Below are 68456 nucleotides of genomic sequence, written 5' to 3' on the forward strand. Positions count from 1 at the left end.
TTCTCAGTGAAAGGGAGAAGTCCCTGACTTCATCCAGTCCTCTGAGCAAAGCAGGCAGAGGGAGAGAAACTTTCTTTCCTTCCTCTTTCCTGCCACGAATTCCTCATTTGCTCTTGCAAACGCAGGGCTTCTTCGGAAAAACTAGGCCGCGGTGCAGGGATCCTTCCAGAGGAGCAACGACATAGTTTGAGCTGGAAGGGCTTGGCAGAGCAGCCGGGGAGAAAAGGCCTCTTGCTATTCTCTTTTCTTTCTGCCTGAATGCGGTCAATTCGCACTTGCCAAAGCAAGGTTTCCCAGCACAAACTACAAAGCAGCAGCTCTCTCCTGGCAGAGGAAGTGCCATGCAGTGTTGCCCTGGCGAGATAGTGTTGCTACAGTGAGGCCCAGGGAAAACACACTGCCTAGAGAAATCCTAGCAGAACCCTGTGTTTCCCCACAGGAATGTATGTCAGTTTCAGTTCCTTGCCGGCAACGGAGCTCAGAGGCAACGTCAGATTGTGTGTATCTCAGGGAGAGAAAGAACACTGTGACTTCCCCCGTTCCTCTGACGAAAGCGGTTAGAGGGAGAAAAGCGTCCTTTGCTTTCGCTTTCCCGCAAGGAGCTCGGCAGATCTGCCCTTCGCGAAGGGCCGTTTTCCCCCGGAGAACTGCCTCGCCGTAGCCCGGTTCTGGAAGTGGAACGAGTATGCAGTGTTAGGGTTCAGCTATTGTGAAGGCTCGCTTTGGCCCAGGGCAAACGAAGCGCCGGGGGAAATCTTAGCCGAGCCCGGCGCGTTTCCACGGTTCAAAGCGTGGAACTGCAGACTCTTTTGCAAAGAAGAGAGCGCCCAGGCAACAGCAGCCCGCACGTTTCTCAGTGAAAGGGAGAAGTCCCTGACTTCATCCAGTCCTCTGAGCAAAGCAGGCAGAGGGAGAGAAACTTTCTTTCCTTCCTCTTTCCTGCCACGAATTCCTCATTTGCTCTTGCAAACGCAGGGCTTCTTCGGAAAAACTACGCCGCTGTGCAGGGATCCTTCCAGAGGAGCAACGACATAGTTTGAGCTGGAAGGGCTTGGCAGAGCAGCCGGGGAGAAAAGGCCTCTTGCTATTCTCTTTTCTTTCTGCCTGAATGCGGTCAATTCGCACTTGCCAAAGCAAGGTTTCCAAGCACAATCTACAAAGCAGCAGCTCTCTCCTGGCAGAGGAAGTGCCATGCAGTGTTGCCCTGGCGAGATAGTGTTGCTACAGTGAGGCCCAGGGAAAACACACTGCCTACAGAAATCCTAGCAGAGCCCTGTGTTTCCCCACAGGAATGTATGTCAGTTTCAGTTCCTTGCCAGCAACGGAGCACAGAGGCAACGTCAGATTGTGTGTATCTCAGGGAGAGAAAGAACACTGTGACTTCCCCCGTTCCTCTGACGAAAGCGGTTAGAGGGAGAAAAGCGTCCTTTGCTTTCGCTTTCCCGCAAGGAGCTCGGCAGATCTGCCCTTCGCGAAGGGCCGTTTTCCCCCGGAGAACTGCCTCGCCGTAGCCCGGTTCTGGAAGTGGAACGAGTATGCAGTGTTAGCGTTCAGCTATTGTGAAGGCTCGCTTTGGCCCGGGGCAAACGAAGCGCCGCGGGAAATCTTAGCAGAGTCCGGCGCCTTTCCACGGTTCAAAGCGTGGAACTGCAGACTCTTTTGCAAAGAAGAGAGCGCCCAGGCAACAGCAGCCCGCACGTTTCTCAGTGAAAGGGAGAAGTCCCTGACTTCATCCAGTCCTCTGAGCAAAGCAGGCAGAGGGAGAGAAACTTTCTTTCCTTCCTCTTTCCTGCCACGAATTCCTCATTTGCTCTTGCAAACGCAGGGCTTCTTCGGAAAAACTAGGCCGCGGTGCAGGGATCCTTCCAGAGGAGCAACGACATAGTTTGAGCTGGAAGGGCTTGGCAGAGCAGCCGGGGAGAAAAGGCCTCTTGCTATTCTCTTTTCTTTCTGCCTGAATGCGGTCAATTCGCACTTGCCAAAGCAAGGTTTCCAAGCACAATCTACAAAGCAGCAGCTCTCTCCTGGCAGAGGAAGTGCCATGCAGTGTTGCCCTGGCGAGATAGTGTTGCTACAGTGAGGCCCAGGGAAAACACACTGCCTACAGAAATCCTAGCAGAGCCCTGTGTTTCCCCACAGGAATGTATGTCAGTTTCAGTTCCTTGCCAGCAACGGAGCTCAGAGGCAACGTCAGATTGTGTGTATCTCAGGGAGAGAAAGAACACTGTGACTTCCCCCGTTCCTCTGACGAAAGCGGTTAGAGGGAGAAAAGCGTCCTTTGCTTTCGCTTTCCCGCAAGGAGCTCGGCAGATCTGCCCTTCGCGAAGGGCCGTTTTCCCCCGGAGAACTGCCTCGCCGTAGCCCGGTTCTGGAAGTGGAACGAGTATGCAGTGTTAGCGTTCAGCTATTGTGAAGGCTCGCTTTGGCCCAGGGCAAACGAAGCGCCGCGGGAAATCTTAGCAGAGCCCGGCGCCTTTCCACGGTTCAAAGCGTGGAACTGCAGACTCTTTGCAAAGAAGAGAGCGCCCAGGCAACAGCAGCCCGCACGTTTCTCAGTGAAAGGGAGAAGTCCCTGACTTCATCCAGTCCTCTGAGCAAAGCAGGCAGAGGGAGAGAAACTTTCTTTCCTTCCTCTTTCCTGCCACGAATTCCTCATTTGCTCTTGCAAACGCAGGGCTTCTTCGGAAAAACTAGGCCGCGGTGCAGGGATCCTTCCAGAGGAGCAACGACATAGTTTGAGCTGGAAGGGCTTGGCAGAGCAGCCGGGGAGAAAAGGCCTCTTGCTATTCTCTTTTCTTTCTGCCTGAATGCGGTCAATTCGCACTTGCCAAAGCAAGGTTTCGCAGCACAAACTACAAAGCAGCAGCTCTCTCCTGGCAGAGGAAGTGCCATGCAGTGTTGCCCTGGCGAGATAGTGTTGCTACAGTGAGGCCCAGGGAAAACACACTGCCTAGAGAAATCCTAGCAGAGCCCTGAGTTTCCCCACAGGAATGTATGTCAGTTTCAGTTCCTTGCCGGCAACGGAGCTCAGAGGCAACGTCAGATTGTGTGTATCTCAGGGAGAGAAAGAACACTGTGACTTCCCCCGTTCCTCTGACGAAAGCGGTTAGAGGGAGAAAAGCGTCCTTTGCTTTCGCTTTCCCGCAAGGAGCTCGGCAGATCTGCCCTTCGCGAAGGGCCGTTTTCCCCCGGAGAACTGCCTCGCCGTAGCCCGGTTCTGGAAGTGGAACGAGTATGCAGTGTTAGCGTTCAGCTATTGTAAAGGTTCGCTTTGGCCCGGGGCAAACGAAGCGCCGGGGGGAATCTTAGCAGAGCCTGGCGCCTTTCCACGGTTCAAAGCGTGGAACTGCAGACTCTTTTGCAAAGAAGAGAGCGCCCAGGCAACAGCAGCCCGCACGTTTCTCAGTGAAAGGGAGAAGTCCCTGACTTCATCCAGTCCTCTGAGCAAAGCAGGCAGAGGGAGAGAAACTTTCTTTCCTTCCTCTTTCCTGCCACGAATTCCTCATTTGCTCTTGCAAACGCAGGGCTTCTTCGGAAAAACTAGGCCGCGGTGCAGGGATCCTTCCAGAGGAGCAACGACATAGTTTGAGCTGGAAGGGCTTGGCAGAGCAGCCGGGGAGAAAAGGCCTCTTGCTATTCTCTTTTCTTTCTGCCTGAATGCGGTCAATTGGCACTTGCCAAAGCAAGGTTTCGCAGCACAAACTACAAAGCAGCAGCTCTCTCCTGGCAGAGGAAGTGCCATGCAGTGTTGCCCTGGCGACATAGTGTTGCTACAGTGAGGCCCAGGGAAAACACACTGCCTACAGAAATCCTAGCAGAGCCCTGTGTTTCCCCACAGCAATGTATGTCACTTTCAGTTCCTTGCCAGCAACGGAGCTCAGAGGCAACGTCAGATTGTGTGTATCTCAGGGAGAGAAAGAACACTGTGACTTCCCCCGTTCCTCTGACGAAAGCGGTTAGAGGGAGAAAAGCGTCCTTTGCTTTCGCTTTCCCGCAAGGAGCTCGGCAGATCTGCCCTTCGCGAAGGGCCGTTTTCCCCCGGAGAACTGCCTCGCCGTAGCCCGGTTCTGGAAGTGGAACGAGTATGCAGTGTTAGCGTTCAGCTATTGTGAAGGCTCGCTTTGGCCCAGGGCAAATGAAGCGCCGGGGGAAATCTTAGCAGAGCCCGGCGCCTTTCCACGGTTCAAAGCGTGGAACTGCAGACTCTTTTGCAAAGAAGAGAGCGCCCAGGCAACAGCAGCCCGCACGTTTCTCAGTGAAAGGGAGAAGTCCCTGACTTCATCCAGTCCTCTGAGCAAAGCAGGCAGAGGGAGAGAAACTTTCCTTCCTTCCTCTTTCCTGCCACGAATTCCTCATTTGCTCTTGCAAACGCAGGGCTTCTTCGGAAAAACTAGGCCGCGGTGCAGGGATCCTTCCAGAGGAGCAACGACATAGTTTGAGCTGGAAGGGCTTGGCAGAGCAGCCGGGGAGAAAAGGCCTCTTGCTATTCTCTTTTCTTTCTGCCTGAATGCGGTCAATTCGCACTTGCCAAAGCAAGGTTTCCCAGCACAAACTACAAAGCAGCAGCTCTCTCCTGGCAGAGGAAGTGCCATGCAGTGTTGCCCTGGCGAGATAGTGTTGCTACAGTGAGGCCCAGGGAAAACACACTGCCTAGAGAAATCCTAGCAGAGCCCTGAGTTTCCCCACAGGAATGTATGTCAGTTTCAGTTCCTTGCCGGCAACGGAGCTCAGAGGCAACGTCAGATTGTGTGTATCTCAGGGAGAGAAAGAACACTGTGACTTCCCCCGTTCCTCTGACGAAAGCGGTTAGAGGGAGAAAAGCGTCCTTTGCTTTCGCTTTCCCGCAAGGAGCTCGGCAGATCTGCCCTTCGCGAAGGGCCGTTTTCCCCCGGAGAACTGCCTCGCCGTAGCCCGGTTCTGGAAGTGGAACGAGTATGCAGTGTTAGCGTTCAGCTATTGTAAAGGTTCGCTTTGGCCCGGGGCAAACGAAGCGCCGGGGGGAATCTTAGCAGAGCCCGGCGCCTTTCCACGGTTCAAAGCGTGGAACTGCAGACTCTTTTGCAAAGAAGAGAGCGCCCAGGCAACAGCAGCCCGCACGTTTCTCAGTGAAAGGGAGAAGTCCCTGACTTCATCCAGTCCTCTGAGCAAAGCAGGCAGAGGGAGAGAAACTTTCTTTCCTTCCTCTTTCCTGCCACGAATTCCTCATTTGCTCTTGCAAACGCAGGGCTTCTTCGGAAAAACTAGGCCGCGGTGCAGGGATCCTTCCAGAGGAGCAACGACATAGTTTGAGCTGGAAGGGCTTGGCAGAGCAGCCGGGGAGAAAAGGCCTCTTGCTATTCTCTTTTCTTTCTGCCTGAATGCGGTCAATTGGCACTTGCCAAAGCAAGGTTTCGCAGCACAAACTACAAAGCAGCAGCTCTCTCCTGGCAGAGGAAGTGCCATGCAGTGTTGCCCTGGCGACATAGTGTTGCTACAGTGAGGCCCAGGGAAAACACACTGCCTACAGAAATCCTAGCAGAGCCCTGTGTTTCCCCACAGCAATGTATGTCACTTTCAGTTCCTTGCCAGCAACGGAGCTCAGAGGCAACGTCAGATTGTGTGTATCTCAGGGAGAGAAAGAACACTGTGACTTCCCCCGTTCCTCTGACGAAAGCGGTTAGAGGGAGAAAAGCGTCCTTTGCTTTCGCTTTCCCGCAAGGAGCTCGGCAGATCTGCCCTTCGCGAAGGGCCGTTTTCCCCCGGAGAACTGCCTCGCCGTAGCCCGGTTCTGGAAGTGGAACGAGTATGCAGTGTTAGCGTTCAGCTATTGTGAAGGCTCGCTTTGGCCCAGGGCAAATGAAGCGCCGGGGGAAATCTTAGCAGAGCCCGGCGCCTTTCCACGGTTCAAAGCGTGGAACTGCAGACTCTTTTGCAAAGAAGAGAGCGCCCAGGCAACAGCAGCCCGCACGTTTCTCAGTGAAAGGGAGAAGTCCCTGACTTCATCCAGTCCTCTGAGCAAAGCAGGCAGAGGGAGAGAAACTTTCCTTCCTTCCTCTTTCCTGCCACGAATTCCTCATTTGCTCTTGCAAACGCAGGGCTTCTTCGGAAAAACTAGGCCGCGGTGCAGGGATCCTTCCAGAGGAGCAACGACATAGTTTGAGCTGGAAGGGCTTGGCAGAGCAGCCGGGGAGAAAAGGCCTCTTGCTATTCTCTTTTCTTTCTGCCTGAATGCGGTCAATTCGCACTTGCCAAAGCAAGGTTTCCCAGCACAAACTACAAAGCAGCAGCTCTCTCCTGGCAGAGGAAGTGCCATGCAGTGTTGCCCTGGCGAGATAGTGTTGCTACAGTGAGGCCCAGGGAAAACACACTGCCTAGAGAAATCCTAGCAGAACCCTGTGTTTCCCCACAGGAATGTATGTCAGTTTCAGTTCCTTGCCAGCAACGGAGCTCAGAGGCAACGTCAGATTGTGTGTATCTCAGGGAGAGAAAGAACACTGTGACTTCCCCCGTTCCTCTGACGAAAGCGGTTAGAGGGAGAAAAGCGTCCTTTGCTTTCGCTTTCCCGCAAGGAGCTCGGCAGATCTGCCCTTCGCGAAGGGCCGTTTTCCCCCGGAGAACTGCCTCGCCGTAGCCCGGTTCTGGAAGTGGAACGAGTATGCAGTGTTAGGGTTCAGCTATTGTGAAGGCTCGCTTTGGCCCAGGGCAAACGAAGCGCCGGGGGAAATCTTAGCCGAGCCCGGCGCCTTTCCACGGTTCAAAGCGTGGAACTGCAGACTCTTTTGCAAAGAAGAGAGCGCCCAGGCAACAGCAGCCCGCACGTTTCTCAGTGAAAGGGAGAAGTCCCTGACTTCATCCAGTCCTCTGAGCAAAGCAGGCAGAGGGAGAGAAACTTTCTTTCCTTCCTCTTTCCTGCCACGAATTCCTCATTTGCTCTTGCAAACGCAGGGCTTCTTCGGAAAAACTAGGCCGCGGTGCAGGGATCCTTCCAGAGGAGCAACGACATAGTTTGAGCTGGAAGGGCTTGGCAGAGCAGCCGGGGAGAAAAGGCCTCTTGCTATTCTCTTTTCTTTCTGCCTGAATGCGGTCAATTCGCACTTGCCAAAGCAAGGTTTCCAAGCACAATCTACAAAGCAGCAGCTCTCTCCTGGCAGAGGAAGTGCCATGCAGTGTTGCCCTGGCGAGATAGTGTTGCTACAGTGAGGCCCAGGGAAAACACACTGCCTACAGAAATCCTAGCAGAGCCCTGTGTTTCCCCACAGGAATGTATGTCAGTTTCAGTTCCTTGCCAGCAACGGAGCTCAGAGGCAACGTCAGATTGTGTGTATCTCAGGGAGAGAAAGAACACTGTGACTTCCCCCGTTCCTCTGACGAAAGCGGTTAGAGGGAGAAAAGCGTCCTTTGCTTTCGCTTTCCCGCAAGGAGCTCGGCAGATCTGCCCTTCGCGAAGGGCCGTTTTCCCCCGGAGAACTGCCTCGCCGTAGCCCGGTTCTGGAAGTGGAACGAGTATGCAGTGTTAGCGTTCAGCTATTGTGAAGGCTCGCTTTGGCCCAGGGCAAACGAAGCGCCGCGGGAAATCTTAGCAGAGCCCGGCGCCTTTCCACGGTTCAAAGCGTGGAACTGCAGACTCTTTTGCAAAGAAGAGAGCGCCCAGGCAACAGCAGCCCGCACGTTTCTCAGTGAAAGGGAGAAGTCCCTGACTTCATCCAGTCCTCTGAGCAAAGCAGGCAGAGGGAGAGAAACTTTCTTTCCTTCCTCTTTCCTGCCACGAATTCCTCATTTGCTCTTGCAAACGCAGGGCTTCTTCGGAAAAACTAGGCCGCGGTGCAGGGATCCTTCCAGAGGAGCAACGACATAGTTTGAGCTGGAAGGGCTTGGCAGAGCAGCCGGGGAGAAAAGGCCTCTTGCTATTCTCTTTTCTTTCTGCCTGAATGCGGTCAATTGGCACTTGCCAAAGCAAGGTTTCGCAGCACAAACTACAAAGCAGCAGCTCTCTCCTGGCAGAGGAAGTGCCATGCAGTGTTGCCCTGGCGACATAGTGTTGCTACAGTGAGGCCCAGGGAAAACACACTGCCTACAGAAATCCTAGCAGAGCCCTGTGTTTCCCCACAGCAATGTATGTCACTTTCAGTTCCTTGCCAGCAACGGAGCTCAGAGGCAACGTCAGATTGTGTGTATCTCAGGGAGAGAAAGAACACTGTGACTTCCCCCGTTCCTCTGACGAAAGCGGTTAGAGGGAGAAAAGCGTCCTTTGCTTTCGCTTTCCCGCAAGGAGCTCGGCAGATCTGCCCTTCGCGAAGGGCCGTTTTCCCCCGGAGAACTGCCTCGCCGTAGCCCGGTTCTGGAAGTGGAACGAGTATGCAGTGTTAGCGTTCAGCTATTGTGAAGGCTCGCTTTGGCCCAGGGCAAATGAAGCGCCGGGGGAAATCTTAGCAGAGCCCGGCGCCTTTCCACGGTTCAAAGCGTGGAACTGCAGACTCTTTTGCAAAGAAGAGAGCGCCCAGGCAACAGCAGCCCGCACGTTTCTCAGTGAAAGGGAGAAGTCCCTGACTTCATCCAGTCCTCTGAGCAAAGCAGGCAGAGGGAGAGAAACTTTCCTTCCTTCCTCTTTCCTGCCACGAATTCCTCATTTGCTCTTGCAAACGCAGGGCTTCTTCGGAAAAACTAGGCCGCGGTGCAGGGATCCTTCCAGAGGAGCAACGACATAGTTTGAGCTGGAAGGGCTTGGCAGAGCAGCCGGGGAGAAAAGGCCTCTTGCTATTCTCTTTTCTTTCTGCCTGAATGCGGTCAATTCGCACTTGCCAAAGCAAGGTTTCCCAGCACAAACTACAAAGCAGCAGCTCTCTCCTGGCAGAGGAAGTGCCATGCAGTGTTGCCCTGGCGAGATAGTGTTGCTACAGTGAGGCCCAGGGAAAACACACTGCCTAGAGAAATCCTAGCAGAGCCCTGAGTTTCCCCACAGGAATGTATGTCAGTTTCAGTTCCTTGCCGGCAACGGAGCTCAGAGGCAACGTCAGATTGTGTGTATCTCAGGGAGAGAAAGAACACTGTGACTTCCCCCGTTCCTCTGACGAAAGCGGTTAGAGGGAGAAAAGCGTCCTTTGCTTTCGCTTTCCCGCAAGGAGCTCGGCAGATCTGCCCTTCGCGAAGGGCCGTTTTCCCCCGGAGAACTGCCTCGCCGTAGCCCGGTTCTGGAAGTGGAACGAGTATGCAGTGTTAGCGTTCAGCTATTGTGAAGGCTCGCTTTGGCCCAGGGCAAACGAAGCGCCGCGGGAAATCTTAGCAGAGCCCGGCGCCTTTCCACGGTTCAAAGCGTGGAACTGCAGACTCTTTTGCAAAGAAGAGAGCGCCCAGGCAACAGCAGCCCGCACGTTTCTCAGTGAAAGGGAGAAGTCCCTGACTTCATCCAGTCCTCTGAGCAAAGCAGGCAGAGGGAGAGAAACTTTCTTTCCTTCCTCTTTCCTGCCACGAATTCCTCATTTGCTCTTGCAAACGCAGGGCTTCTTCGGAAAAACTAGGCCGCGGTGCAGGGATCCTTCCAGAGGAGCAACGACATAGTTTGAGCTGGAAGGGCTTGGCAGAGCAGCCGGGGAGAAAAGGCCTCTTGCTATTCTCTTTTCTTTCTGCCTGAATGCGGTCAATTCGCACTTGCCAAAGCAAGGTTTCGCAGCACAAACTACAAAGCAGCAGCTCTCTCCTGGCAGAGGAAGTGCCATGCAGTGTTGCCCTGGCGAGATAGTGTTGCTACAGTGAGGCCCAGGGAAAACACACTGCCTAGAGAAATCCTAGCAGAGCCCTGAGTTTCCCCACAGGAATGTATGTCACTTTCAGTTCCTTGCCAGCAACGGAGCTCAGAGGCAACGTCAGATTGTGTGTATCTCAGGGAGAGAAAGAACACTGTGACTTCCCCCGTTCCTCTGACGAAAGCGGTTAGAGGGAGAAAAGCGTCCTTTGCTTTCGCTTTCCCGCAAGGAGCTCGGCAGATCTGCCCTTCGCGAAGGGCCGTTTTCCCCCGGAGAACTGCCTCGCCGTAGCCCGGTTCTGGAAGTGGAACGAGTATGCAGTGTTAGCGTTCAGCTATTGTAAAGGTTCGCTTTGGCCCGGGGCAAACGAAGCGCCGGGGGGAATCTTAGCAGAGCCCGGCGCCTTTCCACGGTTCAAAGCGTGGAACTGCAGACTCTTTTGCAAAGAAGAGAGCGCCCAGGCAACAGCAGCCCGCACGTTTCTCAGTGAAAGGGAGAAGTCCCTGACTTCATCCAGTCCTCTGAGCAAAGCAGGCAGAGGGAGAGAAACTTTCTTTCCTTCCTCTTTCCTGCCACGAATTCCTCATTTGCTCTTGCAAACGCAGGGCTTCTTCGGAAAAACTAGGCCGCGGTGCAGGGATCCTTCCAGAGGAGCAACGACATAGTTTGAGCTGGAAGGGCTTGGCAGAGCAGCCGGGGAGAAAAGGCCTCTTGCTATTCTCTTTTCTTTCTGCCTGAATGCGGTCAATTGGCACTTGCCAAAGCAAGGTTTCGCAGCACAAACTACAAAGCAGCAGCTCTCTCCTGGCAGAGGAAGTGCCATGCAGTGTTGCCCTGGCGACATAGTGTTGCTACAGTGAGGCCCAGGGAAAACACACTGCCTACAGAAATCCTAGCAGAGCCCTGTGTTTCCCCACAGCAATGTATGTCACTTTCAGGTCCTTGCCAGCAACGGAGCTCAGAGGCAACGTCAGATTGTGTGTATCTCAGGGAGAGAAAGAACACTGTGACTTCCCCCGTTCCTCTGACGAAAGCGGTTAGAGGGAGAAAAGCGTCCTTTGCTTTCGCTTTCCCGCAAGGAGCTCGGCAGATCTGCCCTTCGCGAAGGGCCGTTTTCCCCCGGAAAACTGCCTCGCCGTAGCCCGGTTCTGGAAGTGGAACGAGTATGCAGTGTTAGCGTTCAGCTATTGTGAAGGCTCGCTTTGGCCCGGGGCAAACGAAGCGCCGGGGGAAATCTTAGCAGAGCCCGGCGCCTTTCCACGGTTCAAAGCGTGGAACTGCAGACTCTTTTGCAAAGAAGAGAGCGCCCAGGCAACAGCAGCCCGCACGTTTCTCAGTGAAAGGGAGAAGTCCCTGACTTCATCCAGTCCTCTGAGCAAAGCAGGCAGAGGGAGAGAAACTTTCTTTCCTTCCTCTTTCCTGCCACGAATTCCTCATTTGCTCTTGCAAACGCAGGGCTTCTTCGGAAAAACTAGGCCGCGGTGCAGGGATCCTTCCAGAGGAGCAACGACATAGTTTGAGCTGGAAGGGCTTGGCAGAGCAGCCGGGGAGAAAAGGCCTCTTGCTATTCTCTTTTCTTTCTGCCTGAATGCGGTCAATTCGCACTTGCCAAAGCAAGGTTTCCCAGCACAAACTACAAAGCAGCAGCTCTCTCCTGGCAGAGGAAGTGCCATGCAGTGTTGCCCTGGCGAGATAGTGTTGCTACAGTGAGGCCCAGGGAAAACACACTGCCTAGAGAAATCCTAGCAGAGCCCTGAGTTTCCCCACAGGAATGTATGTCACTTTCAGTTCCTTGCCAGCAACGGAGCTCAGAGGCAACGTCAGATTGTGTGTATCTCAGGGAGAGAAAGAACACTGTGACTTCCCCCGTTCCTCTGACGAAAGCGGTTAGAGGGAGAAAAGCGTCCTTTGCTTTCGCTTTCCCGCAAGGAGCTCGGCAGATCTGCCCTTCGCGAAGGGCCGTTTTCCCCCGGAGAACTGCCTCGCCGTAGCCCGGTTCTGGAAGTGGAACGAGTATGCAGTGTTAGGGTTCAGCTATTGTGAAGGCTCGCTTTGGCCCAGGGCAAACGAAGCGCCGGGGGAAATCTTAGCCGAGCCCGGCGCCTTTCCACGGTTCAAAGCGTGGAACTGCAGACTCTTTTGCAAAGAAGAGAGCGCCCAGGCAACAGCAGCCCGCACGTTTCTCAGTGAAAGGGAGAAGTCCCTGACTTCATCCAGTCCTCTGAGCAAAGCAGGCAGAGGGAGAGAAACTTTCTTTCCTTCCTCTTTCCTGCCACGAATTCCTCATTTGCTCTTGCAAACGCAGGGCTTCTTCGGAAAAACTACGCCGCTGTGCAGGGATCCTTCCAGAGGAGCAACGACATAGTTTGAGCTGGAAGGGCTTGGCAGAGCAGCCGGGGAGAAAAGGCCTCTTGCTATTCTCTTTTCTTTCTGCCTGAATGCGGTCAATTCGCACTTGCCAAAGCAAGGTTTCCAAGCACAATCTACAAAGCAGCAGCTCTCTCCTGGCAGAGTGCCATGCAGTGTTGCCCTGGCGAGATAGTGTTGCTACAGTGAGGCCCAGGGAAAACACACTGCCTAGAGAAATCCTAGCAGAGCCCTGAGTTTCCCCACAGGAATGTATGTCACTTTCAGTTCCTTGCCAGCAACGGAGCTCAGAGGCAACGTCAGATTGTGTGTATCTCAGGGAGAGAAAGAACACTGTGACTTCCCCCGTTCCTCTGACGAAAGCGGTTAGAGGGAGAAAAGCGTCCTTTGCTTTCGCTTTCCCGCAAGGAGCTCGGCAGATCTGCCCTTCGCGAAGGGCCGTTTTCCCCCGGAGAACTGCCTCGCCGTAGCCCGGTTCTGGAAGTGGAACGAGTATGCAGTGTTAGCGTTCAGCTATTGTAAAGGTTCGCTTTGGCCCGGGGCAAACGAAGCGCCGGGGGGAATCTTAGCAGAGCCCGGCGCCTTTCCACGGTTCAAAGCGTGGAACTGCAGACTCTTTTGCAAAGAAGAGAGCGCCCAGGCAACAGCAGCCCGCACGTTTCTCAGTGAAAGGGAGAAGTCCCTGACTTCATCCAGTCCTCTGAGCAAAGCAGGCAGAGGGAGAGAAACTTTCTTTCCTTCCTCTTTCCTGCCACGAATTCCTCATTTGCTCTTGCAAACGCAGGGCTTCTTCGGAAAAACTAGGCCGCGGTGCAGGGATCCTTCCAGAGGAGCAACGACATAGTTTGAGCTGGAAGGGCTTGGCAGAGCAGCCGGGGAGAAAAGGCCTCTTGCTATTCTCTTTTCTTTCTGCCTGAATGCGGTCAATTCGCACTTGCCAAAGCAAGGTTTCGCAGCACAAACTACAAAGCAGCAGCTCTCTCCTGGCAGAGGAAGTGCCATGCAGTGTTGCCCTGGCGAGATAGTGTTGCTACAGTGAGGCCCAGGGAAAACACACTGCCTAGAGAAATCCTAGCAGAGCCCTGAGTTTCCCCACAGGAATGTATGTCAGTTTCAGTTCCTTGCCAGCAACGGAGCTCAGAGGCAACGTCAGATTGTGTGTATCTCAGGGAGAGAAAGAACACTGTGACTTCCCCCGTTCCTCTGACGAAAGCGGTTAGAGGGAGAAAAGCGTCCTTTGCTTTCGCTTTCCCGCAAGGAGCTCGGCAGATCTGCCCTTCGCGAAGGGCCGTTTTCCCCCGGAGAACTGCCTCGCCGTAGCCCGGTTCTGGAAGTGGAACGAGTATGCAGTGTTAGGGTTCAGCTATTGTGAAGGCTCGCTTTGGCCCGGGGCAAATGAAGCGCCGGGGGAAATCTTAGCAGAGCCCGGCGCCTTTCCACGGTTCAAAGCGTGGAACTGCAGACTCTTTTGCAAAGAAGAGAGCGCCCAGGCAACAGCACCCCGCACGTTTCTCAGTGAAAGGGAGAAGTCCCTGACTTCATCCAGTCCTCTGAGCAAAGCAGGCAGAGGGAGAGAAACTTTCTTTCCTTCCTCTTTCCTGCCACGAATTCCTCATTTGCTCTTGCAAACGCAGGGCTTCTTCGGAAAAACTAGGCCGCGGTGCAGGGATCCTTCCAGAGGAGCAACGACATAGTTTGAGCTGGAAGGGCTTGGCAGAGCAGCCAGGGAGAAAAGGCCTCTTGCTATTCTCTTTTCTTTCTGCCTGAATGCGGTCAATTCGCACTTGCCAAAGCAAGGTTTCCAAGCACAATCTACAAAGCAGCAGCTCTCTCCTGGCAGAGGAAGTGCCATGCAGTGTTGCCCTGGCGAGATAGTGTTGCTACAGTGAGGCCCAGGGAAAACACACTGCCTACAGAAATCCTAGCAGAGCCCTGTGTTTCCCCACAGGAATGTATGTCAGTTTCAGTTCCTTGCCAGCAACGGAGCTCAGAGGCAACGTCAGATTGTGTGTATCTCAGGGAGAGAAAGAACACTGTGACTTCCCCCGTTCCTCTGACGAAAGCGGTTAGAGGGAGAAAAGCGTCCTTTGCTTTCGCTTTCCCGCAAGGAGCTCGGCAGATCTGCCCTTCGCGAAGGGCCGTTTTCCCCCGGAGAACTGCCTCGCCGTAGCCCGGTTCTGGAAGTGGAACGAGTATGCAGTGTTAGCGTTCAGCTATTGTGAAGGCTCGCTTTGGCCCGGGGCAAACGAAGCGCCGGGGGGAATCTTAGCAGAGCCCGGCGCCTTTCCACGGTTCAAAGCGTGGAACTGCAGACTCTTTTGCAAAGAAGAGAGCGCCCAGGCAACAGCAGCCCGCACGTTTCTCAGTGAAAGGGAGAAGTCCCTGACTTCATCCAGTCCTCTGAGCAAAGCAGGCAGAGGGAGAGAAACTTTCTTTCCTTCCTCTTTCCTGCCACGAATTCCTCATTTGCTCTTGCAAACGCAGGGCTTCTTCGGAAAAACTAGGCCGCGGTGCAGGGATCCTTCCAGAGGAGCAACGACATAGTTTGAGCTGGAAGGGCTTGGCAGAGCAGCCGGGGAGAAAAGGCCTCTTGCTATTCTCTTTTCTTTCTGCCTGAATGCGGTCAATTGGCACTTGCCAAAGCAAGGTTTCGCAGCACAAACTACAAAGCAGCAGCTCTCTCCTGGCAGAGGAAGTGCCATGCAGTGTTGCCCTGGCGACATAGTGTTGCTACAGTGAGGCCCAGGGAAAACACACTGCCTACAGAAATCCTAGCAGAGCCCTGTGTTTCCCCACAGCAATGTATGTCACTTTCAGTTCCTTGCCAGCAACGGAGCTCAGAGGCAACGTCAGATTGTGTGTATCTCAGGGAGAGAAAGAACACTGTGACTTCCCCCGTTCCTCTGACGAAAGCGGTTAGAGGGAGAAAAGCGTCCTTTGCTTTCGCTTTCCCGCAAGGAGCTCGGCAGATCTGCCCTTCGCGAAGGGCCGTTTTCCCCCGGAGAACTGCCTCGCCGTAGCCCGGTTCTGGAAGTGGAACGAGTATGCAGTGTTAGGGTTCAGCTATTGTGAAGGCTCGCTTTGGCCCGGGGCAAATGAAGCGCCGGGGGAAATCTTAGCAGAGCCCGGCGCCTTTCCACGGTTCAAAGCGTGGAACTGCAGACTCTTTTGCAAAGAAGAGAGCGCCCAGGCAACAGCAGCCTGCACGTTTCTCAGTGAAAGGGAGAAGTCCCTGACTTCATCCAGTCCTCTGAGCAAAGCAGGCAGAGGGAGAGAAACTTTCTTTCCTTGCTCTTTCCTGCCACGAATTCCTCATTTGCTCTTGCAAACGCAGGGCTTCTTCGGAAAAACTAGGCCGCGGTGCAGGGATCCTTCCAGAGGAGCAACGACATAGTTTGAGCTGGAAGGGCTTGGCAGAGCAGCCGGGGAGAAAAGGCCTCTTGCTATTCTCTTTTCTTTCTGCCTGAATGCGGTCAATTCGCACTTGCCAAAGCAAGGTTTCCCAGCACAAACTACAAAGCAGCAGCTCTCTCCTGGCAGAGGAAGTGCCATGCAGTGTTGCCCTGGCGAGATAGTGTTGCTACAGTGAGGCCCAGGGAAAACACACTGCCTAGAGAAATCCTAGCAGAACCCTGTGTTTCCCCACAGGAATGTATGTCAGTTTCAGTTCCTTGCCAGCAACGGAGCTCAGAGGCAACGTCAGATTGTGTGTATCTCAGGGAGAGAAAGAACACTGTGACTTCCCCCGTTCCTCTGACGAAAGCGGTTAGAGGGAGAAAAGCGTCCTTTGCTTTCGCTTTCCCGCAAGGAGCTCGGCAGATCTGCCCTTCGCGAAGGGCCGTTTTCCCCCGGAGAACTGCCTCGCCGTAGCCCGGTTCTGGAAGTGGAACGAGTATGCAGTGTTAGGGTTCAGCTATTGTGAAGGCTCGCTTTGGCCCAGGGCAAACGAAGCGCCGGGGGAAATCTTAGCCGAGCCCGGCGCCTTTCCACGGTTCAAAGCGTGGAACTGCAGACTCTTTTGCAAAGAAGAGAGCGCCCAGGCAACAGCAGCCCGCACGTTTCTCAGTGAAAGGGAGAAGTCCCTGACTTCATCCAGTCCTCTGAGCAAAGCAGGCAGAGGGAGAGAAACTTTCTTTCCTTCCTCTTTCCTGCCACGAATTCCTCATTTGCTCTTGCAAACGCAGGGCTTCTTCGGAAAAACTACGCCGCTGTGCAGGGATCCTTCCAGAGGAGCAACGACATAGTTTGAGCTGGAAGGGCTTGGCAGAGCAGCCGGGGAGAAAAGGCCTCTTGCTATTCTCTTTTCTTTCTGCCTGAATGCGGTCAATTCGCACTTGCCAAAGCAAGGTTTCCAAGCACAATCTACAAAGCAGCAGCTCTCTCCTGGCAGAGGAAGTGCCATGCAGTGTTGCCCTGGCGAGATAGTGTTGCTACAGTGAGGCCCAGGGAAAACACACTGCCTACAGAAATCCTAGCAGAGCCCTGTGTTTCCCCACAGGAATGTATGTCAGTTTCAGTTCCTTGCCAGCAACGGAGCTCAGAGGCAACGTCAGATTGTGTGTATCTCAGGGAGAGAAAGAACACTGTGACTTCCCCCGTTCCTCTGACGAAAGCGGTTAGAGGGAGAAAAGCGTCCTTTGCTTTCGCTTTCCCGCAAGGAGCTCGGCAGATCTGCCCTTCGCGAAGGGCCGTTTTCCCCCGGAGAACTGCCTCGCCGTAGCCCGGTTCTGGAAGTGGAACGAGTATGCAGTGTTAGCGTTCAGCTATTGTGAAGGCTCGCTTTGGCCCGGGGCAAACGAAGCGCCGGGGGGAATCTTAGCCGAGCCCGGCGCCTTTCCACGGTTCAAAGCGTGGAACTGCAGACTCTTTTGCAAAGAAGAGAGCGCCCAGGCAACAGCAGCCCGCACGTTTCTCAGTGAAAGGGAGAAGTCCCTGACTTCATCCAGTCCTCTGAGCAAAGCAGGCAGAGGGAGAGAAACTTTCTTTCCTTCCTCTTTCCTGCCACGAATTCCTCATTTGCTCTTGCAAACGCAGGGCTTCTTCGGAAAAACTAGGCCGCGGTGCAGGGATCCTTCCAGAGGAGCAACGACATAGTTTGAGCTGGAAGGGCTTGGCAGAGCAGCCGGGGAGAAAAGGCCTCTTGCTATTCTCTTTTCTTTCTGCCTGAATGCGGTCAATTGGCACTTGCCAAAGCAAGGTTTCGCAGCACAAACTACAAAGCAGCAGCTCTCTCCTGGCAGAGGAAGTGCCATGCAGTGTTGCCCTGGCGACATAGTGTTGCTACAGTGAGGCCCAGGGAAAACACACTGCCTACAGAAATCCTAGCAGAGCCCTGTGTTTCCCCACAGCAATGTATGTCACTTTCAGTTCCTTGCCAGCAACGGAGCTCAGAGGCAACGTCAGATTGTGTGTATCTCAGGGAGAGAAAGAACACTGTGACTTCCCCCGTTCCTCTGACGAAAGCGGTTAGAGGGAGAAAAGCGTCCTTTGCTTTCGCTTTCCCGCAAGGAGCTCGGCAGATCTGCCCTTCGCGAAGGGCCGTTTTCCCCCGGAGAACTGCCTCGCCGTAGCCCGGTTCTGGAAGTGGAACGAGTATGCAGTGTTAGCGTTCAGCTATTGTGAAGGCTCGCTTTGGCCCGGGGCAAACGAAGCGCCGCGGGAAATCTTAGCAGAGTCCGGCGCCTTTCCACGGTTCAAAGCGTGGAACTGCAGACTCTTTTGCAAAGAAGAGAGCGCCCAGGCAACAGCAGCCCGCACGTTTCTCAGTGAAAGGGAGAAGTCCCTGACTTCATCCAGTCCTCTGAGCAAAGCAGGCAGAGGGAGAGAAACTTTCTTTCCTTCCTCTTTCCTGCCACGAATTCCTCATTTGCTCTTGCAAACGCAGGGCTTCTTCGGAAAAACTAGGCCGCGGTGCAGGGATCCTTCCAGAGGAGCAACGACATAGTTTGAGCTGGAAGGGCTTGGCAGAGCAGCCGGGGAGAAAAGGCCTCTTGCTATTCTCTTTTCTTTCTGCCTGAATGCGGTCAATTCGCACTTGCCAAAGCAAGGTTTCGCAGCACAAACTACAAAGCAGCAGCTCTCTCCTGGCAGAGGAAGTGCCATGCAGTGTTGCCCTGGCGAGATAGTGTTGCTACAGTGAGGCCCAGGGAAAACACACTGCCTAGAGAAATCCTAGCAGAGCCCTGAGTTTCCCCACAGGAATGTATGTCACTTTCAGTTCCTTGCCAGCAACGGAGCTCAGAGGCAACGTCAGATTGTGTGTATCTCAGGGAGAGAAAGAACACTGTGACTTCCCCCGTTCCTCTGACGAAAGCGGTTAGAGGGAGAAAAGCGTCCTTTGCTTTCGCTTTCCCGCAAGGAGCTCGGCAGATCTGCCCTTCGCGAAGGGCCGTTTTCCCCCGGAGAACTGCCTCGCCGTAGCCCGGTTCTGGAAGTGGAACGAGTATGCAGTGTTAGCGTTCAGCTATTGTAAAGGTTCGCTTTGGCCCGGGGCAAACGAAGCGCCGGGGGGAATCTTAGCAGAGCCCGGCGCCTTTCCACGGTTCAAAGCGTGGAACTGCAGACTCTTTTGCAAAGAAGAGAGCGCCCAGGCAACAGCAGCCCGCACGTTTCTCAGTGAAAGGGAGAAGTCCCTGACTTCATCCAGTCCTCTGAGCAAAGCAGGCAGAGGGAGAGAAACTTTCTTTCCTTCCTCTTTCCTGCCACGAATTCCTCATTTGCTCTTGCAAACGCAGGGCTTCTTCGGAAAAACTAGGCCGCGGTGCAGGGATCCTTCCAGAGGAGCAACGACATAGTTTGAGCTGGAAGGGCTTGGCAGAGCAGCCGGGGAGAAAAGGCCTCTTGCTATTCTCTTTTCTTTCTGCCTGAATGCGGTCAATTCGCACTTGCCAAAGCAAGGTTTCGCAGCACAAACTACAAAGCAGCAGCTCTCTCCTGGCAGAGGAAGTGCCATGCAGTGTTGCCCTGGCGAGATAGTGTTGCTACAGTGAGGCCCAGGGAAAACACACTGCCTAGAGAAATCCTAGCAGAGCCCTGAGTTTCCCCACAGGAATGTATGTCAGTTTCAGTTCCTTGCCAGCAACGGAGCTCAGAGGCAACGTCAGATTGTGTGTATCTCAGGGAGAGAAAGAACACTGTGACTTCCCCCGTTCCTCTGACGAAAGCGGTTAGAGGGAGAAAAGCGTCCTTTGCTTTCGCTTTCCCGCAAGGAGCTCGGCAGATCTGCCCTTCGCGAAGGGCCGTTTTCCCCCGGAGAACTGCCTCGCCGTAGCCCGGTTCTGGAAGTGGAACGAGTATGCAGTGTTAGCGTTCAGCTATTGTGAAGGCTCGCTTTGGCCCGGGGCAAACGAAGCGCCGCGGGAAATCTTAGCAGAGTCCGGCGCCTTTCCACGGTTCAAAGCGTGGAACTGCAGACTCTTTTGCAAAGAAGAGAGCGCCCAGGCAACAGCAGCCCGCACGTTTCTCAGTGAAAGGGAGAAGTCCCTGACTTCATCCAGTCCTCTGAGCAAAGCAGGCAGAGGGAGAGAAACTTTCTTTCCTTGCTCTTTCCTGCCACGAATTCCTCATTTGCTCTTGCAAACGCAGGGCTTCTTCGGAAAAACTAGGCCGCGGTGCAGGGATCCTTCCAGAGGAGCAACGACATAGTTTGAGCTGGAAGGGCTTGGCAGAGCAGCCAGGGAGAAAAGGCCTCTTGCTATTCTCTTTTCTTTCTGCCTGAATGCGGTCAATTCGCACTTGCCAAAGCAAGGTTTCCAAGCACAATCTACAAAGCAGCAGCTCTCTCCTGGCAGAGGAAGTGCCATGCAGTGTTGCCCTGGCGAGATAGTGTTGCTACAGTGAGGCCCAGGGAAAACACACTGCCTACAGAAATCCTAGCAGAGCCCTGTGTTTCCCCACAGGAATGTATGTCAGTTTCAGTTCCTTGCCAGCAACGGAGCTCAGAGGCAACGTCAGATTGTGTGTATCTCAGGGAGAGAAAGAACACTGTGACTTCCCCCGTTCCTCTGACGAAAGCGGTTAGAGGGAGAAAAGCGTCCTTTGCTTTCGCTTTCCCGCAAGGAGCTCGGCAGATCTGCCCTTCGCGAAGGGCCGTTTTCCCCCGGAGAACTGCCTCGCCGTAGCCCGGTTCTGGAAGTGGAACGAGTATGCAGTGTTAGCGTTCAGCTATTGTGAAGGCTCGCTTTGGCCCGGGGCAAACGAAGCGCCGGGGGGAATCTTAGCAGAGCCCGGCGCCTTTCCACGGTTCAAAGCGTGGAACTGCAGACTCTTTTGCAAAGAAGAGAGCGCCCAGGCAACAGCAGCCCGCACGTTTCTCAGTGAAAGGGAGAAGTCCCTGACTTCATCCAGTCCTCTGAGCAAAGCAGGCAGAGGGAGAGAAACTTTCTTTCCTTCCTCTTTCCTGCCACGAATTCCTCATTTGCTCTTGCAAACGCAGGGCTTCTTCGGAAAAACTAGGCCGCGGTGCAGGGATCCTTCCAGAGGAGCAACGACATAGTTTGAGCTGGAAGGGCTTGGCAGAGCAGCCGGGGAGAAAAGGCCTCTTGCTATTCTCTTTTCTTTCTGCCTGAATGCGGTCAATTGGCACTTGCCAAAGCAAGGTTTCGCAGCACAAACTACAAAGCAGCAGCTCTCTCCTGGCAGAGGAAGTGCCATGCAGTGTTGCCCTGGCGACATAGTGTTGCTACAGTGAGGCCCAGGGAAAACACACTGCCTACAGAAATCCTAGCAGAGCCCTGTGTTTCCCCACAGCAATGTATGTCACTTTCAGTTCCTTGCCAGCAACGGAGCTCAGAGGCAACGTCAGATTGTGTGTATCTCAGGGAGAGAAAGAACACTGTGACTTCCCCCGTTCCTCTGACGAAAGCGGTTAGAGGGAGAAAAGCGTCCTTTGCTTTCGCTTTCCCGCAAGGAGCTCGGCAGATCTGCCCTTCGCGAAGGGCCGTTTTCCCCCGGAGAACTGCCTCGCCGTAGCCCGGTTCTGGAAGTGGAACGAGTATGCAGTGTTAGGGTTCAGCTATTGTGAAGGCTCGCTTTGGCCCGGGGCAAATGAAGCGCCGGGGGAAATCTTAGCAGAGCCCGGCGCCTTTCCACGGTTCAAAGCGTGGAACTGCAGACTCTTTTGCAAAGAAGAGAGCGCCCAGGCAACAGCAGCCTGCACGTTTCTCAGTGAAAGGGAGAAGTCCCTGACTTCATCCAGTCCTCTGAGCAAAGCAGGCAGAGGGAGAGAAACTTTCTTTCCTTGCTCTTTCCTGCCACGAATTCCTCATTTGCTCTTGCAAACGCAGGGCTTCTTCGGAAAAACTAGGCCGCGGTGCAGGGATCCTTCCAGAGGAGCAACGACATAGTTTGAGCTGGAAGGGCTTGGCAGAGCAGCCGGGGAGAAAAGGCCTCTTGCTATTCTCTTTTCTTTCTGCCTGAATGCGGTCAATTCGCACTTGCCAAAGCAAGGTTTCCCAGCACAAACTACAAAGCAGCAGCTCTCTCCTGGCAGAGGAAGTGCCATGCAGTGTTGCCCTGGCGAGATAGTGTTGCTACAGTGAGGCCCAGGGAAAACACACTGCCTAGAGAAATCCTAGCAGAACCCTGTGTTTCCCCACAGGAATGTATGTCAGTTTCAGTTCCTTGCCAGCAACGGAGCTCAGAGGCAACGTCAGATTGTGTGTATCTCAGGGAGAGAAAGAACACTGTGACTTCCCCCGTTCCTCTGACGAAAGCGGTTAGAGGGAGAAAAGCGTCCTTTGCTTTCGCTTTCCCGCAAGGAGCTCGGCAGATCTGCCCTTCGCGAAGGGCCGTTTTCCCCCGGAGAACTGCCTCGCCGTAGCCCGGTTCTGGAAGTGGAACGAGTATGCAGTGTTAGGGTTCAGCTATTGTGAAGGCTCGCTTTGGCCCAGGGCAAACGAAGCGCCGGGGGAAATCTTAGCCGAGCCCGGCGCCTTTCCACGGTTCAAAGCGTGGAACTGCAGACTCTTTTGCAAAGAAGAGAGCGCCCAGGCAACAGCAGCCCGCACGTTTCTCAGTGAAAGGGAGAAGTCCCTGACTTCATCCAGTCCTCTGAGCAAAGCAGGCAGAGGGAGAGAAACTTTCTTTCCTTCCTCTTTCCTGCCACGAATTCCTCATTTGCTCTTGCAAACGCAGGGCTTCTTCGGAAAAACTACGCCGCTGTGCAGGGATCCTTCCAGAGGAGCAACGACATAGTTTGAGCTGGAAGGGCTTGGCAGAGCAGCCGGGGAGAAAAGGCCTCTTGCTATTCTCTTTTCTTTCTGCCTGAATGCGGTCAATTCGCACTTGCCAAAGCAAGGTTTCCAAGCACAATCTACAAAGCAGCAGCTCTCTCCTGGCAGAGGAAGTGCCATGCAGTGTTGCCCTGGCGAGATAGTGTTGCTACAGTGAGGCCCAGGGAAAACACACTGCCTACAGAAATCCTAGCAGAGCCCTGTGTTTCCCCACAGGAATGTATGTCAGTTTCAGTTCCTTGCCAGCAACGGAGCTCAGAGGCAACGTCAGATTGTGTGTATCTCAGGGAGAGAAAGAACACTGTGACTTCCCCCGTTCCTCTGACGAAAGCGGTTAGAGGGAGAAAAGCGTCCTTTGCTTTCGCTTTCCCGCAAGGAGCTCGGCAGATCTGCCCTTCGCGAAGGGCCGTTTTCCCCCGGAGAACTGCCTCGCCGTAGCCCGGTTCTGGAAGTGGAACGAGTATGCAGTGTTAGCGTTCAGCTATTGTGAAGGCTCGCTTTGGCCCGGGGCAAACGAAGCGCCGGGGGGAATCTTAGCAGAGCCCGGCGCCTTTCCACGGTTCAAAGCGTGGAACTGCAGACTCTTTTGCAAAGAAGAGAGCGCCCAGGCAACAGCAGCCCGCACGTTTCTCAGTGAAAGGGAGAAGTCCCTGACTTCATCCAGTCCTCTGAGCAAAGCAGGCAGAGGGAGAGAAACTTTCTTTCCTTCCTCTTTCCTGCCACGAATTCCTCATTTGCTCTTGCAAACGCAGGGCTTCTTCGGAAAAACTAGGCCGCGGTGCAGGGATCCTTCCAGAGGAGCAACGACATAGTTTGAGCTGGAAGGGCTTGGCAGAGCAGCCGGGGAGAAAAGGCCTCTTGCTATTCTCTTTTCTTTCTGCCTGAATGCGGTCAATTGGCACTTGCCAAAGCAAGGTTTCGCAGCACAAACTACAAAGCAGCAGCTCTCTCCTGGCAGAGGAAGTGCCATGCAGTGTTGCCCTGGCGACATAGTGTTGCTACAGTGAGGCCCAGGGAAAACACACTGCCTACAGAAATCCTAGCAGAGCCCTGTGTTTCCCCACAGCAATGTATGTCACTTTCAGTTCCTTGCCAGCAACGGAGCTCAGAGGCAACGTCAGATTGTGTGTATCTCAGGGAGAGAAAGAACACTGTGACTTCCCCCGTTCCTCTGACGAAAGCGGTTAGAGGGAGAAAAGCGTCCTTTGCTTTCGCTTTCCCGCAAGGAGCTCGGCAGATCTGCCCTTCGCGAAGGGCCGTTTTCCCCCGGAGAACTGCCTCGCCGTAGCCCGGTTCTGGAAGTGGAACGAGTATGCAGTGTTAGCGTTCAGCTATTGTGAAGGCTCGCTTTGGCCCGGGGCAAACGAAGCGCCGCGGGAAATCTTAGCAGAGTCCGGCGCCTTTCCACGGTTCAAAGCGTGGAACTGCAGACTCTTTTGCAAAGAAGAGAGCGCCCAGGCAACAGCAGCCCGCACGTTTCTCAGTGAAAGGGAGAAGTCCCTGACTTCATCCAGTCCTCTGAGCAAAGCAGGCAGAGGGAGAGAAACTTTCTTTCCTTCCTCTTTCCTGCCACGAATTCCTCATTTGCTCTTGCAAACGCAGGGCTTCTTCGGAAAAACTAGGCCGCGGTGCAGGGATCCTTCCAGAGGAGCAACGACATAGTTTGAGCTGGAAGGGCTTGGCAGAGCAGCCGGGGAGAAAAGGCCTCTTGCTATTCTCTTTTCTTTCTGCCTGAATGCGGTCAATTCGCACTTGCCAAAGCAAGGTTTCGCAGCACAAACTACAAAGCAGCAGCTCTCTCCTGGCAGAGGAAGTGCCATGCAGTGTTGCCCTGGCGAGATAGTGTTGCTACAGTGAGGCCCAGGGAAAACACACTGCCTAGAGAAATCCTAGCAGAGCCCTGAGTTTCCCCACAGGAATGTATGTCACTTTCAGTTCCTTGCCAGCAACGGAGCTCAGAGGCAACGTCAGATTGTGTGTATCTCAGGGAGAGAAAGAACACTGTGACTTCCCCCGTTCCTCTGACGAAAGCGGTTAGAGGGAGAAAAGCGTCCTTTGCTTTCGCTTTCCCGCAAGGAGCTCGGCAGATCTGCCCTTCGCGAAGGGCCGTTTTCCCCCGGAGAACTGCCTCGCCGTAGCCCGGTTCTGGAAGTGGAACGAGTATGCAGTGTTAGCGTTCAGCTATTGTAAAGGTTCGCTTTGGCCCGGGGCAAACGAAGCGCCGGGGGGAATCTTAGCAGAGCCCGGCGCCTTTCCACGGTTCAAAGCGTGGAACTGCAGACTCTTTTGCAAAGAAGAGAGCGCCCAGGCAACAGCAGCCCGCACGTTTCTCAGTGAAAGGGAGAAGTCCCTGACTTCATCCAGTCCTCTGAGCAAAGCAGGCAGAGGGAGAGAAACTTTCTTTCCTTCCTCTTTCCTGCCACGAATTCCTCATTTGCTCTTGCAAACGCAGGGCTTCTTCGGAAAAACTAGGCCGCGGTGCAGGGATCCTTCCAGAGGAGCAACGACATAGTTTGAGCTGGAAGGGCTTGGCAGAGCAGCCGGGGAGAAAAGGCCTCTTGCTATTCTCTTTTCTTTCTGCCTGAATGCGGTCAATTCGCACTTGCCAAAGCAAGGTTTCGCAGCACAAACTACAAAGCAGCAGCTCTCTCCTGGCAGAGGAAGTGCCATGCAGTGTTGCCCTGGCGAGATAGTGTTGCTACAGTGAGGCCCAGGGAAAACACACTGCCTAGAGAAATCCTAGCAGAGCCCTGAGTTTCCCCACAGGAATGTATGTCAGTTTCAGTTCCTTGCCAGCAACGGAGCTCAGAGGCAACGTCAGATTGTGTGTATCTCAGGGAGAGAAAGAACACTGTGACTTCCCCCGTTCCTCTGACGAAAGCGGTTAGAGGGAGAAAAGCGTCCTTTGCTTTCGCTTTCCCGCAAGGAGCTCGGCAGATCTGCCCTTCGCGAAGGGCCGTTTTCCCCCGGAGAACTGCCTCGCCGTAGCCCGGTTCTGGAAGTGGAACGAGTATGCAGTGTTAGCGTTCAGCTATTGTGAAGGCTCGCTTTGGCCCGGGGCAAACGAAGCGCCGCGGGAAATCTTAGCAGAGTCCGGCGCCTTTCCACGGTTCAAAGCGTGGAACTGCAGACTCTTTTGCAAAGAAGAGAGCGCCCAGGCAACAGCAGCCCGCACGTTTCTCAGTGAAAGGGAGAAGTCCCTGACTTCATCCAGTCCTCTGAGCAAAGCAGGCAGAGGGAGAGAAACTTTCTTTCCTTGCTCTTTCCTGCCACGAATTCCTCATTTGCTCTTGCAAACGCAGGGCTTCTTCGGAAAAACTAGGCCGCGGTGCAGGGATCCTTCCAGAGGAGCAACGACATAGTTTGAGCTGGAAGGGCTTGGCAGAGCAGCCGGGGAGAAAAGGCCTCTTGCTATTCTCTTTTCTTTCTGCCTGAATGCGGTCAATTCGCACTTGCCAAAGCAAGGTTTCGCAGCACAAACTACAAAGCAGCAGCTCTCTCCTGGCAGAGGAAGTGCCATGCAGTGTTGCCCTGGCGAGATAGTGTTGCTACACTGAGGCCCAGGGAAAACACACTGCCTAGAGAAATCCTAGCAGAGCCCTGAGTTTCCCCACAGGAATGTATGTCAGTTTCAGTTCCTTGCCGGCAACGGAGCTCAGAGGCAACGTCAGATTGTGTGTATCTCAGGGAGAGAAAGAACACTGTGACTTCCCCCGTTCCTCTGACGAAAGCGGTTAGAGGGAGAAAAGCGTCCTTTGCTTTCGCTTTCCCGCAAGGAGCTCGGCAGATCTGCCCTTCGCGAAGGGCCGTTTTCCCCCGGAGAACTGCCTCGCCGTAGCCCGGTTCTGGAAGTGGAACGAGTATGCAGTGTTAGCGTTCAGCTATTGTAAAGGTTCGCTTTGGCCCGGGGCAAACGAAGCGCCGGGGGGAATCTTAGCAGAGCCCGGCGCCTTTCCACGGTTCAAAGCGTGGAACTGCAGACTCTTTTGCAAAGAAGAGAGCGCCCAGGCAACAGCAGCCCGCACGTTTCTCAGTGAAAGGGAGAAGTCCCTGACTTCATCCAGTCCTCTGAGCAAAGCAGGCAGAGGGAGAGAAACTTTCTTTCCTTCCTCTTTCCTGCCACGAATTCCTCATTTGCTCTTGCAAACGCAGGGCTTCTTCGGAAAAACTACGCCGCGGTGCAGGGATCCTTCCAGAGGAGCAACGACATAGTTTGAGCTGGAAGGGCTTGGCAGAGCAGCCGGGGAGAAAAGGCCTCTTGCTATTCTCTTTTCTTTCTGCCTGAATGCGGTCAATTCGCACTTGCCAAAGCAAGGTTTCGCAGCACAAACTACAAAGCAGCAGCTCTCTCCTGGCAGAGGAAGTGCCATGCAGTGTTGCCCTGGCGACATAGTGTTGCTACAGTGAGGCCCAGGGAAAACACACTGCCTACAGAAATCCTAGCAGAGCCCTGTGTTTCCCCACAGCAATGTATGTCACTTTCAGTTCCTTGCCAGCAACGGAGCTCAGAGGCAACGTCAGATTGTGTGTATCTCAGGGAGAGAAAGAACACTGTGACTTCCCCCGTTCCTCTGACGAAAGCGGTTAGAGGGAGAAAAGCGTCCTTTGCTTTCGCTTTCCCGCAAGGAGCTCGGCAGATCTGCCCTTCGCGAAGGGCCGTTTTCCCCCGGAGAACTGCCTCGCCGTAGCCCGGTTCTGGAAGTGGAACGAGTATGCAGTTTTAGGGTTCAGCTATTGTGAAGGCTCGCTTTGGCCCGGGGCAAATGAAGCGCCGGGGGAAATCTTAGCAGAGCCCGGCGCCTTTCCACGGTTCAAAGCGTGGAACTGCAGACTCTTTTGCAAAGAAGAGAGCGCCCAGGCAACAGCAGCCCGCACGTTTCTCAGTGAAAGGGAGAAGTCCCGGACTTCATCCAGTCCTCTGAGCAAAGCAGGCAGAGGGAGAGAAACTTTCTTTCCTTCCTCTTTCCTGCCACGAATTCCTCATTTGCTCTTGCAAACGCAGGGCTTCTTCGGAAAAACTAGGCCGCGGTGCAGGGATCCTTCCAGAGGAGCAACGACATAGTTTGAGCTGGAAGGGCTTGGCAGAGCAGCCAGGGAGAAAAGGCCTCTTGCTATTCTCTTTTCTTTCTGCCTGAATGCGGTCAATTCGCACTTGCCAAAGCAAGGTTTCCCAGCACAAACTACAAAGCAGCAGCTCTCTCCTGGCAGAGGAAGTGCCATGCAGTGTTGCCCTGGCGAGATAGTGTTGCTACAGTGAGGCCCAGGGAAAACACACTGCCTAGAGAAATCCTAGCAGAACCCTGTGTTTCCCCACAGGAATGTATGTCAGTTTCAGTTCCTTGCCAGCAACGGAGCTCAGAGGCAACGTCAGATTGTGTGTATCTCAGGGAGAGAAAGAACACTGTGACTTCCCCCGTTCCTCTGACGAAAGCGGTTAGAGGGAGAAAAGCGTCCTTTGCTTTCGCTTTCCCGCAAGGAGCTCGGCAGATCTGCCCTTCGCGAAGGGCCGTTTTCCCCCGGAGAACTGCCTCGCCGTAGCCCGGTTCTGGAAGTGGAACGAGTATGCAGTGTTAGGGTTCAGCTATTGTGAAGGCTCGCTTTGGCCCAGGGCAAACGAAGCGCCGGGGGAAATCTTAGCCGAGCCCGGCGCCTTTCCACGGTTCAAAGCGTGGAACTGCAGACTCTTTTGCAAAGAAGAGAGCGCCCAGGCAACAGCAGCCCGCACGTTTCTCAGTGAAAGGGAGAAGTCCCTGACTTCATCCAGTCCTCTGAGCAAAGCAGGCAGAGGGAGAGAAACTTTCTTTCCTTGCTCTTTCCTGCCACGAATTCCTCATTTGCTCTTGCAAACGCAGGGCTTCTTCGGAAAAACTAGGCCGCGGTGCAGGGATCCTTCCAGAGGAGCAACGACATAGTTTGAGCTGGAAGGGCTTGGCAGAGCAGCCGGGGAGAAAAGGCCTCTTGCTATTCTCTTTTCTTTCTGCCTGAATGCGGTCAATTCGCACTTGCCAAAGCAAGGTTTCGCAGCACAAACTACAAAGCAGCAGCTCTCTCCTGGCAGAGGAAGTGCCATGCAGTGTTGCCCTGGCGAGATAGTGTTGCTACACTGAGGCCCAGGGAAAACACACTGCCTAGAGAAATCCTAGCAGAGCCCTGAGTTTCCCCACAGGAATGTATGTCAGTTTCAGTTCCTTGCCGGCAACGGAGCTCAGAGGCAACGTCAGATTGTGTGTATCTCAGGGAGAGAAAGAACACTGTGACTTCCCCCGTTCCTCTGACGAAAGCGGTTAGAGGGAGAAAAGCGTCCTTTGCTTTCGCTTTCCCGCAAGGAGCTCGGCAGATCTGCCCTTCGCGAAGGGCCGTTTTCCCCCGGAGAACTGCCTCGCCGTAGCCCGGTTCTGGAAGTGGAACGAGTATGCAGTGTTAGCGTTCAGCTATTGTAAAGGTTCGCTTTGGCCCGGGGCAAACGAAGCGCCGGGGGGAATCTTAGCAGAGCCCGGCACCTTTCCACGGTTCAAAGCGTGGAACTGCAGACTCTTTTGCAAAGAAGAGAGCGCCCAGGCAACAGCAGCCCGCACATTTCTCAGTGAAAGGGAGAAGTCCCTGACTTCATCCAGTCCTCTGAGCAAAGCAGGCAGAGGGAGAGAAACTTTCTTTCCTTCCTCTTTCCTGCCACGAATTCCTCATTTGCTCTTGCAAACGCAGGGCTTCTTCGGAAAAACTACGCCGCGGTGCAGGGATCCTTCCAGAGGAGCAACGACATAGTTTGAGCTGGAAGGGCTTGGCAGAGCAGCCGGGGAGAAAAGGCCTCTTGCTATTCTCTTTTCTTTCTGCCTGAATGCGGTCAATTCGCACTTGCCAAAGCAAGGTTTCGCAGCACAAACTACAAAGCAGCAGCTCTCTCCTGGCAGAGGAAGTGCCATGCAGTGTTGCCCTGGCGACATAGTGTTGCTACAGTGAGGCCCAGGGAAAACACACTGCCTACAGAAATCCTAGCAGAGCCCTGTGTTTCCCCACAGCAATGTATGTCACTTTCAGTTCCTTGCCAGCAACGGAGCTCAGAGGCAACGTCAGATTGTGTGTATCTCAGGGAGAGAAAGAACACTGTGACTTCCCCCGTTCCTCTGACGAAAGCGGTTAGAGGGAGAAAAGCGTCCTTTGCTTTCGCTTTCCCGCAAGGAGCTCGGCAGATCTGCCCTTCGCGAAGGGCCGTTTTCCCCCGGAGAACTGCCTCGCCGTAGCCCGGTTCTGGAAGTGGAACGAGTATGCAGTTTTAGGGTTCAGCTATTGTGAAGGCTCGCTTTGGCCCGGGGCAAATGAAGCGCCGGGGGAAATCTTAGCAGAGCCCGGCGCCTTTCCACGGTTCAAAGCGTGGAACTGCAGACTCTTTTGCAAAGAAGAGAGCGCCCAGGCAACAGCAGCCCGCACGTTTCTCAGTGAAAGGGAGAAGTCCCGGACTTCATCCAGTCCTCTGAGCAAAGCAGGCAGAGGGAGAGAAACTTTCTTTCCTTCCTCTTTCCTGCCACGAATTCCTCATTTGCTCTTGCAAACGCAGGGCTTCTTCGGAAAAACTAGGCCGCGGTGCAGGGATCCTTCCAGAGGAGCAACGACATAGTTTGAGCTGGAAGGGCTTGGCAGAGCAGCCAGGGAGAAAAGGCCTCTTGCTATTCTCTTTTCTTTCTGCCTGAATGCGGTCAATTCGCACTTGCCAAAGCAAGGTTTCCCAGCACAAACTACAAAGCAGCAGCTCTCTCCTGGCAGAGGAAGTGCCATGCAGTGTTGCCCTGGCGAGATAGTGTTGCTACAGTGAGGCCCAGGGAAAACACACTGCCTAGAGAAATCCTAGCAGAACCCTGTGTTTCCCCACAGGAATGTATGTCAGTTTCAGTTCCTTGCCAGCAACGGAGCTCAGAGGCAACGTCAGATTGTGTGTATCTCAGGGAGAGAAAGAACACTGTGACTTCCCCCGTTCCTCTGACGAAAGCGGTTAGAGGGAGAAAAGCGTCCTTTGCTTTCGCTTTCCCGCAAGGAGCTCGGCAGATCTGCCCTTCGCGAAGGGCCGTTTTCCCCCGGAGAACTGCCTCGCCGTAGCCCGGTTCTGGAAGTGGAACGAGTATGCAGTGTTAGGGTTCAGCTATTGTGAAGGCTCGCTTTGGCCCAGGGCAAACGAAGCGCCGGGGGAAATCTTAGCCGAGCCCGGCGCCTTTCCACGGTTCAAAGCGTGGAACTGCAGACTCTTTTGCAAAGAAGAGAGCGCCCAGGCAACAGCAGCCCGCACGTTTCTCAGTGAAAGGGAGAAGTCCCTGACTTCATCCAGTCCTCTGAGCAAAGCAGGCAGAGGGAGAGAAACTTTCTTTCCTTGCTCTTTCCTGCCACGAATTCCTCATTTGCTCTTGCAAACGCAGGGCTTCTTCGGAAAAACTAGGCCGCGGTGCAGGGATCCTTCCAGAGGAGCAACGACATAGTTTGAGCTGGAAGGGCTTGGCAGAGCAGCCGGGGAGAAAAGGCCTCTTGCTATTCTCTTTTCTTTCTGCCTGAATGCGGTCAATTCGCACTTGCCAAAGCAAGGTTTCGCAGCACAAACTACAAAGCAGCAGCTCTCTCCTGGCAGAGGAAGTGCCATGCAGTGTTGCCCTGGCGAGATAGTGTTGCTACACTGAGGCCCAGGGAAAACACACTGCCTAGAGAAATCCTAGCAGAGCCCTGAGTTTCCCCACAGGAATGTATGTCAGTTTCAGTTCCTTGCCGGCAACGGAGCTCAGAGGCAACGTCAGATTGTGTGTATCTCAGGGAGAGAAAGAACACTGTGACTTCCCCCGTTCCTCTGACGAAAGCGGTTAGAGGGAGAAAAGCGTCCTTTGCTTTCGCTTTCCCGCAAGGAGCTCGGCAGATCTGCCCTTCGCGAAGGGCCGTTTTCCCCCGGAGAACTGCCTCGCCGTAGCCCGGTTCTGGAAGTGGAACGAGTATGCAGTGTTAGCGTTCAGCTATTGTAAAGGTTCGCTTTGGCCCGGGGCAAACGAAGCGCCGGGGGGAATCTTAGCAGAGCCCGGCGCCTTTCCACGGTTCAAAGCGTGGAACTGCAGACTCTTTTGCAAAGAAGAGAGCGCCCAGGCAACAGCAGCCCGCACGTTTCTCAGTGAAAGGGAGAAGTCCCTGACTTCATCCAGTCCTCTGAGCAAAGCAGGCAGAGGGAGAGAAACTTTCTTTCCTTCCTCTTTCCTGCCACGAATTCCTCATTTGCTCTTGCAAACGCAGGGCTTCTTCGGAAAAACTACGCCGCGGTGCAGGGATCCTTCCAGAGGAGCAACGACATAGTTTGAGCTGGAAGGGCTTGGCAGAGCAGCCGGGGAGAAAAGGCCTCTTGCTATTCTCTTTTCTTTCTGCCTGAATGCGGTCAATTCGCACTTGCCAAAGCAAGGTTTCGCAGCACAAACTACAAAGCAGCAGCTCTCTCCTGGCAGAGGAAGTGCCATGCAGTGTTGCCCTGGCGACATAGTGTTGCTACAGTGAGGCCCAGGGAAAACACACTGCCTACAGAAATCCTAGCAGAGCCCTGTGTTTCCCCACAGCAATGTATGTCACTTTCAGTTCCTTGCCAGCAACGGAGCTCAGAGGCAACGTCAGATTGTGTGTATCTCAGGGAGAGAAAGAACACTGTGACTTCCCCCGTTCCTCTGACGAAAGCGGTTAGAGGGAGAAAAGCGTCCTTTGCTTTCGCTTTCCCGCAAGGAGCTCGGCAGATCTGCCCTTCGCGAAGGGCCGTTTTCCCCCGGAGAACTGCCTCGCCGTAGCCCGGTTCTGGAAGTGGAACGAGTATGCAGTTTTAGGGTTCAGCTATTGTGAAGGCTCGCTTTGGCCCGGGGCAAATGAAGCGCCGGGGGAAATCTTAGCAGAGCCCGGCGCCTTTCCACGGTTCAAAGCGTGGAACTGCAGACTCTTTTGCAAAGAAGAGAGCGCCCAGGCAACAGCAGCCCGCACGTTTCTCAGTGAAAGGGAGAAGTCCCGGACTTCATCCAGTCCTCTGAGCAAAGCAGGCAGAGGGAGAGAAACTTTCTTTCCTTCCTCTTTCCTGCCACGAATTCCTCATTTGCTCTTGCAAACGCAGGGCTTCTTCGGAAAAACTAGGCCGCGGTGCAGGGATCCTTCCAGAGGAGCAACGACATAGTTTGAGCTGGAAGGGCTTGGCAGAGCAGCCAGGGAGAAAAGGCCTCTTGCTATTCTCTTTTCTTTCTGCCTGAATGCGGTCAATTCGCACTTGCCAAAGCAAGGTTTCCCAGCACAAACTACAAAGCAGCAGCTCTCTCCTGGCAGAGGAAGTGCCATGCAGTGTTGCCCTGGCGAGATAGTGTTGCTACAGTGAGGCCCAGGGAAAACACACTGCCTAGAGAAATCCTAGCAGAACCCTGTGTTTCCCCACAGGAATGTATGTCAGTTTCAGTTCCTTGCCAGCAACGGAGCTCAGAGGCAACGTCAGATTGTGTGTATCTCAGGGAGAGAAAGAACACTGTGACTTCCCCCGTTCCTCTGACGAAAGCGGTTAGAGGGAGAAAAGCGTCCTTTGCTTTCGCTTTCCCGCAAGGAGCTCGGCAGATCTGCCCTTCGCGAAGGGCCGTTTTCCCCCGGAGAACTGCCTCGCCGTAGCCCGGTTCTGGAAGTGGAACGAGTATGCAGTGTTAGGGTTCAGCTATTGTGAAGGCTCGCTTTGGCCCAGGGCAAACGAAGCGCCGGGGGAAATCTTAGCCGAGCCCGGCGCCTTTCCACGGTTCAAAGCGTGGAACTGCAGACTCTTTTGCAAAGAAGAGAGCGCCCAGGCAACAGCAGCCCGCACGTTTCTCAGTGAAAGGGAGAAGTCCCTGACTTCATCCAGTCCTCTGAGCAAAGCAGGCAGAGGGAGAGAAACTTTCTTTCCTTCCTCTTTCCTGCCACGAATTCCTCATTTGCTCTTGCAAACGCAGGGCTTCTTCGGAAAAACTAGGCCGCGGTGCAGGGATCCTTCCAGAGGAGCAACGACATAGTTTGAGCTGGAAGGGCTTGGCAGAGCAGCCGGGGAGAAAAGGCCTCTTGCTATTCTCTTTTCTTTCTGCCTGAATGCGGTCAATTCGCACTTGCCAAAGCAAGGTTTCCAAGCACAATCTACAAAGCAGCAGCTCTCTCCTGGCAGAGGAAGTGCCATGCAGTGTTGCCCTGGCGAGATAGTGTTGCTACAGTGAGGCCCAGGGAAAACACACTGCCTACAGAAATCCTAGCAGAGCCCTGTGTTTCCCCACAGGAATGTATGTCAGTTTCAGTTCCTTGCCAGCAACGGAGCTCAGAGGCAACGTCAGATTGTGTGTATCTCAGGGAGAGAAAGAACACTGTGACTTCCCCCGTTCCTCTGACGAAAGCGGTTAGAGGGAGAAAAGCGTCCTTTGCTTTCGCTTTCCCGCAAGGAGCTCGGCAGATCTGCCCTTCGCGAAGGGCCGTTTTCCCCCGGAGAACTGCCTCGCCGTAGCCCGGTTCTGGAAGTGGAACGAGTATGCAGTGTTAGGGTTCAGCTATTGTGAAGGCTCGCTTTGGCCCGGGGCAAATGAAGCGCCGGGGGAAATCTTAGCAGAGCCCGGCGCCTTTCCACGGTTCAAAGCGTGGAACTGCAGACTCTTTTGCAAAGAAGAGAGCGCCCAGGCAACAGCAGCCCGCACGTTTCTCAGTGAAAGGGAGAAGTCCCTGACTTCATCCAGTCCTCTGAGCAAAGCAGGCAGAGGGAGAGAAACTTTCTTTCCTTGCTCTTTCCTGCCACGAATTCCTCATTTGCTCTTGCAAACGCAGGGCTTCTTCGGAAAAACTAGGCCGCGGTGCAGGGATCCTTCCAGAGGAGCAACGACATAGTTTGAGCTGGAAGGGCTTGGCAGAGCAGCCAGGGAGAAAAGGCCTCTTGCTATTCTCTTTTCTTTCTGCCTGAATGCGGTCAATTCGCACTTGCCAAAGCAAGGTTTCCCAGCACAAACTACAAAGCAGCAGCTCTCTCCTGGCAGAGGAAGTGCCATGCAGTGTTGCCCTGGCGAGATAGTGTTGCTACAGTGAGGCCCAGGGAAAACACACTGCCTAGAGAAATCCTAGCAGAACCCTGTGTTTCCCCACAGGAATGTATGTCAGTTTCAGTTCCTTGCCAGCAACGGAGCTCAGAGGCAACGTCAGATTGTGTGTATCTCAGGGAGAGAAAGAACACTGTGACTTCCCCCGTTCCTCTGACGAAAGCGGTTAGAGGGAGAAAAGCGTCCTTTGCTTTCGCTTTCCCGCAAGGAGCTCGGCAGATCTGCCCTTCGCGAAGGGCCGTTTTCCCCCGGAGAACTGCCTCGCCGTAGCCCGGTTCTGGAAGTGGAACGAGTATGCAGTGTTAGGGTTCAGCTATTGTGAAGGCTCGCTTTGGCCCAGGGCAAACGAAGCGCCGGGGGAAATCTTAGCCGAGCCCGGCGCCTTTCCACGGTTCAAAGCGTGGAACTGCAGACTCTTGCAAAGAAGAGAGCGCCCAGGCAACAGCAGCCCGCACGTTTCTCAGTGAAAGGGAGAAGTCCCTGACTTCATCCAGTCCTCTGAGCAAAGCAGGCAGAGGGAGAGAAACTTTCTTTCCTTCCTCTTTCCTGCCACGAATTCCTCATTTGCTCTTGCAAACGCAGGGCTTCTTCGGAAAAACTAGGCCGCGGTGCAGGGATCCTTCCAGAGGAGCAACGACATAGTTTGAGCTGGAAGGGCTTGGCAGAGCAGCCAGGGAGAAAAGGCCTCTTGCTATTCTCTTTTCTTTCTGCCTGAATGCGGTCAATTCGCACTTGCCAAAGCAAGGTTTCCAAGCACAATCTACAAAGCAGCAGCTCTCTCCTGGCAGAGGAAGTGCCATGCAGTGTTGCCCTGGCGAGATAGTGTTGCTACAGTGAGGCCCAGGGAAAACACACTGCCTACAGAAATCCTAGCAGAGCCCTGTGTTTCCCCACAGGAATGTATGTCAGTTTCAGTTCCTTGCCAGCAACGGAGCTCAGAGGCAACGTCAGATTGTGTGTATCTCAGGGAGAGAAAGAACACTGTGACTTCCCCCGTTCCTCTGACGAAAGCGGTTAGAGGGAGAAAAGCGTCCTTTGCTTTCGCTTTCCCGCAAGGAGCTCGGCAGATCTGCCCTTCGCGAAGGGCCGTTTTCCCCCGGAGAACTGCCTCGCCGTAGCCCGGTTCTGGAAGTGGAACGAGTATGCAGTGTTAGCGTTCAGCTATTGTGAAGGCTCGCTTTGGCCCGGGGCAAACGAAGCGCCGGGGGGAATCTTAGCAGAGCCCGGCGCCTTTCCACGGTTCAAAGCGTGGAACTGCAGACTCTTTTGCAAAGAAGAGAGCGCCCAGGCAACAGCAGCCCGCACGTTTCTCAGTGAAAGGGAGAAGTCCCTGACTTCATCCAGTCCTCTGAGCAAAGCAGGCAGAGGGAGAGAAACTTTCTTTCCTTCCTCTTTCCTGCCACGAATTCCTCATTTGCTCTTGCAAACGCAGGGCTTCTTCGGAAAAACTAGGCCGCGGTGCAGGGATCCTTCCAGAGGAGCAACGACATAGTTTGAGCTGGAAGGGCTTGGCAGAGCAGCCGGGGAGAAAAGGCCTCTTGCTATTCTCTTTTCTTTCTGCCTGAATGCGGTCAATTCGCACTTGCCAAAGCAAGGTTTCGCAGCACAAACTACAAAGCAGCAGCTCTCTCCTGGCAGAGGAAGTGCCATGCAGTGTTGCCCTGGCGACATAGTGTTGATACAGTGAGGCCCAGGGAAAACACACTGCCTACAGAAATCCTAGCAGAGCCCTGTGTTTCCCCACAGCAATGTATGTCACTTTCAGTTCCTTGCCAGCAACGGAGCTCAGAGGCAACGTCAGATTGTGTGTATCTCAGGGAGAGAAAGAACACTGTGACTTCCCCCGTTCCTCTGACGAAAGCGGTTAGAGGGAGAAAAGCGTCCTTTGCTTTCGCTTTCCCGCAAGGAGCTCGGCAGATCTGCCCTTCGCGAAGGGCCGTTTTCCCCCGGAGAACTGCCTCGCCGTAGCCCGGTTCTGGAAGTGGAACGAGTATGCAGTGTTAGCGTTCAGCTATTGTGAAGGCTCGCTTTGGCCCGGGGCAAACGAAGCGCCGCGGGAAATCTTAGCAGAGTCCGGCGCCTTTCCACGGTTCAAAGCGTGGAACTGCAGACTCTTTTGCAAAGAAGAGAGCGCCCAGGCAACAGCAGCCCGCACGTTTCTCAGTGAAAGGGAGAAGTCCCTGACTTCATCCAGTCCTCTGAGCAAAGCAGGCAGAGGGAGAGAAACTTTCTTTCCTTCCTCTTTCCTGCCACGAATTCCTCATTTGCTCTTGCAAACGCAGGGCTTCTTCGGAAAAACTAGGCCGCGGTGCAGGGATCCTTCCAGAGGAGCAACGACATAGTTTGAGCTGGAAGGGCTTGGCAGAGCAGCCGGGGAGAAAAGGCCTCTTGCTATTCTCTTTTCTTTCTGCCTGAATGCGGTCAATTCGCACTTGCCAAAGCAAGGTTTCGCAGCACAAACTACAAAGCAGCAGCTCTCTCCTGGCAGAGGAAGTGCCATGCAGTGTTGCCCTGGCGAGATAGTGTTGCTACAGTGAGGCCCAGGGAAAACACACTGCCTAGAGAAATCCTAGCAGAGCCCTGAGTTTCCCCACAGGAATGTATGTCACTTTCAGTTCCTTGCCAGCAACGGAGCTCAGAGGCAACGTCAGATTGTGTGTATCTCAGGGAGAGAAAGAACACTGTGACTTCCCCCGTTCCTCTGACGAAAGCGGTTAGAGGGAGAAAAGCGTCCTTTGCTTTCGCTTTCCCGCAAGGAGCTCGGCAGATCTGCCCTTCGCGAAGGGCCGTTTTCCCCCGGAGAACTGCCTCGCCGTAGCCCGGTTCTGGAAGTGGAACGAGTATGCAGTGTTAGCGTTCAGCTATTGTAAAGGTTCGCTTTGGCCCGGGGCAAACGAAGCGCCGGGGGGAATCTTAGCAGAGCCCGGCGCCTTTCCACGGTTCAAAGCGTGGAACTGCAGACTCTTTTGCAAAGAAGAGAGCGCCCAGGCAACAGCAGCCCGCACGTTTCTCAGTGAAAGGGAGAAGTCCCTGACTTCATCCAGTCCTCTGAGCAAAGCAGGCAGAGGGAGAGAAACTTTCTTTCCTTCCTCTTTCCTGCCACGAATTCCTCATTTGCTCTTGCAAACGCAGGGCTTCTTCGGAAAAACTAGGCCGCGGTGCAGGGATCCTTCCAGAGGAGCAACGACATAGTTTGAGCTGGAAGGGCTTGGCAGAGCAGCCGGGGAGAAAAGGCCTCTTGCTATTCTCTTTTCTTTCTGCCTGAATGCGGTCAATTCGCACTTGCCAAAGCAAGGTTTCGCAGCACAAACTACAAAGCAGCAGCTCTCTCCTGGCAGAGGAAGTGCCATGCAGTGTTGCCCTGGCGAGATAGTGTTGCTACAGTGAGGCCCAGGGAAAACACACTGCCTAGAGAAATCCTAGCAGAGCCCTGAGTTTCCCCACAGGAATGTATGTCAGTTTCAGTTCCTTGCCAGCAACGGAGCTCAGAGGCAACGTCAGATTGTGTGTATCTCAGGGAGAGAAAGAACACTGTGACTTCCCCCGTTCCTCTGACGAAAGCGGTTAGAGGGAGAAAAGCGTCCTTTGCTTTCGCTTTCCCGCAAGGAGCTCGGCAGATCTGCCCTTCGCGAAGGGCCGTTTTCCCCCGGAGAACTGCCTCGCCGTAGCCCGGTTCTGGAAGTGGAACGAGTATGCAGTGTTAGCGTTCAGCTATTGTGAAGGCTCGCTTTGGCCCGGGGCAAACGAAGCGCCGCGGGAAATCTTAGCAGAGTCCGGCGCCTTTCCACGGTTCAAAGCGTGGAACTGCAGACTCTTTTGCAAAGAAGAGAGCGCCCAGGCAACAGCAGCCCGCACGTTTCTCAGTGAAAGGGAGAAGTCCCTGACTTCATCCAGTCCTCTGAGCAAAGCAGGCAGAGGGAGAGAAACTTTCTTTCCTTGCTCTTTCCTGCCACGAATTCCTCATTTGCTCTTGCAAACGCAGGGCTTCTTCGGAAAAACTAGGCCGCGGTGCAGGGATCCTTCCAGAGGAGCAACGACATAGTTTGAGCTGGAAGGGCTTGGCAGAGCAGCCGGGGAGAAAAGGCCTCTTGCTATTCTCTTTTCTTTCTGCCTGAATGCGGTCAATTCGCACTTGCCAAAGCAAGGTTTCGCAGCACAAACTACAAAGCAGCAGCTCTCTCCTGGCAGAGGAAGTGCCATGCAGTGTTGCCCTGGCGAGATAGTGTTGCTACACTGAGGCCCAGGGAAAACACACTGCCTAGAGAAATCCTAGCAGAGCCCTGAGTTTCCCCACAGGAATGTATGTCAGTTTCAGTTCCTTGCCGGCAACGGAGCTCAGAGGCAACGTCAGATTGTGTGTATCTCAGGGAGAGAAAGAACACTGTGACTTCCCCCGTTCCTCTGACGAAAGCGGTTAGAGGGAGAAAAGCGTCCTTTGCTTTCGCTTTCCCGCAAGGAGCTCGGCAGATCTGCCCTTCGCGAAGGGCCGTTTTCCCCCGGAGAACTGCCTCGCCGTAGCCCGGTTCTGGAAGTGGAACGAGTATGCAGTGTTAGCGTTCAGCTATTGTAAAGGTTCGCTTTGGCCCGGGGCAAACGAAGCGCCGGGGGGAATCTTAGCAGAGCCCGGCGCCTTTCCACGGTTCAAAGCGTGGAACTGCAGACTCTTTTGCAAAGAAGAGAGCGCCCAGGCAACAGCAGCCCGCACGTTTCTCAGTGAAAGGGAGAAGTCCCTGACTTCATCCAGTCCTCTGAGCAAAGCAGGCAGAGGGAGAGAAACTTTCTTTCCTTCCTCTTTCCTGCCACGAATTCCTCATTTGCTCTTGCAAACGCAGGGCTTCTTCGGAAAAACTACGCCGCGGTGCAGGGATCCTTCCAGAGGAGCAACGACATAGTTTGAGCTGGAAGGGCTTGGCAGAGCAGCCGGGGAGAAAAGGCCTCTTGCTATTCTCTTTTCTTTCTGCCTGAATGCGGTCAATTCGCACTTGCCAAAGCAAGGTTTCGCAGCACAAACTACAAAGCAGCAGCTCTCTCCTGGCAGAGGAAGTGCCATGCAGTGTTGCCCTGGCGACATAGTGTTGCTACAGTGAGGCCCAGGGAAAACACACTGCCTACAGAAATCCTAGCAGAGCCCTGTGTTTCCCCACAGCAATGTATGTCACTTTCAGTTCCTTGCCAGCAACGGAGCTCAGAGGCAACGTCAGATTGTGTGTATCTCAGGGAGAGAAAGAACACTGTGACTTCCCCCGTTCCTCTGACGAAAGCGGTTAGAGGGAGAAAAGCGTCCTTTGCTTTCGCTTTCCCGCAAGGAGCTCGGCAGATCTGCCCTTCGCGAAGGGCCGTTTTCCCCCGGAGAACTGCCTCGCCGTAGCCCGGTTCTGGAAGTGGAACGAGTATGCAGTTTTAGGGTTCAGCTATTGTGAAGGCTCGCTTTGGCCCGGGGCAAATGAAGCGCCGGGGGAAATCTTAGCAGAGCCCGGCGCCTTTCCACGGTTCAAAGCGTGGAACTGCAGACTCTTTTGCAAAGAAGAGAGCGCCCAGGCAACAGCAGCCCGCACGTTTCTCAGTGAAAGGGAGAAGTCCCGGACTTCATCCAGTCCTCTGAGCAAAGCAGGCAGAGGGAGAGAAACTTTCTTTCCTTCCTCTTTCCTGCCACGAATTCCTCATTTGCTCTTGCAAACGCAGGGCTTCTTCGGAAAAACTAGGCCGCGGTGCAGGGATCCTTCCAGAGGAGCAACGACATAGTTTGAGCTGGAAGGGCTTGGCAGAGCAGCCAGGGAGAAAAGGCCTCTTGCTATTCTCTTTTCTTTCTGCCTGAATGCGGTCAATTCGCACTTGCCAAAGCAAGGTTTCCCAGCACAAACTACAAAGCAGCAGCTCTCTCCTGGCAGAGGAAGTGCCATGCAGTGTTGCCCTGGCGAGATAGTGTTGCTACAGTGAGGCCCAGGGAAAACACACTGCCTAGAGAAATCCTAGCAGAACCCTGTGTTTCCCCACAGGAATGTATGTCAGTTTCAGTTCCTTGCCAGCAACGGAGCTCAGAGGCAACGTCAGATTGTGTGTATCTCAGGGAGAGAAAGAACACTGTGACTTCCCCCGTTCCTCTGACGAAAGCGGTTAGAGGGAGAAAAGCGTCCTTTGCTTTCGCTTTCCCGCAAGGAGCTCGGCAGATCTGCCCTTCGCGAAGGGCCGTTTTCCCCCGGAGAACTGCCTCGCCGTAGCCCGGTTCTGGAAGTGGAACGAGTATGCAGTGTTAGGGTTCAGCTATTGTGAAGGCTCGCTTTGGCCCAGGGCAAACGAAGCGCCGGGGGAAATCTTAGCCGAGCCCGGCGCCTTTCCACGGTTCAAAGCGTGGAACTGCAGACTCTTTTGCAAAGAAGAGAGCGCCCAGGCAACAGCAGCCCGCACGTTTCTCAGTGAAAGGGAGAAGTCCCTGACTTCATCCAGTCCTCTGAGCAAAGCAGGCAGAGGGAGAGAAACTTTCTTTCCTTCCTCTTTCCTGCCACGAATTCCTCATTTGCTCTTGCAAACGCAGGGCTTCTTCGGAAAAACTACGCCGCTGTGCAGGGATCCTTCCAGAGGAGCAACGACATAGTTTGAGCTGGAAGGGCTTGGCAGAGCAGCCGGGGAGAAAAGGCCTCTTGCTATTCTCTTTTCTTTCTGCCTGAATGCGGTCAATTCGCACTTGCCAAAGCAAGGTTTCCAAGCACAATCTACAAAGCAGCAGCTCTCTCCTGGCAGAGGAAGTGCCATGCAGTGTTGCCCTGGCGAGATAGTGTTGCTACAGTGAGGCCCAGGGAAAACACACTGCCTACAGAAATCCTAGCAGAGCCCTGTGTTTCCCCACAGGAATGTATGTCAGTTTCAGTTCCTTGCCAGCAACGGAGCTCAGAGGCAACGTCAGATTGTGTGTATCTCAGGGAGAGAAAGAACACTGTGACTTCCCCCGTTCCTCTGACGAAAGCGGTTAGAGGGAGAAAAGCGTCCTTTGCTTTCGCTTTCCCGCAAGGAGCTCGGCAGATCTGCCCTTCGCGAAGGGCCGTTTTCCCCCGGAGAACTGCCTCGCCGTAGCCCGGTTCTGGAAGTGGAACGAGTATGCAGTGTTAGGGTTCAGCTATTGTGAAGGCTCGCTTTGGCCCGGGGCAAATGAAGCGCCGGGGGAAATCTTAGCAGAGCCCGGCGCCTTTCCACGGTTCAAAGCGTGGAACTGCAGACTCTTTTGCAAAGAAGAGAGCGCCCAGGCAACAGCAGCCCGCACGTTTCTCAGTGAAAGGGAGAAGTCCCTGACTTCATCCAGTCCTCTGAGCAAAGCAGGCAGAGGGAGAGAAACTTTCTTTCCTTGCTCTTTCCTGCCACGAATTCCTCATTTGCTCTTGCAAACGCAGGGCTTCTTCGGAAAAACTAGGCCGCGGTGCAGGGATCCTTCCAGAGGAGCAACGACATAGTTTGAGCTGGAAGGGCTTGGCAGAGCAGCCAGGGAGAAAAGGCCTCTTGCTATTCTCTTTTCTTTCTGCCTGAATGCGGTCAATTCGCACTTGCCAAAGCAAGGTTTCCCAGCACAAACTACAAAGCAGCAGCTCTCTCCTGGCAGAGGAAGTGCCATGCAGTGTTGCCCTGGCGAGATAGTGTTGCTACAGTGAGGCCCAGGGAAAACACACTGCCTAGAGAAATCCTAGCAGAACCCTGTGTTTCCCCACAGGAATGTATGTCAGTTTCAGTTCCTTGCCAGCAACGGAGCTCAGAGGCAACGTCAGATTGTGTGTATCTCAGGGAGAGAAAGAACACTGTGACTTCCCCCGTTCCTCTGACGAAAGCGGTTAGAGGGAGAAAAGCGTCCTTTGCTTTCGCTTTCCCGCAAGGAGCTCGGCAGATCTGCCCTTCGCGAAGGGCCGTTTTCCCCCGGAGAACTGCCTCGCCGTAGCCCGGTTCTGGAAGTGGAACGAGTATGCAGTGTTAGGGTTCAGCTATTGTGAAGGCTCGCTTTGGCCCAGGGCAAACGAAGCGCCGGGGGAAATCTTAGCCGAGCCCGGCGCCTTTCCACGGTTCAAAGCGTGGAACTGCAGACTCTTTTGCAAAGAAGAGAGCGCCCAGGCAACAGCAGCCCGCACGTTTCTCAGTGAAAGGGAGAAGTCCCTGACTTCATCCAGTCCTCTGAGCAAAGCAGGCAGAGGGAGAGAAACTTTCTTTCCTTCCTCTTTCCTGCCACGAATTCCTCATTTGCTCTTGCAAACGCAGGGCTTCTTCGGAAAAACTAGGCCGCGGTGCAGGGATCCTTCCAGAGGAGCAACGACATAGTTTGAGCTGGAAGGGCTTGGCAGAGCAGCCAGGGAGAAAAGGCCTCTTGCTATTCTCTTTTCTTTCTGCCTGAATGCGGTCAATTCGCACTTGCCAAAGCAAGGTTTCCAAGCACAATCTACAAAGCAGCAGCTCTCTCCTGGCAGAGGAAGTGCCATGCAGTGTTGCCCTGGCGAGATAGTGTTGCTACAGTGAGGCCCAGGGAAAACACACTGCCTACAGAAATCCTAGCAGAGCCCTGTGTTTCCCCACAGGAATGTATGTCAGTTTCAGTTCCTTGCCAGCAACGGAGCTCAGAGGCAACGTCAGATTGTGTGTATCTCAGGGAGAGAAAGAACACTGTGACTTCCCCCGTTCCTCTGACGAAAGCGGTTAGAGGGAGAAAAGCGTCCTTTGCTTTCGCTTTCCCGCAAGGAGCTCGGCAGATCTGCCCTTCGCGAAGGGCCGTTTTCCCCCGGAGAACTGCCTCGCCGTAGCCCGGTTCTGGAAGTGGAACGAGTATGCAGTGTTAGCGTTCAGCTATTGTGAAGGCTCGCTTTGGCCCGGGGCAAACGAAGCGCCGGGGGGAATCTTAGCAGAGCCCGGCGCCTTTCCACGGTTCAAAGCGTGGAACTGCAGACTCTTTTGCAAAGAAGAGAGCGCCCAGGCAACAGCAGCCCGCACGTTTCTCAGTGAAAGGGAGAAGTCCCTGACTTCATCCAGTCCTCTGAGCAAAGCAGGCAGAGGGAGAGAAACTTTCTTTCCTTCCTCTTTCCTGCCACGAATTCCTCATTTGCTCTTGCAAACGCAGGGCTTCTTCGGAAAAACTAGGCCGCGGTGCAGGGATCCTTCCAGAGGAGCAACGACATAGTTTGAGCTGGAAGGGCTTGGCAGAGCAGCCGGGGAGAAAAGGCCTCTTGCTATTCTCTTTTCTTTCTGCCTGAATGCGGTCAATTGGCACTTGCCAAAGCAAGGTTTCGCAGCACAAACTACAAAGCAGCAGCTCTCTCCTGGCAGAGGAAGTGCCATGCAGTGTTGCCCTGGCGACATAGTGTTGCTACAGTGAGGCCCAGGGAAAACACACTGCCTACAGAAATCCTAGCAGAGCCCTGTGTTTCCCCACAGCAATGTATGTCACTTTCAGTTCCTTGCCAGCAACGGAGCTCAGAGGCAACGTCAGATTGTGTGTATCTCAGGGAGAGAAAGAACACTGTGACTTCCCCCGTTCCTCTGACGAAAGCGGTTAGAGGGAGAAAAGCGTCCTTTGCTTTCGCTTTCCCGCAAGGAGCTCGGCAGATCTGCCCTTCGCGAAGGGCCGTTTTCCCCCGGAGAACTGCCTCGCCGTAGCCCGGTTCTGGAAGTGGAACGAGTATGCAGTGTTAGCGTTCAGCTATTGTGAAGGCTCGCTTTGGCCCGGGGCAAACGAAGCGCCGCGGGAAATCTTAGCAGAGTCCGGCGCCTTTCCACGGTTCAAAGCGTGGAACTGCAGACTCTTTTGCAAAGAAGAGAGCGCCCAGGCAACAGCAGCCCGCACGTTTCTCAGTGAAAGGGAGAAGTCCCTGACTTCATCCAGTCCTCTGAGCAAAGCAGGCAGAGGGAGAGAAACTTTCTTTCCTTCCTCTTTCCTGCCACGAATTCCTCATTTGCTCTTGCAAACGCAGGGCTTCTTCGGAAAAACTAGGCCGCGGTGCAGGGATCCTTCCAGAGGAGCAACGACATAGTTTGAGCTGGAAGGGCTTGGCAGAGCAGCCGGGGAGAAAAGGCCTCTTGCTATTCTCTTTTCTTTCTGCCTGAATGCGGTCAATTCGCACTTGCCAAAGCAAGGTTTCGCAGCACAAACTACAAAGCAGCAGCTCTCTCCTGGCAGAGGAAGTGCCATGCAGTGTTGCCCTGGCGAGATAGTGTTGCTACACTGAGGCCCAGGGAAAACACACTGCCTAGAGAAATCCTAGCAGAGCCCTGAGTTTCCCCACAGGAATGTATGTCAGTTTCAGTTCCTTGCCGGCAACGGAGCTCAGAGGCAACGTCAGATTGTGTGTATCTCAGGGAGAGAAAGAACACTGTGACTTCCCCCGTTCCTCTGACGAAAGCGGTTAGAGGGAGAAAAGCGTCCTTTGCTTTCGCTTTCCCGCAAGGAGCTCGGCAGATCTGCCCTTCGCGAAGGGCCGTTTTCCCCCGGAGAACTGCCTCGCCGTAGCCCGGTTCTGGAAGTGGAACGAGTATGCAGTGTTAGCGTTCAGCTATTGTAAAGGTTCGCTTTGGCCCGGGGCAAACGAAGCGCCGGGGGGAATCTTAGCAGAGCCCGGCGCCTTTCCACGGTTCAAAGCGTGGAACTGCAGACTCTTTTGCAAAGAAGAGAGCGCCCAGGCAACAGCAGCCCGCACGTTTCTCAGTGAAAGGGAGAAGTCCCTGACTTCATCCAGTCCTCTGAGCAAAGCAGGCAGAGGGAGAGAAACTTTCTTTCCTTCCTCTTTCCTGCCACGAATTCCTCATTTGCTCTTGCAAACGCAGGGCTTCTTCGGAAAAACTACGCCGCGGTGCAGGGATCCTTCCAGAGGAGCAACGACATAGTTTGAGCTGGAAGGGCTTGGCAGAGCAGCCGGGGAGAAAAGGCCTCTTGCTATTCTCTTTTCTTTCTGCCTGAATGCGGTCAATTCGCACTTGCCAAAGCAAGGTTTCGCAGCACAAACTACAAAGCAGCAGCTCTCTCCTGGCAGAGGAAGTGCCATGCAGTGTTGCCCTGGCGAGATAGTGTTGCTACAGTGAGGCCCAGGGAAAACACACTGCCTAGAGAAATCCTAGCAGAGCCCTGTGTTTCCCCACAGCAATGTATGTCACTTTCAGTTCCTTGCCAGCAACGGAGCTCAGAGGCAACGTCAGATTGTGTGTATCTCAGGGAGAGAAAGAACACTGTGACTTCCCCCGTTCCTCTGACGAAAGCGGTTAGAGGGAGAAAAGCGTCCTTTGCTTTCGCTTTCCCGCAAGGAGCTCGGCAGATCTGCCCTTCGCGAAGGGCCGTTTTCCCCCGGAGAACTGCCTCGCCGTAGCCGGGTTCTGGAAGTGGAACGAGTATGCAGTGTTAGCGTTCAGCTATTGTGAAGGCTCTCTTTGGCCCAGGGCAAATGAAGCGCCGGGGGAAATCTTAGCAGAGCCCGGCGCCTTTCCACGGTTCAAAGCGTGGAACTGCAGACTCTTTTGCAAAGAAGAGAGCGCCCAGGCAACAGCAGCCCGCACGTTTCTCAGTGAAAGGGAGAAGTCCCTGACTTCATCCAGTCCTCTGAGCAAAGCAGGCAGAGGGAGAGAAACTTTCTTTCCTTCCTCTTTCCTGCCACGAATTCCTCATTTGCTCTTGCAAACGCAGGGCTTCTTCGGAAAAACTACGCCGCGGTGCAGGGATCCTTCCAGAGGAGCAACGACATAGTTTGAGCTGGAAGGGCTTGGCAGAGCAGCCGGGGAGAAAAGGCCTCTTGCTATTCTCTTTTCTTTCTGCCTGAATGCGGTCAATTCGCACTTGCCAAAGCAAGGTTTCCCAGCACAAACTACAAAGCAGCAGCTCTCTCCTGGCAGAGGAAGTGCCATGCAGTGTTGCCCTGGCGAGATAGTGTTGCTACAGTGAGGCCCAGGGAAAACACACTGCCTAGAGAAATCCTAGCAGAGCCCTGAGTTTCCCCACAGGAATGTATGTCACTTTCAGTTCCTTGCCAGCAACGGAGCTCAGAGGCAACGTCAGATTGTGTGTATCTCAGGGAGAGAAAGAACACTGTGACTTCCCCCGTTCCTCTGACGAAAGCGGTTAGAGGGAGAAAAGCGTCCTTTGCTTTCGCTTTCCCGCAAGGAGCTCGGCAGATCTGCCCTTCGCGAAGGGCCGTTTTCCCCCGGAGAACTGCCTCGCCGTAGCCCGGTTCTGGAAGTGGAACGAGTATGCAGTGTTAGGGTTCAGCTATTGTGAAGGCTCGCTTTGGCCCGGGGCAAATGAAGCGCCGGGGGAAATCTTAGCAGAGCCCGGCGCCTTTCCACGGTTCAAAGCGTGGAACTGCAGACTCTTTTGCAAAGAAGAGAGCGCCCAGGCAACAGCAGCCCGCACGTTTCTCAGTGAAAGGGAGAAGTCCCGGACTTCATCCAGTCCTCTGAGCAAAGCAGGCAGAGGGAGAGAAACTTTCTTTCCTTCCTCTTTCCTGCCACGAATTCCTCATTTGCTCTTGCAAACGCAGGGCTTCTTCGGAAAAACTAGGCCGCGGTGCAGGGATCCTTCCAGAGGAGCAACGACATAGTTTGAGCTGGAAGGGCTTGGCAGAGCAGCCAGGGAGAAAAGGCCTCTTGCTATTCTCTTTTCTTTCTGCCTGAATGCGGTCAATTCGCACTTGCCAAAGCAAGGTTTCCCAGCACAAACTACAAAGCAGCAGCTCTCTCCTGGCAGAGGAAGTGCCATGCAGTGTTGCCCTGGCGAGATAGTGTTGCTACAGTGAGGCCCAGGGAAAACACACTGCCTAGAGAAATCCTAGCAGAACCCTGTGTTTCCCCACAGGAATGTATGTCAGTTTCAGTTCCTTGCCAGCAACGGAGCTCAGAGGCAACGTCAGATTGTGTGTATCTCAGGGAGAGAAAGAACACTGTGACTTCCCCCGTTCCTCTGACGAAAGCGGTTAGAGGGAGAAAAGCGTCCTTTGCTTTCGCTTTCCCGCAAGGAGCTCGGCAGATCTGCCCTTCGCGAAGGGCCGTTTTCCCCCGGAGAACTGCCTCGCCGTAGCCCGGTTCTGGAAGTGGAACGAGTATGCAGTGTTAGGGTTCAGCTATTGTGAAGGCTCGCTTTGGCCCAGGGCAAACGAAGCGCCGGGGGAAATCTTAGCCGAGCCCGGCGCCTTTCCACGGTTCAAAGCGTGGAACTGCAGACTCTTTTGCAAAGAAGAGAGCGCCCAGGCAACAGCAGCCCGCACGTTTCTCAGTGAAAGGGAGAAGTCCCTGACTTCATCCAGTCCTCTGAGCAAAGCAGGCAGAGGGAGAGAAACTTTCTTTCCTTCCTCTTTCCTGCCACGAATTCCTCATTTGCTCTTGCAAACGCAGGGCTTCTTCGGAAAAACTACGCCGCTGTGCAGGGATCCTTCCAGAGGAGCAACGACATAGTTTGAGCTGGAAGGGCTTGGCAGAGCAGCCGGGGAGAAAAGGCCTCTTGCTATTCTCTTTTCTTTCTGCCTGAATGCGGTCAATTCGCACTTGCCAAAGCAAGGTTTCCAAGCACAATCTACAAAGCAGCAGCTCTCTCCTGGCAGAGGAAGTGCCATGCAGTGTTGCCCTGGCGAGATAGTGTTGCTACAGTGAGGCCCAGGGAAAACACACTGCCTACAGAAATCCTAGCAGAGCCCTGTGTTTCCCCACAGGAATGTATGTCAGTTTCAGTTCCTTGCCAGCAACGGAGCTCAGAGGCAACGTCAGATTGTGTGTATCTCAGGGAGAGAAAGAACACTGTGACTTCCCCCGTTCCTCTGACGAAAGCGGTTAGAGGGAGAAAAGCGTCCTTTGCTTTCGCTTTCCCGCAAGGAGCTCGGCAGATCTGCCCTTCGCGAAGGGCCGTTTTCCCCCGGAGAACTGCCTCGCCGTAGCCCGGTTCTGGAAGTGGAACGAGTATGCAGTGTTAGGGTTCAGCTATTGTGAAGGCTCGCTTTGGCCCAGGGCAAACGAAGCGCCGGGGGAAATCTTAGCCGAGCCCGGCGCCTTTCCACGGTTCAAAGCGTGGAACTGCAGACTCTTTTGCAAAGAAGAGAGCGCCCAGGCAACAGCAGCCCGCACGTTTCTCAGTGAAAGGGAGAAGTCCCTGACTTCATCCAGTCCTCTGAGCAAAGCAGGCAGAGGGAGAGAAACTTTCTTTCCTTCCTCTTTCCTGCCACGAATTCCTCATTTGCTCTTGCAAACGCAGGGCTTCTTCGGAAAAACTACGCCGCTGTGCAGGGATCCTTCCAGAGGAGCAACGACATAGTTTGAGCTGGAAGGGCTTGGCAGAGCAGCCGGGGAGAAAAGGCCTCTTGCTATTCTCTTTTCTTTCTGCCTGAATGCGGTCAATTCGCACTTGCCAAAGCAAGGTTTCCAAGCACAATCTACAAAGCAGCAGCTCTCTCCTGGCAGAGGAAGTGCCATGCAGTGTTGCCCTGGCGAGATAGTGTTGCTACAGTGAGGCCCAGGGAAAACACACTGCCTACAGAAATCCTAGCAGAGCCCTGTGTTTCCCCACAGGAATGTATGTCAGTTTCAGTTCCTTGCCAGCAACGGAGCTCAGAGGCAACGTCAGATTGTGTGTATCTCAGGGAGAGAAAGAACACTGTGACTTCCCCCGTTCCTCTGACGAAAGCGGTTAGAGGGAGAAAAGCGTCCTTTGCTTTCGCTTTCCCGCAAGGAGCTCGGCAGATCTGCCCTTCGCGAAGGGCCGTTTTCCCCCGGAGAACTGCCTCGCCGTAGCCCGGTTCTGGAAGTGGAACGAGTATGCAGTGTTAGGGTTCAGCTATTGTGAAGGCTCGCTTTGGCCCAGGGCAAACGAAGCGCCGGGGGAAATCTTAGCCGAGCCCGGCGCCTTTCCACGGTTCAAAGCGTGGAACTGCAGACTCTTTTGCAAAGAAGAGAGCGCCCAGGCAACAGCAGCCCGCACGTTTCTCAGTGAAAGGGAGAAGTCCCTGACTTCATCCAGTCCTCTGAGCAAAGCAGGCAGAGGGAGAGAAACTTTCTTTCCTTCCTCTTTCCTGCCACGAATTCCTCATTTGCTCTTGCAAACGCAGGGCTTCTTCGGAAAAACTACGCCGCTGTGCAGGGATCCTTCCAGAGGAGCAACGACATAGTTTGAGCTGGAAGGGCTTGGCAGAGCAGCCGGGGAGAAAAGGCCTCTTGCTATTCTCTTTTCTTTCTGCCTGAATGCGGTCAATTCGCACTTGCCAAAGCAAGGTTTCCAAGCACAATCTACAAAGCAGCAGCTCTCTCCTGGCAGAGGAAGTGCCATGCAGTGTTGCCCTGGCGAGATAGTGTTGCTACAGTGAGGCCCAGGGAAAACACACTGCCTACAGAAATCCTAGCAGAGCCCTGTGTTTCCCCACAGGAATGTATGTCAGTTTCAGTTCCTTGCCAGCAACGGAGCTCAGAGGCAACGTCAGATTGTGTGTATCTCAGGGAGAGAAAGAACACTGTGACTTCCCCCGTTCCTCTGACGAAAGCGGTTAGAGGGAGAAAAGCGTCCTTTGCTTTCGCTTTCCCGCAAGGAGCTCGGCAGATCTGCCCTTCGCGAAGGGCCGTTTTCCCCCGGAGAACTGCCTCGCCGTAGCCCGGTTCTGGAAGTGGAACGAGTATGCAGTGTTAGGGTTCAGCTATTGTGAAGGCTCGCTTTGGCCCGGGGCAAATGAAGCGCCGGGGGAAATCTTAGCAGAGCCCGGCGCCTTTCCACGGTTCAAAGCGTGGAACTGCAGACTCTTTTGCAAAGAAGAGAGCGCCCAGGCAACAGCAGCCCGCACGTTTCTCAGTGAAAGGGAGAAGTCCCTGACTTCATCCAGTCCTCTGAGCAAAGCAGGCAGAGGGAGAGAAACTTTCTTTCCTTGCTCTTTCCTGCCACGAATTCCTCATTTGCTCTTGCAAACGCAGGGCTTCTTCGGAAAAACTAGGCCGCGGTGCAGGGATCCTTCCAGAGGAGCAACGACATAGTTTGAGCTGGAAGGGCTTGGCAGAGCAGCCGGGGAGAAAAGGCCTCTTGCTATTCTCTTTTCTTTCTGCCTGAATGCGGTCAATTCGCACTTGCCAAAGCAAGGTTTCCCAGCACAAACTACAAAGCAGCAGCTCTCTCCTGGCAGAGGAAGTGCCATGCAGTGTTGCCCTGGCGAGATAGTGTTGCTACAGTGAGGCCCAGGGAAAACACACTGCCTAGAGAAATCCTAGCAGAACCCTGTGTTTCCCCACAGGAATGTATGTCAGTTTCAGTTCCTTGCCAGCAACGGAGCTCAGAGGCAACGTCAGATTGTGTGTATCTCAGGGAGAGAAAGAACACTGTGACTTCCCCCGTTCCTCTGACGAAAGCGGTTAGAGGGAGAAAAGCGTCCTTTGCTTTCGCTTTCCCGCAAGGAGCTCGGCAGATCTGCCCTTCGCGAAGGGCCGTTTTCCCCCGGAGAACTGCCTCGCCGTAGCCCGGTTCTGGAAGTGGAACGAGTATGCAGTGTTAGGGTTCAGCTATTGTGAAGGCTCGCTTTGGCCCAGGGCAAACGAAGCGCCGGGGGAAATCTTAGCCGAGCCCGGCGCCTTTCCACGGTTCAAAGCGTGGAACTGCAGACTCTTTTGCAAAGAAGAGAGCGCCCAGGCAACAGCAGCCCGCACGTTTCTCAGTGAAAGGGAGAAGTCCCTGACTTCATCCAGTCCTCTGAGCAAAGCAGGCAGAGGGAGAGAAACTTTCTTTCCTTCCTCTTTCCTGCCACGAATTCCTCATTTGCTCTTGCAAACGCAGGGCTTCTTCGGAAAAACTAGGCCGCGGTGCAGGGATCCTTCCAGAGGAGCAACGACATAGTTTGAGCTGGAAGGGCTTGGCAGAGCAGCCAGGGAGAAAAGGCCTCTTGCTATTCTCTTTTCTTTCTGCCTGAATGCGGTCAATTCGCACTTGCCAAAGCAAGGTTTCCAAGCACAATCTACAAAGCAGCAGCTCTCTCCTGGCAGAGGAAGTGCCATGCAGTGTTGCCCTGGCGAGATAGTGTTGCTACAGTGAGGCCCAGGGAAAACACACTGCCTACAGAAATCCTAGCAGAGCCCTGTGTTTCCCCACAGGAATGTATGTCAGTTTCAGTTCCTTGCCAGCAACGGAGCTCAGAGGCAACGTCAGATTGTGTGTATCTCAGGGAGAGAAAGAACACTGTGACTTCCCCCGTTCCTCTGACGAAAGCGGTTAGAGGGAGAAAAGCGTCCTTTGCTTTCGCTTTCCCGCAAGGAGCTCGGCAGATCTGCCCTTCGCGAAGGGCCGTTTTCCCCCGGAGAACTGCCTCGCCGTAGCCCGGTTCTGGAAGTGGAACGAGTATGCAGTGTTAGCGTTCAGCTATTGTGAAGGCTCGCTTTGGCCCGGGGCAAACGAAGCGCCGGGGGGAATCTTAGCAGAGCCCGGCGCCTTTCCACGGTTCAAAGCGTGGAACTGCAGACTCTTTTGCAAAGAAGAGAGCGCCCAGGCAACAGCAGCCCGCACGTTTCTCAGTGAAAGGGAGAAGTCCCTGACTTCATCCAGTCCTCTGAGCAAAGCAGGCAGAGGGAGAGAAACTTTCTTTCCTTCCTCTTTCCTGCCACGAATTCCTCATTTGCTCTTGCAAACGCAGGGCTTCTTCGGAAAAACTAGGCCGCGGTGCAGGGATCCTTCCAGAGGAGCAACGACATAGTTTGAGCTGGAAGGGCTTGGCAGAGCAGCCGGGGAGAAAAGGCCTCTTGCTATTCTCTTTTCTTTCTGCCTGAATGCGGTCAATTGGCACTTGCCAAAGCAAGGTTTCGCAGCACAAACTACAAAGCAGCAGCTCTCTCCTGGCAGAGGAAGTGCCATGCAGTGTTGCCCTGGCGACATAGTGTTGCTACAGTGAGGCCCAGGGAAAACACACTGCCTACAGAAATCCTAGCAGAGCCCTGTGTTTCCCCACAGCAATGTATGTCACTTTCAGTTCCTTGCCAGCAACGGAGCTCAGAGGCAACGTCAGATTGTGTGTATCTCAGGGAGAGAAAGAACACTGTGACTTCCCCCGTTCCTCTGACGAAAGCGGTTAGAGGGAGAAAAGCGTCCTTTGCTTTCGCTTTCCCGCAAGGAGCTCGGCAGATCTGCCCTTCGCGAAGGGCCGTTTTCCCCCGGAGAACTGCCTCGCCGTAGCCCGGTTCTGGAAGTGGAACGAGTATGCAGTGTTAGCGTTCAGCTATTGTGAAGGCTCGCTTTGGCCCGGGGCAAACGAAGCGCCGCGGGAAATCTTAGCAGAGTCCGGCGCCTTTCCACGGTTCAAAGCGTGGAACTGCAGACTCTTTTGCAAAGAAGAGAGCGCCCAGGCAACAGCAGCCCGCACGTTTCTCAGTGAAAGGGAGAAGTCCCTGACTTCATCCAGTCCTCTGAGCAAAGCAGGCAGAGGGAGAGAAACTTTCTTTCCTTCCTCTTTCCTGCCACGAATTCCTCATTTGCTCTTGCAAACGCAGGGCTTCTTCGGAAAAACTAGGCCGCGGTGCAGGGATCCTTCCAGAGGAGCAACGACATAGTTTGAGCTGGAAGGGCTTGGCAGAGCAGCCAGGGAGAAAAGGCCTCTTGCTATTCTCTTTTCTTTCTGCCTGAATGCGGTCAATTCGCACTTGCCAAAGCAAGGTTTCCAAGCACAATCTACAAAGCAGCAGCTCTCTCCTGGCAGAGGAAGTGCCATGCAGTGTTGCCCTGGCGAGATAGTGTTGCTACAGTGAGGCCCAGGGAAAACACACTGCCTACAGAAATCCTAGCAGAGCCCTGTGTTTCCCCACAGGAATGTATGTCAGTTTCAGTTCCTTGCCAGCAACGGAGCTCAGAGGCAACGTCAGATTGTGTGTATCTCAGGGAGAGAAAGAACACTGTGACTTCCCCCGTTCCTCTGACGAAAGCGGTTAGAGGGAGAAAAGCGTCCTTTGCTTTCGCTTTCCCGCAAGGAGCTCGGCAGATCTGCCCTTCGCGAAGGGCCGTTTTCCCCCGGAGAACTGCCTCGCCGTAGCCCGGTTCTGGAAGTGGAACGAGTATGCAGTGTTAGCGTTCAGCTATTGTGAAGGCTCGCTTTGGCCCGGGGCAAACGAAGCGCCGGGGGGAATCTTAGCAGAGCCCGGCGCCTTTCCACGGTTCAAAGCGTGGAACTGCAGACTCTTTTGCAAAGAAGAGAGCGCCCAGGCAACAGCAGCCCGCACGTTTCTCAGTGAAAGGGAGAAGTCCCTGACTTCATCCAGTCCTCTGAGCAAAGCAGGCAGAGGGAGAGAAACTTTCTTTCCTTCCTCTTTCCTGCCACGAATTCCTCATTTGCTCTTGCAAACGCAGGGCTTCTTCGGAAAAACTAGGCCGCGGTGCAGGGATCCTTCCAGAGGAGCAACGACATAGTTTGAGCTGGAAGGGCTTGGCAGAGCAGCCGGGGAGAAAAGGCCTCTTGCTATTCTCTTTTCTTTCTGCCTGAATGCGGTCAATTGGCACTTGCCAAAGCAAGGTTTCGCAGCACAAACTACAAAGCAGCAGCTCTCTCCTGGCAGAGGAAGTGCCATGCAGTGTTGCCCTGGCGACATAGTGTTGCTACAGTGAGGCCCAGGGAAAACACACTGCCTACAGAAATCCTAGCAGAGCCCTGTGTTTCCCCACAGCAATGTATGTCACTTTCAGTTCCTTGCCAGCAACGGAGCTCAGAGGCAACGTCAGATTGTGTGTATCTCAGGGAGAGAAAGAACACTGTGACTTCCCCCGTTCCTCTGACGAAAGCGGTTAGAGGGAGAAAAGCGTCCTTTGCTTTCGCTTTCCCGCAAGGAGCTCGGCAGATCTGCCCTTCGCGAAGGGCCGTTTTCCCCCGGAGAACTGCCTCGCCGTAGCCCGGTTCTGGAAGTGGAACGAGTATGCAGTGTTAGCGTTCAGCTATTGTGAAGGCTCGCTTTGGCCCGGGGCAAACGAAGCGCCGCGGGAAATCTTAGCAGAGTCCGGCGCCTTTCCACGGTTCAAAGCGTGGAACTGCAGACTCTTTTGCAAAGAAGAGAGCGCCCAGGCAACAGCAGCCCGCACGTTTCTCAGTGAAAGGGAGAAGTCCCTGACTTCATCCAGTCCTCTGAGCAAAGCAGGCAGAGGGAGAGAAACTTTCTTTCCTTCCTCTTTCCTGCCACGAATTCCTCATTTGCTCTTGCAAACGCAGGGCTTCTTCGGAAAAACTAGGCCGCGGTGCAGGGATCCTTCCAGAGGAGCAACGACATAGTTTGAGCTGGAAGGGCTTGGCAGAGCAGCCGGGGAGAAAAGGCCTCTTGCTATTCTCTTTTCTTTCTGCCTGAATGCGGTCAATTCGCACTTGCCAAAGCAAGGTTTCGCAGCACAAACTACAAAGCAGCAGCTCTCTCCTGGCAGAGGAAGTGCCATGCAGTGTTGCCCTGGCGAGATAGTGTTGCTACACTGAGGCCCAGGGAAAACACACTGCCTAGAGAAATCCTAGCAGAGCCCTGAGTTTCCCCACAGGAATGTATGTCAGTTTCAGTTCCTTGCCGGCAACGGAGCTCAGAGGCAACGTCAGATTGTGTGTATCTCAGGGAGAGAAAGAACACTGTGACTTCCCCCGTTCCTCTGACGAAAGCGGTTAGAGGGAGAAAAGCGTCCTTTGCTTTCGCTTTCCCGCAAGGAGCTCGGCAGATCTGCCCTTCGCGAAGGGCCGTTTTCCCCCGGAGAACTGCCTCGCCGTAGCCCGGTTCTGGAAGTGGAACGAGTATGCAGTGTTAGCGTTCAGCTATTGTAAAGGTTCGCTTTGGCCCGGGGCAAACGAAGCGCCGGGGGGAATCTTAGCAGAGCCCGGCGCCTTTCCACGGTTCAAAGCGTGGAACTGCAGACTCTTTTGCAAAGAAGAGAGCGCCCAGGCAACAGCAGCCCGCACGTTTCTCAGTGAAAGGGAGAAGTCCCTGACTTCATCCAGTCCTCTGAGCAAAGCAGGCAGAGGGAGAGAAACTTTCTTTCCTTCCTCTTTCCTGCCACGAATTCCTCATTTGCTCTTGCAAACGCAGGGCTTCTTCGGAAAAACTACGCCGCGGTGCAGGGATCCTTCCAGAGGAGCAACGACATAGTTTGAGCTGGAAGGGCTTGGCAGAGCAGCCGGGGAGAAAAGGCCTCTTGCTATTCTCTTTTCTTTCTGCCTGAATGCGGTCAATTCGCACTTGCCAAAGCAAGGTTTCGCAGCACAAACTACAAAGCAGCAGCTCTCTCCTGGCAGAGGAAGTGCCATGCAGTGTTGCCCTGGCGAGATAGTGTTGCTACAGTGAGGCCCAGGGAAAACACACTGCCTAGAGAAATCCTAGCAGAGCCCTGTGTTTCCCCACAGCAATGTATGTCACTTTCAGTTCCTTGCCAGCAACGGAGCTCAGAGGCAACGTCAGATTGTGTGTATCTCAGGGAGAGAAAGAACACTGTGACTTCCCCCGTTCCTCTGACGAAAGCGGTTACAGGGAGAAAAGCGTCCTTTGCTTTCGCTTTCCCGCAAGGAGCTCGGCAGATCTGCCCTTCGCGAAGGGCCGTTTTCCCCCGGAGAACTGCCTCGCCGTAGCCGGGTTCTGGAAGTGGAACGAGTATGCAGTGTTAGCGTTCAGCTATTGTGAAGGCTCTCTTTGGCCCAGGGCAAATGAAGCGCCGGGGGAAATCTTAGCAGAGCCCGGCGCCTTTCCACGGTTCAAAGCGTGGAACTGCAGACTCTTTTGCAAAGAAGAGAGCGCCCAGGCAACAGCAGCCCGCACGTTTCTCAGTGAAAGGGAGAAGTCCCTGACTTCATCCAGTCCTCTGAGCAAAGCAGGCAGAGGGAGAGAAACTTTCTTTCCTTCCTCTTTCCTGCCACGAATTCCTCATTTGCTCTTGCAAACGCAGGGCTTCTTCGGAAAAACTACGCCGCGGTGCAGGGATCCTTCCAGAGGAGCAACGACATAGTTTGAGCTGGAAGGGCTTGGCAGAGCAGCCGGGGAGAAAAGGCCTCTTGCTATTCTCTTTTCTTTCTGCCTGAATGCGGTCAATTCGCACTTGCCAAAGCAAGGTTTCCCAGCACAAACTACAAAGCAGCAGCTCTCTCCTGGCAGAGGAAGTGCCATGCAGTGTTGCCCTGGCGAGATAGTGTTGCTACAGTGAGGCCCAGGGAAAACACACTGCCTAGAGAAATCCTAGCAGAGCCCTGAGTTTCCCCACAGGAATGTATGTCACTTTCAGTTCCTTGCCAGCAACGGAGCTCAGAGGCAACGTCAGATTGTGTGTATCTCAGGGAGAGAAAGAACACTGTGACTTCCCCCGTTCCTCTGACGAAAGCGGTTAGAGGGAGAAAAGCGTCCTTTGCTTTCGCTTTCCCGCAAGGAGCTCGGCAGATCTGCCCTTCGCGAAGGGCCGTTTTCCCCCGGAGAACTGCCTCGCCGTAGCCCGGTTCTGGAAGTGGAACGAGTATGCAGTGTTAGGGTTCAGCTATTGTGAAGGCTCGCTTTGGCCCGGGGCAAATGAAGCGCCGGGGGAAATCTTAGCAGAGCCCGGCGCCTTTCCACGGTTCAAAGCGTGGAACTGCAGACTCTTTTGCAAAGAAGAGAGCGCCCAGGCAACAGCAGCCCGCACGTTTCTCAGTGAAAGGGAGAAGTCCCGGACTTCATCCAGTCCTCTGAGCAAAGCAGGCAGAGGGAGAGAAACTTTCTTTCCTTCCTCTTTCCTGCCACGAATTCCTCATTTGCTCTTGCAAACGCAGGGCTTCTTCGGAAAAACTAGGCCGCGGTGCAGGGATCCTTCCAGAGGAGCAACGACATAGTTTGAGCTGGAAGGGCTTGGCAGAGCAGCCAGGGAGAAAAGGCCTCTTGCTATTCTCTTTTCTTTCTGCCTGAATGCGGTCAATTCGCACTTGCCAAAGCAAGGTTTCCCAGCACAAACTACAAAGCAGCAGCTCTCTCCTGGCAGAGGAAGTGCCATGCAGTGTTGCCCTGGCGAGATAGTGTTGCTACAGTGAGGCCCAGGGAAAACACACTGCCTAGAGAAATCCTAGCAGAACCCTGTGTTTCCCCACAGGAATGTATGTCAGTTTCAGTTCCTTGCCAGCAACGGAGCTCAGAGGCAACGTCAGATTGTGTGTATCTCAGGGAGAGAAAGAACACTGTGACTTCCCCCGTTCCTCTGACGAAAGCGGTTAGAGGGAGAAAAGCGTCCTTTGCTTTCGCTTTCCCGCAAGGAGCTCGGCAGATCTGCCCTTCGCGAAGGGCCGTTTTCCCCCGGAGAACTGCCTCGCCGTAGCCCGGTTCTGGAAGTGGAACGAGTATGCAGTGTTAGGGTTCAGCTATTGTGAAGGCTCGCTTTGGCCCAGGGCAAACGAAGCGCCGGGGGAAATCTTAGCCGAGCCCGGCGCCTTTCCACGGTTCAAAGCGTGGAACTGCAGACTCTTTTGCAAAGAAGAGAGCGCCCAGGCAACAGCAGCCCGCACGTTTCTCAGTGAAAGGGAGAAGTCCCTGACTTCATCCAGTCCTCTGAGCAAAGCAGGCAGAGGGAGAGAAACTTTCTTTCCTTCCTCTTTCCTGCCACGAATTCCTCATTTGCTCTTGCAAACGCAGGGCTTCTTCGGAAAAACTACGCCGCTGTGCAGGGATCCTTCCAGAGGAGCAACGACATAGTTTGAGCTGGAAGGGCTTGGCAGAGCAGCCGGGGAGAAAAGGCCTCTTGCTATTCTCTTTTCTTTCTGCCTGAATGCGGTCAATTCGCACTTGCCAAAGCAAGGTTTCCAAGCACAATCTACAAAGCAGCAGCTCTCTCCTGGCAGAGGAAGTGCCATGCAGTGTTGCCCTGGCGAGATAGTGTTGCTACAGTGAGGCCCAGGGAAAACACACTGCCTACAGAAATCCTAGCAGAGCCCTGTGTTTCCCCACAGGAATGTATGTCAGTTTCAGTTCCTTGCCAGCAACGGAGCTCAGAGGCAACGTCAGATTGTGTGTATCTCAGGGAGAGAAAGAACACTGTGACTTCCCCCGTTCCTCTGACGAAAGCGGTTAGAGGGAGAAAAGCGTCCTTTGCTTTCGCTTTCCCGCAAGGAGCTCGGCAGATCTGCCCTTCGCGAAGGGCCGTTTTCCCCCGGAGAACTGCCTCGCCGTAGCCCGGTTCTGGAAGTGGAACGAGTATGCAGTGTTAGGGTTCAGCTATTGTGAAGGCTCGCTTTGGCCCAGGGCAAACGAAGCGCCGGGGGAAATCTTAGCCGAGCCCGGCGCCTTTCCACGGTTCAAAGCGTGGAACTGCAGACTCTTTTGCAAAGAAGAGAGCGCCCAGGCAACAGCAGCCCGCACGTTTCTCAGTGAAAGGGAGAAGTCCCTGACTTCATCCAGTCCTCTGAGCAAAGCAGGCAGAGGGAGAGAAACTTTCTTTCCTTCCTCTTTCCTGCCACGAATTCCTCATTTGCTCTTGCAAACGCAGGGCTTCTTCGGAAAAACTACGCCGCTGTGCAGGGATCCTTCCAGAGGAGCAACGACATAGTTTGAGCTGGAAGGGCTTGGCAGAGCAGCCGGGGAGAAAAGGCCTCTTGCTATTCTCTTTTCTTTCTGCCTGAATGCGGTCAATTCGCACTTGCCAAAGCAAGGTTTCCAAGCACAATCTACAAAGCAGCAGCTCTCTCCTGGCAGAGGAAGTGCCATGCAGTGTTGCCCTGGCGAGATAGTGTTGCTACAGTGAGGCCCAGGGAAAACACACTGCCTACAGAAATCCTAGCAGAGCCCTGTGTTTCCCCACAGGAATGTATGTCAGTTTCAGTTCCTTGCCAGCAACGGAGCTCAGAGGCAACGTCAGATTGTGTGTATCTCAGGGAGAGAAAGAACACTGTGACTTCCCCCGTTCCTCTGACGAAAGCGGTTAGAGGGAGAAAAGCGTCCTTTGCTTTCGCTTTCCCGCAAGGAGCTCGGCAGATCTGCCCTTCGCGAAGGGCCGTTTTCCCCCGGAGAACTGCCTCGCCGTAGCCCGGTTCTGGAAGTGGAACGAGTATGCAGTGTTAGCGTTCAGCTATTGTGAAGGCTCGCTTTGGCCCGGGGCAAACGAAGCGCCGGGGGGAATCTTAGCAGAGCCCGGCGCCTTTCCACGGTTCAAAGCGTGGAACTGCAGACTCTTTTGCAAAGAAGAGAGCGCCCAGGCAACAGCAGCCCGCACGTTTCTCAGTGAAAGGGAGAAGTCCCTGACTTCATCCAGTCCTCTGAGCAAAGCAGGCAGAGGGAGAGAAACTTTCTTTCCTTCCTCTTTCCTGCCACGAATTCCTCATTTGCTCTTGCAAACGCAGGGCTTCTTCGGAAAAACTAGGCCGCGGTGCAGGGATCCTTCCAGAGGAGCAACGACATAGTTTGAGCTGGAAGGGCTTGGCAGAGCAGCCGGGGAGAAAAGGCCTCTTGCTATTCTCTTTTCTTTCTGCCTGAATGCGGTCAATTGGCACTTGCCAAAGCAAGGTTTCGCAGAACAAACTACAAAGCAGCAGCTCTCTCCTGGCAGAGGAAGTGCCATGCAGTGTTGCCCTGGCGACATAGTGTTGCTACAGTGAGGCCCAGGGAAAACACACTGCCTACAGAAATCCTAGCAGAGCCCTGTGTTTCCCCACAGCAATGTATGTCACTTTCAGTTCCTTGCCAGCAACGGAGCTCAGAGGCAACGTCAGATTGTGTGTATCTCAGGGAGAGAAAGAACACTGTGACTTCCCCCGTTCCTCTGACGAAAGCGGTTAGAGGGAGAAAAGCGTCCTTTGCTTTCGCTTTCCCGCAAGGAGCTCGGCAGATCTGCCCTTCGCGAAGGGCCGTTTTCCCCCGGAGAACTGCCTCGCCGTAGCCCGGTTCTGGAAGTGGAACGAGTATGCAGTGTTAGCGTTCAGCTATTGTGAAGGCTCGCTTTGGCCCGGGGCAAACGAAGCGCCGCGGGAAATCTTAGCAGAGTCCGGCGCCTTTCCACGGTTCAAAGCGTGGAACTGCAGACTCTTTTGCAAAGAAGAGAGCGCCCAGGCAACAGCAGCCCGCACGTTTCTCAGTGAAAGGGAGAAGTCCCTGACTTCATCCAGTCCTCTGAGCAAAGCAGGCAGAGGGAGAGAAACTTTCTTTCCTTCCTCTTTCCTGCCACGAATTCCTCATTTGCTCTTGCAAACGCAGGGCTTCTTCGGAAAAACTAGGCCGCGGTGCAGGGATCCTTCCAGAGGAGCAACGACATAGTTTGAGCTGGAAGGGCTTGGCAGAGCAGCCGGGGAGAAAAGGCCTCTTGCTATTCTCTTTTCTTTCTGCCTGAATGCGGTCAATTCGCACTTGCCAAAGCAAGGTTTCGCAGCACAAACTACAAAGCAGCAGCTCTCTCCTGGCAGAGGAAGTGCCATGCAGTGTTGCCCTGGCGAGATAGTGTTGCTACACTGAGGCCCAGGGAAAACACACTGCCTAGAGAAATCCTAGCAGAGCCCTGAGTTTCCCCACAGGAATGTATGTCAGTTTCAGTTCCTTGCCGGCAACGGAGCTCAGAGGCAACGTCAGATTGTGTGTATCTCAGGGAGAGAAAGAACACTGTGACTTCCCCCGTTCCTCTGACGAAAGCGGTTAGAGGGAGAAAAGCGTCCTTTGCTTTCGCTTTCCCGCAAGGAGCTCGGCAGATCTGCCCTTCGCGAAGGGCCGTTTTCCCCCGGAGAACTGCCTCGCCGTAGCCCGGTTCTGGAAGTGGAACGAGTATGCAGTGTTAGCGTTCAGCTATTGTAAAGGTTCGCTTTGGCCCGGGGCAAACGAAGCGCCGGGGGGAATCTTAGCAGAGCCCGGCGCCTTTCCACGGTTCAAAGCGTGGAACTGCAGACTCTTTTGCAAAGAAGAGAGCGCCCAGGCAACAGCAGCCCGCACGTTTCTCAGTGAAAGGGAGAAGTCCCTGACTTCATCCAGTCCTCTGAGCAAAGCAGGCAGAGGGAGAGAAACTTTCTTTCCTTCCTCTTTCCTGCCACGAATTCCTCATTTGCTCTTGCAAACGCAGGGCTTCTTCGGAAAAACTACGCCGCGGTGCAGGGATCCTTCCAGAGGAGCAACGACATAGTTTGAGCTGGAAGGGCTTGGCAGAGCAGCCGGGGAGAAAAGGCCTCTTGCTATTCTCTTTTCTTTCTGCCTGAATGCGGTCAATTCGCACTTGCCAAAGCAAGGTTTCGCAGCACAAACTACAAAGCAGCAGCTCTCTCCTGGCAGAGGAAGTGCCATGCAGTGTTGCCCTGGCGACATAGTGTTGCTACAGTGAGGCCCAGGGAAAACACACTGCCTACAGAAATCCTAGCAGAGCCCTGTGTTTCCCCACAGCAATGTATGTCACTTTCAGTTCCTTGCCAGCAACGGAGCTCAGAGGCAACGTCAGATTGTGTGTATCTCAGGGAGAGAAAGAACACTGTGACTTCCCCCGTTCCTCTGACGAAAGCGGTTAGAGGGAGAAAAGCGTCCTTTGCTTTCGCTTTCCCGCAAGGAGCTCGGCAGATCTGCCCTTCGCGAAGGGCCGTTTTCCCCCGGAGAACTGCCTCGCCGTAGCCGGGTTCTGGAAGTGGAACGAGTATGCAGTGTTAGCGTTCAGCTATTGTGAAGGCTCTCTTTGGCCCAGGGCAAATGAAGCGCCGGGGGAAATCTTAGCAGAGCCCGGCGCCTTTCCACGGTTCAAAGCGTGGAACTGCAGACTCTTTTGCAAAGAAGAGAGCGCCCAGGCAACAGCAGCCCGCACGTTTCTCAGTGAAAGGGAGAAGTCCCTGACTTCATCCAGTCCTCTGAGCAAAGCAGGCAGAGGGAGAGAAACTTTCTTTCCTTCCTCTTTCCTGCCACGAATTCCTCATTTGCTCTTGCAAACGCAGGGCTTCTTCGGAAAAACTACGCCGCGGTGCAGGGATCCTTCCAGAGGAGCAACGACATAGTTTGAGCTGGAAGGGCTTGGCAGACCAGCCGGGGAGAAAAGGCCTCTTGCTATTCTCTTTTCTTTCTGCCTGAATGCGGTCAATTCGCACTTGCCAAAGCAAGGTTTCCCAGCACAAACTACAAAGCAGCAGCTCTCTCCTGGCAGAGGAAGTGCCATGCAGTGTTGCCCTGGCGAGATAGTGTTGCTACAGTGAGGCCCAGGGAAAACACACTGCCTAGAGAAATCCTAGCAGAGCCCTGAGTTTCCCCACAGGAATGTATGTCACTTTCAGTTCCTTGCCAGCAACGGAGCTCAGAGGCAACGTCAGATTGTGTGTATCTCAGGGAGAGAAAGAACACTGTGACTTCCCCCGTTCCTCTGACGAAAGCGGTTAGAGGGAGAAAAGCGTCCTTTGCTTTCGCTTTCCCGCAAGGAGCTCGGCAGATCTGCCCTTCGCGAAGGGCCGTTTTCCCCCGGAGAACTGCCTCGCCGTAGCCCGGTTCTGGAAGTGGAACGAGTATGCAGTGTTAGGGTTCAGCTATTGTGAAGGCTCGCTTTGGCCCGGGGCAAATGAAGCGCCGGGGGAAATCTTAGCAGAGCCCGGCGCCTTTCCACGGTTCAAAGCGTGGAACTGCAGACTCTTTTGCAAAGAAGAGAGCGCCCAGGCAACAGCAGCCCGCACGTTTCTCAGTGAAAGGGAGAAGTCCCTGACTTCATCCAGTCCTCTGAGCAAAGCAGGCAGAGGGAGAGAAACTTTCTTTCCTTCCTCTTTCCTGCCACGAATTCCTCATTTGCTCTTGCAAACGCAGGGCTTCTTCGGAAAAACTAGGCCGCGGTGCAGGGATCCTTCCAGAGGAGCAACGACATAGTTTGAGCTGGAAGGGCTTGGCAGAGCAGCCAGGGAGAAAAGGCCTCTTGCTATTCTCTTTTCTTTCTGCCTGAATGCGGTCAATTCGCACTTGCCAAAGCAAGGTTTCCCAGCACAAACTACAAAGCAGCAGCTCTCTCCTGGCAGAGGAAGTGCCATGCAGTGTTGCCCTGGCGAGATAGTGTTGCTACAGTGAGGCCCAGGGAAAACACACTGCCTAGAGAAATCCTAGCAGAACCCTGTGTTTCCCCACAGGAATGTATGTCAGTTTCAGTTCCTTGCCAGCAACGGAGCTCAGAGGCAACGTCAGATTGTGTGTATCTCAGGGAGAGAAAGAACACTGTGACTTCCCCCGTTCCTCTGACGAAAGCGGTTAGAGGGAGAAAAGCGTCCTTTGCTTTCGCTTTCCCGCAAGGAGCTCGGCAGATCTGCCCTTCGCGAAGGGCCGTTTTCCCCCGGAGAACTGCCTCGCCGTAGCCCGGTTCTGGAAGTGGAACGAGTATGCAGTGTTAGGGTTCAGCTATTGTGAAGGCTCGCTTTGGCCCAGGGCAAACGAAGCGCCGGGGGAAATCTTAGCCGAGCCCGGCGCCTTTCCACGGTTCAAAGCGTGGAACTGCAGACTCTTTTGCAAAGAAGAGAGCGCCCAGGCAACAGCAGCCCGCACGTTTCTCAGTGAAAGGGAGAAGTCCCTGACTTCATCCAGTCCTCTGAGCAAAGCAGGCAGAGGGAGAGAAACTTTCTTTCCTTCCTCTTTCCTGCCACGAATTCCTCATTTGCTCTTGCAAACGCAGGGCTTCTTCGGAAAAACTACGCCGCTGTGCAGGGATCCTTCCAGAGGAGCAACGACATAGTTTGAGCTGGAAGGGCTTGGCAGAGCAGCCGGGGAGAAAAGGCCTCTTGCTATTCTCTTTTCTTTCTGCCTGAATGCGGTCAATTCGCACTTGCCAAAGCAAGGTTTCCAAGCACAATCTACAAAGCAGCAGCTCTCTCCTGGCAGAGGAAGTGCCATGCAGTGTTGCCCTGGCGAGATAGTGTTGCTACAGTGAGGCCCAGGGAAAACACACTGCCTACAGAAATCCTAGCAGAGCCCTGTGTTTCCCCACAGGAATGTATGTCAGTTTCAGTTCCTTGCCAGCAACGGAGCTCAGAGGCAACGTCAGATTGTGTGTATCTCAGGGAGAGAAAGAACACTGTGACTTCCCCCGTTCCTCTGACGAAAGCGGTTAGAGGGAGAAAAGCGTCCTTTGCTTTCGCTTTCCCGCAAGGAGCTCGGCAGATCTGCCCTTCGCGAAGGGCCGTTTTCCCCCGGAGAACTGCCTCGCCGTAGCCCGGTTCTGGAAGTGGAACGAGTATGCAGTGTTAGGGTTCAGCTATTGTGAAGGCTCGCTTTGGCCCGGGGCAAACGAAGCGCCGGGGGGAATCTTAGCCGAGCCCGGCGCCTTTCCACGGTTCAAAGCGTGGAACTGCAGACTCTTTTGCAAAGAAGAGAGCGCCCAGGCAACAGCAGCCCGCACGTTTCTCAGTGAAAGGGAGAAGTCCCTGACTTCATCCAGTCCTCTGAGCAAAGCAGGCAGAGGGAGAGAAACTTTCTTTCCTTCCTCTTTCCTGCCACGAATTCCTCATTTGCTCTTGCAAACGCAGGGCTTCTTCGGAAAAACTAGGCCGCGGTGCAGGGATCCTTCCAGAGGAGCAACGACATAGTTTGAGCTGGAAGGGCTTGGCAGAGCAGCCGGGGAGAAAAGGCCTCTTGCTATTCTCTTTTCTTTCTGCCTGAATGCGGTCAATTGGCACTTGCCAAAGCAAGGTTTCGCAGCACAAACTACAAAGCAGCAGCTCTCTCCTGGCAGAGGAAGTGCCATGCAGTGTTGCCCTGGCGACATAGTGTTGCTACAGTGAGGCCCAGGGAAAACACACTGCCTACAGAAATCCTAGCAGAGCCCTGTGTTTCCCCACAGCAATGTATGTCACTTTCAGTTCCTTGCCAGCAACGGAGCTCAGAGGCAACGTCAGATTGTGTGTATCTCAGGGAGAGAAAGAACACTGTGACTTCCCCCGTTCCTCTGACGAAAGCGGTTAGAGGGAGAAAAGCGTCCTTTGCTTTCGCTTTCCCGCAAGGAGCTCGGCAGATCTGCCCTTCGCGAAGGGCCGTTTTCCCCCGGAGAACTGCCTCGCCGTAGCCCGGTTCTGGAAGTGGAACGAGTATGCAGTGTTAGCGTTCAGCTATTGTGAAGGCTCGCTTTGGCCCGGGGCAAACGAAGCGCCGCGGGAAATCTTAGCAGAGTCCGGCGCCTTTCCACGGTTCAAAGCGTGGAACTGCAGACTCTTTTGCAAAGAAGAGAGCGCCCAGGCAACAGCAGCCCGCACGTTTCTCAGTGAAAGGGAGAAGTCCCTGACTTCATCCAGTCCTCTGAGCAAAGCAGGCAGAGGGAGAGAAACTTTCTTTCCTTCCTCTTTCCTGCCACGAATTCCTCATTTGCTCTTGCAAACGCAGGGCTTCTTCGGAAAAACTAGGCCGCGGTGCAGGGATCCTTCCAGAGGAGCAACGACATAGTTTGAGCTGGAAGGGCTTGGCAGAGCAGCCGGGGAGAAAAGGCCTCTTGCTATTCTCTTTTCTTTCTGCCTGAATGCGGTCAATTCGCACTTGCCAAAGCAAGGTTTCGCAGCACAAACTACAAAGCAGCAGCTCTCTCCTGGCAGAGGAAGTGCCATGCAGTGTTGCCCTGGCGAGATAGTGTTGCTACACTGAGGCCCAGGGAAAACACACTGCCTAGAGAAATCCTAGCAGAGCCCTGAGTTTCCCCACAGGAATGTATGTCAGTTTCAGTTCCTTGCCGGCAACGGAGCTCAGAGGCAACGTCAGATTGTGTGTATCTCAGGGAGAGAAAGAACACTGTGACTTCCCCCGTTCCTCTGACGAAAGCGGTTAGAGGGAGAAAAGCGTCCTTTGCTTTCGCTTTCCCGCAAGGAGCTCGGCAGATCTGCCCTTCGCGAAGGGCCGTTTTCCCCCGGAGAACTGCCTCGCCGTAGCCCGGTTCTGGAAGTGGAACGAGTATGCAGTGTTAGCGTTCAGCTATTGTAAAGGTTCGCTTTGGCCCGGGGCAAACGAAGCGCCGGGGGGAATCTTAGCAGAGCCCGGCGCCTTTCCACGGTTCAAAGCGTGGAACTGCAGACTCTTTTGCAAAGAAGAGAGCGCCCAGGCAACAGCAGCCCGCACGTTTCTCAGTGAAAGGGAGAAGTCCCTGACTTCATCCAGTCCTCTGAGCAAAGCAGGCAGAGGGAGAGAAACTTTCTTTCCTTCCTCTTTCCTGCCACGAATTCCTCATTTGCTCTTGCAAACGCAGGGCTTCTTCGGAAAAACTACGCCGCGGTGCAGGGATCCTTCCAGAGGAGCAACGACATAGTTTGAGCTGGAAGGGCTTGGCAGAGCAGCCGGGGAGAAAAGGCCTCTTGCTATTCTCTTTTCTTTCTGCCTGAATGCGGTCAATTCGCACTTGCCAAAGCAAGGTTTCGCAGCACAAACTACAAAGCAGCAGCTCTCTCCTGGCAGAGGAAGTGCCATGCAGTGTTGCCCTGGCGACATAGTGTTGCTACAGTGAGGCCCAGGGAAAACACACTGCCTACAGAAATCCTAGCAGAGCCCTGTGTTTCCCCACAGCAATGTATGTCACTTTCAGTTCCTTGCCAGCAACGGAGCTCAGAGGCAACGTCAGATTGTGTGTATCTCAGGGAGAGAAAGAACACTGTGACTTCCCCCGTTCCTCTGACGAAAGCGGTTAGAGGGAGAAAAGCGTCCTTTGCTTTCGCTTTCCCGCAAGGAGCTCGGCAGATCTGCCCTTCGCGAAGGGCCGTTTTCCCCCGGAGAACTGCCTCGCCGTAGCCGGGTTCTGGAAGTGGAACGAGTATGCAGTGTTAGCGTTCAGCTATTGTGAAGGCTCTCTTTGGCCCAGGGCAAATGAAGCGCCGGGGGAAATCTTAGCAGAGCCCGGCGCCTTTCCACGGTTCAAAGCGTGGAACTGCAGACTCTTTTGCAAAGAAGAGAGCGCCCAGGCAACAGCAGCCCGCACGTTTCTCAGTGAAAGGGAGAAGTCCCTGACTTCATCCAGTCCTCTGAGCAAAGCAGGCAGAGGGAGAGAAACTTTCTTTCCTTCCTCTTTCCTGCCACGAATTCCTCATTTGCTCTTGCAAACGCAGGGCTTCTTCGGAAAAACTAGGCCGCGGTGCAGGGATCCTTCCAGAGGAGCAACGACATAGTTTGAGCTGGAAGGGCTTGGCAGAGCAGCCGGGGAGAAAAGGCCTCTTGCTATTCTCTTTTCTTTCTGCCTGAATGCGGTCAATTCGCACTTGCCAAAGCAAGGTTTCCCAGCACAAACTACAAAGCAGCAGCTCTCTCCTGGCAGAGGAAGTGCCATGCAGTGTTGCCCTGGCGAGATAGTGTTGCTACAGTGAGGCCCAGGGAAAACACACTGCCTAGAGAAATCCTAGCAGAACCCTGTGTTTCCCCACAGGAATGTATGTCAGTTTCAGTTCCTTGCCAGCAACGGAGCTCAGAGGCAACGTCAGATTGTGTGTATCTCAGGGAGAGAAAGAACACTGTGACTTCCCCCGTTCCTCTGACGAAAGCGGTTAGAGGGAGAAAAGCGTCCTTTGCTTTCGCTTTCCCGCAAGGAGCTCGGCAGATCTGCCCTTCGCGAAGGGCCGTTTTCCCCCGGAGAACTGCCTCGCCGTAGCCCGGTTCTGGAAGTGGAACGAGTATGCAGTGTTAGGGTTCAGCTATTGTGAAGGCTCGCTTTGGCCCAGGGCAAACGAAGCGGCGGGGGAAATCTTAGCCGAGCCCGGCGCCTTTCCACGGTTCAAAGCGTGGAACTGCAGACTCTTTTGCAAAGAAGAGAGCGCCCAGGCAACAGCAGCCCGCACGTTTCTCAGTGAAAGGGAGAAGTCCCTGACTTCATCCAGTCCTCTGAGCAAAGCAGGCAGAGGGAGAGAAACTTTCTTTCCTTCCTCTTTCCTGCCACGAATTCCTCATTTGCTCTTGCAAACGCAGGGCTTCTTCGGAAAAACTACGCCGCTGTGCAGGGATCCTTCCAGAGGAGCAACGACATAGTTTGAGCTGGAAGGGCTTGGCAGAGCAGCCGGGGAGAAAAGGCCTCTTGCTATTCTCTTTTCTTTCTGCCTGAATGCGGTCAATTCGCACTTGCCAAAGCAAGGTTTCCAAGCACAAACTACAAAGCAGCAGCTGTCTCCTGGCAGAGGAAGTGCCATGCAGTGTTGCCCTGGCGAGATAGTGTTGCTACAGTGAGGCCCAGGGAAAACACACTGCCTACAGAAATCCTAGCAGAGCCCTGTGTTTCCCCACAGGAATGTATGTCAGTTTCAGTTCCT

Source organism: Elephas maximus, chromosome 20, assembly GCF_024166365.1.
Source record: "Elephas maximus indicus isolate mEleMax1 chromosome 20, mEleMax1 primary haplotype, whole genome shotgun sequence".
In the NCBI taxonomy this organism is placed as follows: domain Eukaryota; kingdom Metazoa; phylum Chordata; class Mammalia; order Proboscidea; family Elephantidae; genus Elephas; species Elephas maximus.